Source organism: Nicotiana sylvestris, chromosome 11 (assembly GCF_000393655.2).
Source record: "Nicotiana sylvestris chromosome 11, ASM39365v2, whole genome shotgun sequence".
NCBI lineage: Eukaryota > Viridiplantae > Streptophyta > Magnoliopsida > Solanales > Solanaceae > Nicotiana > Nicotiana sylvestris.
The window spans coordinates 19,831,578-19,903,666 of record NC_091067.1 but is presented as its reverse complement, the minus strand read 5'-3'; the positions used below and the strand labels follow the sequence as shown (position 1 = coordinate 19,903,666).

Below are 72,089 nucleotides of genomic sequence, written 5' to 3'. Positions count from 1 at the left end.
TCGGCCTAGTGTGTCACCGTGGGGTGCACCGGTTCTGTTTATGAAGAAGAAGGATGGTACAATGAGAATGTGCATTGATTACAGGCAATTGAACAAAGTAACAGTGAAGAACAAGTATACCCTGCGTCGTATTGATGATTTATTCGACCAACTTCAGGGAGCGAGGGTGTTCTCCAAGATTGATCTCCGTTCGGGTTATCACCAGTTGAAGATCAGGGATTCAGATATTCTTAAGACTACTTTCAGGACTAGATATGGTCACTATGAGTTTCTTGTTATGTCTTTCGGGCAGACCAATTCCCCAGCAGCGTTCATGCATTTGATGAACAATGTATTTCGGCCTTATCTGGATTCGTTTGTTATAGTATTCATTGATGATATTCTGGTGTACTCGCGTAGCCAAAAGGAGCACGCAGAGCATTTGCGAGTTGTATTGCAGAGACTGAAAGAGGAGAAGCTTTATGCAAAGTTCTCCAAGTGTGAGTTTTGGCTCTGTTCAGTGGCTTTCTTGGGACATGTGGTGTCTAGCGAGGGTATTCAGGTTGATCCAAAGAAGATTAAGGCGGTTCAGAGTTGTCCTAGACCGTCCTCAACCACAGAGATTTGTAGCTTCCTCGGTTTGGCAGGTTATTACCACCGGTTTGTTTAGGATTTTCCATCTATTGCCTCGCCCTTGACCAAGTTAACTCAGAAGGGTGCTCCATTTGTATGGTCGGACGAGTGTGAGGAGAGCTTTCAGAAGCTCAAGACGGCTTTCACCACAGCTCTAGTATTGGTTTTGCCATCAGCTTCAGGTTCTTACACCGTCTATTGTGATGCTTCGAGAGTCGAGATTGGCTGTATATTGATGCAGGAGGATAAAGGGATTGCTTATGTTTCTCGTTAGTTGAAACCCCATGAGAAGAACTACCCTGTTCACGATTTGGAGTTGGCTGCTATAGTTCATGCATTGAAGATTTGGAGGAACTACTTGTATGGCGTATCTTGTGAGGTATTCACCGATCATCGCAGTCTTCAGCATTCGTTCAAACAAAAGGATCTTAATTTGAGGCAGCGGAGGTGGCTTGATTTGCCTAAGGATTATGATATTACTATTTTGTATCTTCCGGGAAAGGCTAATATAGTGGATGATGCTTTAAGCTGAAAGGCAGTCAGTATGGGGAGTTTGGCGTATATTCCAGTTGGGATAGACCCCTTGCAGTTGATGTTCATGCTGTGGCCAATCGGTTTGTGCGGTTAGATATTTCAGATCCTAGTCGGGTGTTGGTGTGCGTGATTTCTCGATCTTTTTTATATAATAGCATCAGAGAACGCCAGTATGATTACATTTGCTTGTCCTCAGGTACCGGGTTCGCATGGGGATGCTAGGGATGTGGCCATCGGTGATGATGGGGCATTAAGGATGCGGGGCGGGATTTGTGTGCCCAATGTGGATGGGCTTAGAGAGTTGATTCTTGAGGCAGCCCACAACTCGCGGTATTCCATTCATCCGGGTGCCGCGAAGATGTATCAGTATTTGAGGCAGCACTACTGGTGGAGAAGAATGAAGAAAGATATTGTAGGATTTGTGGCTCGGTGTCTCAACTGTCAGCAGGTAAAATATGAGCATCAGAGACCGGGTGGCTTACTTCAGCAGATGGTTATTCCCGAGTGGAAGTGAGAGAGAGTCACTATGGATTTTGTGAGTGGTCTTTCCTCGGACTTTGAAGAAGTTCGATTCGATTTGGGTGGTTGTGGATCGGCTGACAAAGTCTGTGCACTTCATTCCGGTATGTTCGACCTATTCTTCAGAGCGGCTGGCAGGGATCTTCATCCGGGAGATTGTTCGGTTGCATGGGGTTCCAGTTTCTATTATCTCAGATAGAGGCACTCAGTTCACTTCCCAGTTTTGGAGGGCTTTTCAGCAAGAGTGGGGTACCATTCAGATATTGGAGGACATGTTGTATGCATGTGTTATTGATTTCGGGGGTTCTTGGGATGAGTTTTTGCCACTTGTAGGGTTTACCTACAACAACAACTATCAGTCCAATATTCAGATGGCACTGTATACGGCCTTGTATGAGAGGCTGTGCAAATCTCCAATCGGTTGGTTTGAGCCCGGTGAGGCTAGGCTGTTGGGGACAAATTTGGTTCAGGATGCCTTAGAGAAGGTGAAGGTGATACAGGAGAGGCTTCGTACAACACAGTCGCGTCAGAAGAGTTATGCTGGCCGGAAGGTTCGAGATGTGTCTTATATGGTGGATGAGAAGGTCTTGCTGAAGGTTTCACCCATGAAGGGTGTTATGAGGTTTGGAAAGAAAGGGAAGTTGAGTCCGCGGTTCATTAGGCCTTTTGAGGTACTCTAAAGGATTGGGGAGGTGGCTTATAAGCTTGTTTTTCCGCCAAGCTTGTCGAGTGTGCATTCGGTGTTCCATGTTTCTATGCTCCGGAAGTATGTTGGGGACTCGTCTCATGTGTTTGACTTCAGCGCGGTTCAATTGGATGATGATTTGACCTATGATGTGGAGCCAGTGGCCATTTTGGGTCGTCAGGTTCGGAAATTGACATCAAAGGATATAGCTTCGGTGAAGGTGCAGTGGTAAGGTCAGCCCGTGGAGGAGCCAACTTGGGAGACCGAGTGGGAGATGCGGAGCAGATATCCTCACCTATTTGTGGCTTCAAGTATGTTTCTTGACTCGCTCGAGGACGAGTGTTTGTTTTAGTTGGGGAAGATGTGACGACCCAGCCCGTCGTGTCATGATTTACCGTCCCGTTTCCACCATTTTATGCTCCTTCATGTTTCATTATTGGTATTTGGTGTGTTTGAGTCAATGCGGATTAGTTTTAGTAGGAAATGAGACACTTAGTCTCTTTAAGGAAGGTTTGGTTAAGAAAAGTCAATTGGATGTTGATTTATGAGTTAGAGGGCTCGGATGTGGTTTCCGGCAATTCGGTTAGCTTCGGGGGATGATCTGTGACTTAAAAGCATGATCGAAAGTAGTTTTGGAGGTCTGGTGTAGAAGTTAGCTTGTTTTGGCGAAGTTAGTATTTTAGCGATTTCCGGTTAGTAGGGGAGATTTTAATCCGAGGGTCGGAATGGAATTCCGAGAGTTGCAGTAGCTTCGTTAGGTGAATTGGGATGTGTGTGCAAAATTTCAGGTTATTCGGAGGTGTTTTGGTTGGGTTTTATATCGAATGAGAGTTTCAGAAGATTTTGAAGAACTTAGGCTTGTATTCGTTGGTAGTTGATGGTTTTAGTGTTGTTTGATGCGTTTTGATGATTGGAACGAGTTTGGGTGATGTTTTAGGATGGGCTAGCACTTTTGGTTGAGGAACCGGGGGCCTCGGGGTGATTTCGGATGGTCATACAGACCAATTCTAGCATGTGGAAGTTGCAGATTTTCCAGCTGAAGTGTTGCAGAGTTTTGTTCATCACGATCGCGAGGGGGTGTCGCGATCGTGTAGAGGAAATTGGAAGGGAAGGAAGTTTAATCTTCGCGTTCGCATTTTGGGCATCGCGTTCGCGGGAGGTCACCGCATTCGCATAGAGGAGTCTGAGGTCCAGCATATGTTTGTTCATCGCCTTCGCGGCACAAGGCTCGCGTTCGCATAGTGTCAGTAGTTATAGCTTCGCGTTCACGGGTTGGGACCGCATTCGCGAAGGGCAATTTTTGGCAGTTGAAGTTTTTAGCATCGCAAACGCTAAAAGGCCCTCGCCTTCGCGTAGAGCAAATTGGCACCTGGGCAGAACAATTATATATTATTTCCTCCGTGAGCTAAGTCTCATTTCCACCATTTTTGAACATTCTTGAGAGCTTTTGGACGAGGATTGAAGAGGGTTCGACTAGGATTGATTGGAGGTAAGTCCTATGACCTAAAAACATGATTTAATTGTAGAATCAACCTTGAAATTCATGAAAATTTGACTAAAAAGGGAAGAATTAGGGCTTGAATTTTTGAATGAGAAATGGGGATTTGAGGGAGCATTTGAGCTCAAATTTTAGAGTTTTTGATATGTATAGACTCGTGGCGAGATAAGGAATTCGTTGATGTAAAAATTTCTGAGTTTCGAGAAGTGGGCCCTGGACTCGGGTTTTGCCAATTTCGGATTTCTTGATGTTTTTCTATTATTTTCGATTGGGTATTGTTTCTTTACCTATTATGACGTATTCATTGTGGTTTTGGGAAGATTCGACGCCCGAGGAGGTCGATTTGAGAGGCAAGGGCATAGCGAGCTAGAGTATTGGCCGACTTAAGGTGAGTAATGAATGTAAATGATGTCTTGAGGGTTTGAAACCCCGAAATTTCACTTCGTAGCGCTATATTGAGGCGAGACACGCACTCTATGATAAGTGTGGGGTTCTTTACTATTGGGGATTGTGACTTGGTCCATCCCGAGTGATGTTTTTACCGCGTATTTGATTGAAACTTATTTGAGATCATCTTTACTTGGACTAATTGTCATATTTGGGCTTCGTGCCAATTATTTGAATCCTTCAGGGATTGTTATCACTGTTTCCACACTATTTGACATATTATTTGGTCTCAGTCCTAAGGTTTAAATAATGTTTTGCAAAATCAGCCAATTTTACTCAGATTTGAAACTTAAACAATATTTCTAATGACGTTTTTGAGCTGAGGACTACTATTTTATAATTGCCCGAGGGGCTTATGTGGTTTCTGGACTGAGTATGGGATCAGGCTGCGCGTCGCAGCAGTATTATATTGATAATGAGGTCGAGGACCTAGTTGATGCCACGAGATGGCTTGATATTGCGCTTGGACTGTAAGGGGCCCCGCCCGGAGTCTGCACACCCCCAGTGAGCGTCGTCGACGATAAATAAATGGATCGAGATGCACGCTGCAGCGGGTACTAGAGTGTACCGTTCTATGTGTTGCATTTTCCTTATTCATCTATCATATATCGGTTTATCTGTTGTAGTATTTCTATATTTCAATTTCATTGGTTTATCGCTTTCTTAATAATTGCTCTAAATAGCCAAATATAGATTGCCTAGTGTTTTTTCCATGATTTCTTATTCTCAGCCTTTTATTTATGTTTATTACTCACTGGGTCGGAGTACTCACATTACTCCATGCACCTTGCGTGCAGATCCAGGTGCATCACAGGCTGAGTGAGCATTGTTTTAGCTGAGCAGCGCACTATAAATGCATGTGCGTTTGGCCGCAATAAGTTTTTGGCGCCGTTGCATTATTAGACCATGTTCTTGTGGATGATGCTGAGGTTGACGAAGAGTGCAAAATTGAGGATGTCAAAAATAACACAATTTTGGAGTTGGAGCGTATTGGACCTCATTCTAAACACTTTTCAACATTGTGTTTGGTTGGTGATATGGGAATTGATCCAGTCGAGCATATGGAGGAGTCAATGGATGAGGAACGAAGTATTTATATTCTAAAATTTGTGATGCCAAGGAGACAAAACGACATTCCTCACTTAAGGGCCAAGAAGTGCAAGATGCTATATCTATTGCTTGGTTCATTTATTTTCACATCACCGCACCAGGAATGTGACAGAGAAATTGATGCAAAATTGGGGGCGCAATTTATATCCTCAAAGTGGAAGGAAAAGTGGTGAAAGTGATGGCGTTGTGCCGCGACGTTAAATCAAGCGCTTGTTAGGAGGCAACCCAATTCTTTTTTTTTGTTTTTTCTTTTATTTATTATTTTATTTTATTGTGTTAAAAAATTTTTTTTGGTAGTATTATTTTTGTGTTTTGTAGGAATACGAGCATGGAGTCAAAGCCAATAGGAATGTACAAAAGCGAGCAGGTGGTTGAAACTGAGTGTGAGGTACCCCGCACAAAGAATCATACCTGGGAGAAGTCTGAGTATCCCGTGAGCTGCTATTGCTTCGGCTTTTGGCCTATCAGGGAGTCTCTTTTACCCTCTTGTTATTTATAGTGTGCATTGAGGACATTGCACAATTTTAAGTGTGGGGTGAGGAGATTTTCTGAGTGACTTTCTATGATATTTTATTTGTGTTAGTTTAATTGAATAATTATTTTTTTAGAAAACAAAAACAATTGGACTTTTCCCGACGATGGATCTCCTAGACAGTTTTCTTGAGGGATTTAGGTCTAAAGAAAAAGGACAAAAAGATTTGTTTTTTGTAGGTAGTGTAGCGATTCCCCCTTGGTTTTTCTTTGTGTTACGGTTCTTTTCCAAGGGTTTTGTTTAAACCGGGCATGGTTAGTTTTAATTTTTAGAAATAGGAAATCTTGTGCTATGTTTTGAATTGAAGCAATCTCTTCTAACCTTGTCATGCCTTGAGAATAGTGAGTACATTAGTTGTGACGCTTAGGCTCAATTTTTGACTCTTGTATAAGTACCTTAAATTGTACGATCTCAACTTTGCTTAACTTCTTTGACTAGAGTGTCTTGATGAGTCAAATCCTGAGTGAATTATATGCCATGTGTGTTTGAGGTTTTGTGTTATTCTGTGCATTGCATTTGATGTCTAGAACTTTCCCTGTGTGTTTGCAAAGCGAAATAATAGTTTTGTTCAGTCTTGGGAGTGATATAGGCGTTTCTTTGTTGAGACATATAAATATTTTACCCGCCTAATTGTTATGTATCATAGTTAACCCCTTTGAGCATGTAATCCTATTTCTTTGGCAACCACATTACAAGTCTTACCCAATTGTTTGAATTGACCATATATTTGAACCTTTTCACCTCTCATGAGCACTTGAATTGTTATGAACGGTGTAAAAGTTAAAGTGTGGGGTGATTGGTTTGGATTTTAAGTGGAATTAATGAAATAAGGAGAAAGGTGCATTGTTTTGAAAAAGTAAGAGCCACATGAATTGAAAAGAAAAAAATCAGTTGTATTGTTGGGAAAAAATAATTCTAGATGGTGGTGGCTAGTGATATACTTGTGCTTAAAGAAGTGGGGAGTTAATATATATTGATGTGAAGGTGGAGTCATGGTTTGACATAAGTGTGGGGTTTTAAATGTTAAAGTGTATGTATTAAAGTGCTTAGGGAGGTGTAGTCACTCATATATCTAAATATATCCTACCCGTCCCTCAGCCTACATTACAACCAAATAAAGTCTTACTTGATCCTAGACTGAATAAGCTCGATTAGCAGAGTAATATACTACGGGCAAGCCTATGGTGCATCTTTTATGGCTTATGAATGTTATTTTTGAGAGTGAGTGAATTCTTTCAATCTTGAGTTCCTAATTGTTCTTAAATTTTATTGTGTAGGACTACTCTCTTTTGTTGTGTGAGGGCACTTGATTCATGAAGGAAAGGTAATTTCAGTGACCTCTATGTTAGAGTAAGTGGGTGAGTGATAATGCGTGGTACTTGTGATTCAAATCTTAAGGTTAAGATGTTACGCTTTTGTGCTTAGTCTATTTTAAATATTCTTGGTGTGATGAGTTAGGAGAATTGTTTAAAAAGGTTGTGTCTATATAAAGTGTAGTTTGATTGCTCGAGGACGAGCAATGGTTTAAGTGTGGGGTGTTGATGGTAGGCTATAATTGTTTATTTTAGTCGCTTATTACAATCTAGTTTACTGCACTTTATTGGAGTTTGAGCTTTAATCGCTAGTGTTTTGCACTAAATATGTGTTTTATGCCTTGTAGAAGTGATTCCGATCTATGTAGGCATTATGGATTGAATTCAAGTGGCTTGGAGCTTTGAAGTTTGAGTAAAAGCCCAATATATTAAGCCAGGATCGTGTTCGAAGGTCGTGTACTAAGTACAGATGTTAAAAGAGGACGAAATAAGTTCACTATGAGAAAAATACACTGCCATGCCTCATGGGGCGCCGCAAGGCGCGGCGCAGTAATGTAAAATGCTGCCTGATGCGAATAGTTTAGGCTGCTGATAATCTCCACTAGCGCGTTGCAGGGTGCGGCGCATGGGGCGGCGCGGTTGTACAAAATTTACAGAGCCAGAGTTCTATTTCGTGCCGGAGAAGGTATTTTCGTCTGGGCCCGACCCTACTTGGTATAATTACATATAAAAACATTATTTTGAGGATTTTGGATAGATCTTAGACCTAGGGACACACTTTAGACGTGGAGGAACACAAACCATGCTTTGGAGGAGGTTTCTAACTAGTTTTTCTTCTCTTCTCTTCTCTTCTTTTAATTTCATAGTTTATTAGTTCTAGAGTTTTGGGTGCTACATGAACGTTGCAGTTTGAAGCTTAGATTGTTCTTATTATTTTATCATATTGGTTTATTTATTCAATCTTGTGCTTAATTATTTTATTGCTTGATTACCAATTGAATACTATCTACGAATCTAGGATTGAACTCGGGAGAGAGAATTCTAGATTGCATATAAGATTGAGTAGAGCAAGATCTTAACTCTTAGGGGGCAGATTTGCGGTTAGGATAGGAATATACCTAATCGTCTTGCTTGGTTATTATAGAGAAGTTATAAATGCGTTCTTGTTAATCCTTATTTCATAGGAATATAGGTGTTAGGTTAGCTTGAATAGGCGAGTTGTACTTCAGGAGAAGGCTACGAGCAATATTAACCCTGTCAACCAATAAACCAGATAAATTAATTAGACGATTTAAGTGAAAAACTCAACGGTATTGTTAGCTAACCCATAGCTCTAGAATATTCACTCACATCGAATTCTTCTCTATAATTTGTCGTTGTTTTCTTTAATCTCTTAATTTATTACTCTAGATTAATTTTAGTTAAATATTCATACTTTAGGATTTGCTTGAATAGATTAATAGTTTGGTTTAATTTAGGTAATAGTTAATCACAAGTCCCTGTGGGTATGATATCTGGACTTATAATCCTATATTACTTGTTGACCACGTATACTTGCGTGTGCGTTTGGGAGCAACGGTAGCTCAGACAATATATCGAGGGTCGTAGAGCAATTGGGGTTATATGACCAAATAGTGCAGGCAGCTGGGGTTTTGAATAGATTTAACATGATATGTGAAACAACTAAATGGGAGATAACCTTACCAGTAAACACCGACGGGATGATCCAAGAGACGAAGTTCTAAGTGATCGAAGGGTATATGAGGTACAACGCCCTATTCGGAAGGCCATGGGTTCACAACATGAGGGAGGTACCCTCGGCCTTATATCAAGCATTTGAAGTTCCCTATGTCGGGAGGAGTCAAGACAATCTACAAAGAATATCTGGCCGCAAAAGAGATGTTCGCAGTCGATGAGGTAATCTCGGTACCAGCAGTTTCGGCATCAAGAAACATGAAGATGATCAGAAAGGAAGAGATTAAATAACAATCACCGATGTCGGTCTCGGCTGAACAGGAGGAACGAAGAGTAGACAAGGAGAGTGATTACGGAGTTTTGAGATCGTTGTTCCTGATAATACTGATGCCACCAAATAGACGATGGAGGACTTGGAGTAAGTCATACTAATCGAACACCTACCGGATTGAAAGGTATATTGAGGCACATGATTAACCCCTGAGCTCAAGAAAAAACTCATTGATTTTCTTAAAGCAAACATAAAGTTTTTCGTTTGTTCCCATCTTGACATGACAGAAATCCCACCGGAGGTAACTGCTCATAAGCTGAGTTTGGACCCGAAGTTCTATCTGGTTAAGAAAAAGAGGAGGCTGCAGCCCGAGGTCAAGCATGCGTTCATTAAAGACAAGGTATCCAAACTCCTTAAAATTGGGTCCATCCGGGTTGTTAAATACCTGGTATGGTTAGCTAACGTAGTAGTAGTGCCTAAAAGGGAATAAGCTAAGAATGTATGTAGATAACAAAGATCTAAACAAGGCATGCCCTAAAGACTCTTTCACGCTGCCTAAAATCGATCGGGTGATCGATGCGATAGCCGGGCATGAGATACTCAGTTTTCTCGATGCCTATTCCAGGTACAACCAAATTTAGAAGGACCCAAAAGATCTAGTAAAGACTTCTTTTATTACTAAATTAGGTACCTACTGTTATAATGTAATTCTAATTAGGTTAAAGAACGTCGGTGCCACCTATCAACGCCTACTAAACCGGATGTTCGAAGAACAGATAGGAAAATCAATGAAAGTTTATATGATGGCATGTTAGTGAAGTCCCTGCGAGTAGAGAACCATTTAAAACATTTGCAGGAGAACTTCGACATATTGAAGAAATACAATATGAAGTTGAACACAAAGAAATGCGTATTCGGGGTCAGATCAAGAAAATTCCTTGGGGTCAGGGTATCCGGTCGAGGAATCGAGATCAAACCCAATAAAATCAAGGCCATTGGGAATATAACCGTGGTGGACAACGTGAAGGTTGTCCAAAGACTGACCTGGTGAATAGCTGCCCTAGGCCGTTTCATCTCGAGGTTCTAGGACAAAATCCATCGATTCTTCTCACCGATAAAAAAGAAAAGTAATTTCTCCTGGACCCCGAAATGCCAACAAGATTTGGAAGAACTCAAACGGTACCTATCCAGTATGCGCTACTGCACACCCCAAAGGCGGACGAGTAGGTGCACCTTTACTTAGCAGTTTATGAGGTGGCGGTAAGTGGTTTCGGAGGGGGCGGTAAGTGGAATCTTAGTTTGGGAGGAGGAAGGTATGCAACTTCCTATTTACTATGTCAGTAGAACTCTAGGCGAGGCCGAAGCAAGGAATCCTCATTTGGGAAAAATTGCCGCTCGCTTACCTAAGCGCCTCCAGAAAGCTAAAGTCGTAGTTCTAATATCACCCCACATGTGTCGTGACCTATTACCCACTGAGGAACATAATGAACAAACCCAAGCTCTCAGGCTGGTTGGCCAAATGGGCCGTTAAAATCAGCGGGTACGATATCGAGTATCGGCCACGAACAGCCATAAAATCTCAAATTTTTGCAGACTTCGTGGCCGACTTTACGCCGGCCTTAATACCCGAAGTTGAAAGGGAGTTACTATTAACCTTGAGGACTACCTCAGGAATATGGATCCTTTTTACGGACGGTGCCTCAATTGCAAAGGGGTCCAGGATCGGGATCGTATTAAAACCGCCTACGGTGAATGTAGTTAGGCAGTCTATTAGAACTATAAAATTAACTAAGAATGAGGCCGAGTATGAGGCCATAATTGCAGGTCTTGAATTGGCTAAAAGCCTTGGGGCCGAGATGAACGAAGTTATGCACGAATCCTTCCTCATGGTAAATCAAGTTAAGGGGACGTTCGAAGTAAAAGAGGAACCTATACGAAGGTACTTAGACAAATTATAGGTAACACTGCTTCAATTCAGGGAATGGACCCTACAACACGTACCCCGAGATCAGAATAGCAAGGTCGATGCTCTGTCTAACTTGGGGTCGTCATTCGATGCCAATGAATTCAGTTTGGGAACAATAGTGCAGCTCATGAAAACGATGATAGAAGAAGGCCACGCCGAATTAAAATGACAAGTTTAACTTGGGGTTGGAGGAACAAATAGATAGACTACTTGAAGACTAAAAAACTGCCCTCAGATCCCAAAGAATCGAGAGCCCTGCATACCAAGGCTGCCAAATTTAGCTTGGTTAAAGCGACATTATTTAGGACAACATTCGACGGCCTGCTAGCCAAGTGTTTGGGCCGAGAGATACATAATATGCCTTGAGAGAAGTTCACGAAGGCACTTATGGGAATCATTCGGGGGCAGAATCTTTAGTTCAGAAATTAGTTAGGGCTGGCTATTAATTGACCAAAATGGAGAAAGTTGCAAAGGACTTCACACAAAAATGCGACGACTAAAAGAGACACGCCTAGCTGATCCATCGACCTAGAGAAATACTCCTTTTGGTTTTTTCCCTGTGGCCAATTATGAAGGGGGAATGGACATCATTTGTCCCTTACCATGGGCACCCGGTAAGGCTCAATTCATATTATTCATGACCGATTATTTTTTCAAATAGGTCAAAGCTCAAGCGTTCAAAAACTTCTTGGGGAAAAAGTCATTGACTTCATCTGGGACAACATAATATGTCGATTTAGGCTACGGTCCGAGGTCATTTGCGATAATGGAAAACAATTCATTGTTAGCAAGGTAAATAAATTTTTCGAAGATCACAAGATCAAAAAGATACTATCTACGCCTTATCACCCTAGTGGGAATGGACATGCAGAATCAATAAGCAAGATCATACTTCAAAACCTGAAAAAAGAGGTTGACTGGTGCAAAAGGGAAATGGAAGGACATCCTACTCGAAGTATGTGGGCATACCCTACGACCTCAAAATCTTATATCGGGCCACCCCATCTTCGTTAGTTATGGAGTCAAAGCCTTAATACTAATCGAAGTAAGAGAATCGAGCCTTAGGTTCCAATATGCGACAGAAGAGTCAAATGGCGAAGACATGATCACGAGCCTGGAACAATTGGATAAAAGGCGGGAGACTGCCCTAGTCCGTTGGCTGCGCAGAAATAGAAAATAGAAAGGTACTACAATCGAAGAGCCAACCTCCAACACTTTCAAATCGGGGAATCGGTGTTGAGAAAAGTAACATTACACACCAGGAACCCGAACGAGGGGAATCTGGGACCGAACTAGGAAGGACCATATTGAACTGTCGGAATAACTGGCAAAAGGCTCGTATAAACTTGAAGCAGGAAATGGCATAAAACTATTGAACAACTGGAATGTGACACATTTAAAGCGGTAGTACTGCTAAGGTACAAACTCAATTACTTCTTAATCATGTTATAAATTGGACTAACATATGCAGGTAAACGACTAAAGATGGATGTGACTATTAGGTCTGAAAGCACGCGTTGCATTTTTATTCCCTTGATTCAACTTTATACCAAAGTGGGTTTTTTGGAAAGGGTTTTAACTAGACAATAGTAAAACATGCTAATTTAGATTCGAAGACCGGTTTCAGACCAAAGTCAATGATCATTCGCTTCAGGTTAAGAGTATCCGAGCCCTCATGAGTTCGACCTCGAATACTGGGGGCCATTACCCTCATATCAAGGTCGTTCGCAAGGGATAAAGAAAGCTTTGTCTACTAAAAGCTAAGACTTGGCCGTTAGGATTCATTGTAAAGGCCAAACGTTTGTATGAACTGTGTCCACATAGTCCATTCTTTCCATGGCAGTAGTTTTTATACGTTTTTGATCATGTACTTTGCATACTGAGAAATGGAAAAATTTCCACTTTGCTGATATGCATTTTTTCTTTCTCGATTCCGGATCCTAGAGCCCACGGGATACCACTTTGAACGGCCCGGGAACCGAATCCCGGAGACCAAACCTATTACGCAGTTCCCAAGTTAAAAGGCTACGGTCACCCTAAAAATGGCTCAGAGACGTCCGAAACCAGAAAGTAAGGCCTTTACAAAAACTCAAAACCTACTAAAAGGTAACCCTCGGCAAAAGCATTGTCTAAAAACAATTAAGCATCTTGGAAACCTCTGATTGTACCGAGGTTTCAAAGCCACGATCAAACAAAGTTGCATCGAAGTCGGGATTCGAAAAACGAATGCCCTCTAACTACATTTGATTTTATGCTAAGGCACCAAAAATAATACACGAATAAAAAAATACAAAAATATACTAGAAAAGTGAAGACATGATATTGCCAGAAAGGGAAATTTCACACACACACACACACACACACACATATATATATATATATATATATATATATATATATATATATATATATATTCCAAAATATATTTACAAAGGCCCGATAGAACAACCTCAAAATAAACAAAAAAAATATACGTATGATGGAAAAGGTACTAAGACATCTACGCCTGGTCTTCATTGGGGCCCGACTCGTCACCGAAACCATCGGATCTCTCAGAGCCTTCGGCTCCCTCAGGCTCATAGAGCTCCTTTGCCTCGGCCTCGAGCCTCTTAGCTTCTTTGATCTCGGCTAATAAGTCAAAATCTCAGGCATGAATCCCATCGAGGGTCTCTCTTCGGGAAAGTCGCTTCATGTATTCAGCCTTTGCCTTTAATCAAGTCTTGACTACCTCCACATCGGCTTAGTACTGGGCCATCATTTACTCGGCATAAGTAGAGTTTGTGTCCAATTTGGACCTTAGTGCTGCATATTCTTTTCTGTGAGCATCCCATTCTGCGATGGCCGAGCTCAGTTGTGCCCGGAGATCATCATTCAGCTGAGACCACTTATTGGCCTTGTTATTCACCACCCGGAGTTGGTTCTCGATTGATGCCAACTCTACTTTCGCAATTTCTTTCTCCAAAGCCAGCAGGTCCATCCTACTCTTTCACCCTTCGTCCCTGGCCTTAACCTCGTCCATCTCAGCCCGCAGGTAGTTGATCAGTTTAATCTTTTACTGGACCTGCAAAGTTGTGTTGTTAGTCACCACTACTAGCTCTTTATTTTTAGCTTCAAAGACCTTTACCTTTTCAACCAGGTCATCATGTTCCTGCTTCAGGGTCGAGGCTTCCTTTCGAGCTTTTTCTAACTCGGCTTGGAGAATCGGGAGGTCTTTAAGGACCTCGTCTTGTTACTCACTAAGAAGCCTGTACATGTCCTTCTTGAGGACTTGTTCTTTGAGATCGAACTTGAGTTGGCTAATTTACAAACGGTACCAGAGGAAGCTTTCATGGTGAAGCATTGAGGCTTCTAAAACAACAAAAGTAATAAGAGACATCAAAACTTAAGCAGAATTCATCAATGGGTATAAAAGTGTTGGCGCCTTACACGGTTCAGTGCATGCTATGCCTTGTTGAAAATACTTGATATGCCCACCTCGTTTATCTTTGCTTGATCCTCCTCGATCACCAGGCATCAGAGGTACCTGGCTATGCCCACCAGAGTAGATAGGACCCGAGCATCCTCTAGGATAGTGAGAACAACCATTCTCTTGCGCTCGGGGTCCACGCTCAGTGCGATAAATTGCTCCACCAATTTTGGGCTCGAACTCGGTTCGCCAGCTCCTGAGGGTACGTCCTTCTTCGGGACCTCCAGGTGACCCAACCCGAAAAAATCATCTAATGTAGACATGTCTATGCCATTGAAGAAGGAGTGGAAAGGATCATCTACACCCTGTACTACTTCACTTGACTTCACTTTTCCCGCTTGGGCTTTTCGAGCATGGACTCGATATAGGAGGGTGTCTCGATAATGTCGATCACACCGATCGCCTCCGCCAGAACAAAAGCGGATTCCTGGGAGGTCGCAACCTCCATCTCCCTCTCGGCCTCCCCATTCGAAAGGGGATTATCCTCGTGGTCCTTTTTCTCGGTAGTCTCCTGCTCCCCAGTAGGGGTTGATCCATGGGAAATAAATATGCCATCTTCTTCAGGCTCATCCCTGAGCCGGTAGAGGAAGTCAGGGTCTGCTGCCCTGGACTTGGTATTCTTCTTCTTCTCCTCCCCCGTTGTAATCCCAGACTATCCCAAAATATAGGGCTCGGTAGGTAAGGACGTATCCTCGTCCCCCTCTAGCGGCCTAAGTTTGGTGGTCTTAAACAGACCTATAAATGAAGAGAAAAGGTTAACATTGTGTAAGTTGGGGACGTAGTGATAACTATGTAGAGAAGATCCTCAACATGATAACGGGCCTCCCATTTTCCCTTTGAAAGTTTGTTCCATGTGCGCTCGGATTGTGGCATCTGCTTGTAGATCCTTTCGATCCATTCCTTGAACCGGGGGATCACATCAGGAACTTGGGCAACAGTTGCATAGCCGTAATACAAGAAATGAGGGGAAGAATGAAAAGAAGTTAATACTTAAGGAAGACGACACTTATGAGATGTGTTCCACTTCTCGGGGAATGGCTGGAACTTGAGAGGGATCAAGTCTTCAATTTTCACCTGAACAAACCTCCCCTTCTAGACTCGGTCTCGATCCTCATCAATGCTTGAGAAGGGGGCCTTGCTTGCCCGGCGAACGAGCTTGATCAGTCCCCCTTGAAATATTAGGGGAATGTATAGAGGAAGTAGGTGGTTTGTAACAACCTGGTCGGTCATTTTTAGAATTTATGCATGTTCCTCTATTAACTGCATCCCCTAAGTTCATTTCTGCTGTTTTGGTTGCCGGGGACGTTCGGCGTTAGGATTCTGAGTGTTTTGGGACACTTTGTCCATAAATGAGAGCTTAAGTGTTGGAAAGTGGTCCGTGATTAGAACAGTGTGAAGACGGCCTTGGAATGGAAATCAGATGGTTCCGTTAGCTCCGTTAGGTGATTTCGGGGTTGAGAGCGTGTCCGAAATGTGTTTTGGAGGTCTGTAGCTCATTTAGGCTAGAAATGCCAAAAGTTAGAATTTTGAAGTTTCCGGTCCGATAGTGAATTTTTGATCCGAGGGTCGATAAAGAGACCGTAGAAGCGGATGAAGTTCCGCAAAGGTGGGACCGCAGAAGTGGTCCCTGGACCGCAAAAGCGGAAATGCCTGTTCTGAAATAATAAAATCCGAGGGTTTATTTCAAAAGTTAGAGAAATCAAAATTTTGCTCGGGAGAAGGCGATTTTGGGTGGATTTTGAAGAGTAGATCACTGCGTAATGTTTCCTTAACCTCATTTAGTTGTTTTCCATCAATATCTAGTTAAATACACCATTAGAATTCGAATTCAAGGTCAAAATTGGGGAAAATTGGATGAAACTTCTTAGACTTAAATATTGAGTTTTGATTGGGCAATTAACCTCCAATTTGGGAGATTCTTATATGTTTAGACTCGTGAGAGTATGAAGGTTCTGAAAATGTGAAAATTATTTGATTCCGAGCTGTTGGCCTGAGGAGTGTTTTGGTCATTTTATCTATTTTCGGGCATTAGCTTTAATTTTTATAGTGGAATTGGTTACTTGCGATGTTATTTACGTTATGTAACTGGATTGAATAGATTTGGTCCATTCGGAGTCGGATACTCGTGGCAAGGGCATTGTGTCATAGTTGATTTCATACCGGTTCGAGGTAAGTGGCTTGTCTAACCTTGTGTGGGGGACCTCTCCCCTTAGGATGTAATAATTGTTGTTTTAAATGCCTTGTACGCGAGGTGACGAGCGTGTACTTGAGCTAATTGTTAAAAATCCGTTTTACTTGAACTATTTAGACTGTGTTTTCTCGCTTACTTGACTGTTAACCTGTGTTAGTTAGAAAAGCATGAGTAGTTAGATTTAACTGCTTAATTGCCATTTTTGCCTAAATTGTGCTACGTGAAGCATGCTAGACTAGTTTTACCTAACTGTTGGTGTTTGATATTGGAATTTCTCGATATCCTTGGTTGTGATAGAGCATTTAAATTGGAACTACGGATGTGGGATTCCGGTAGCTCCCCCTTGTTTGTTTATTTTTGGACTGCGGGTTCGATTCCTGATAGATCCCCTGCACATTGAAAGTTGGACTACGGGACAGTATCCCCGGAGATCCTTCGGAAACAGATATGATGGACTACAGGACGGTATCCCGGGAGATCCACTGGACAGTTGAGAAAGGAATACATGACGGTATCCTGGGAGATCCTCGTGGCATTTCTGATACTGAGTTTTACCTTGCTGTGTTATTTTCTTACTTTGATTAATTGTAGTTGACTTGTAGTTTTCTGTCTTAAATTGTTGTTGTATCTATTAGCTTTACCTGTTCATATACTGTATCTTTATATTATCATGTTTATTCTCAGTAGGGCCCTGACCTTCCTCGTCACTACCCGACCGAGGTTAGGCTTGGAACTTATTGAGTACCGCTGTGGTGTACTCACGCCTCTTCTGCGCATGTTTTTCATGTGCAGATCCAGGTACCTCTACGCAGGCGCACTTCCAGTAGCTTCAGGGGGTTCTCGGAGACTTGAGGTATATCTGCCGCGTCCGCAGACCAAATAGTCTCCTTCTCATTCTGCCCTATAGTTAGTTAGATGCTATTCTGTTTCTTCTTTGTTATAGACATTTCCAGATACTAGAGTAGTGTTATGTACTTCTATAGCCTATGTTGCCCATGAGATTCCGGGTGTTGAGAATTGTTTCAGAATTTGTGTGTTAAAGTGTATGTGCCAGACGACAACATTATACATTTCCATATGTATTTAGCTTTAAGTTATTACTTCTCGTAAAAGTTGTTAATATCGCAATATGATAGGCTTACCTAGTCGTGAAGACTAGGTTCCGTCATGACAGGTTCATGATCAGTGAACTAAGGTAGTGACAAGTTGCTATTAGAGCTCTAGGTTCATAAGAGTCACTGAACACAGGCCGGTTTATTACAGTCTCGTCGATCGGTACGGAGACGTCTGTACTTATCTACGAGGGGCTATTTAACTGTTTAGGAAAAATCTTCACTTCATTTAATTTCCTTGTCGTGCGATATTTTTGACAGCAATTCTAAACTTCTGTCTTTCTATTCTCTCACAGATGGTGAGGACACGTGCTACTCAGGACGATCAGGCACCCGCACCCCCTCCTGCAGCCGCTAGAGGCAGGGGCTGGGGCAGAGGTCGTGGACATGCACGTGGTGCAGCCAGAGCACCTGCGCGATCTACCGCTGAGGTACCGCCAACAGATCCAGTCGAGGCTCAGGCACCTGACACGCCTACGACCACTACTACTCCAGCCGTTCAGGAGGCATTGGCATAATTTATGAGCATGTATACTACGCTGTCACAGGCAAGGTTGCTTCCCCTTTCTGCAGCCATATCCCAGGCCGGGGGAGGAGCACAGACTCCCGTCGTCTGCACTCCTGAGTAGCGAGTGCATGTTGATCTGGTCCCAGATATCATCCTTGTCCAGCCTGCAGCACTAGTCAGCCCGAGGATGGGTCACCTGCTTCTGAGGATGAGCAACGGAGACTGGAGAGGTGCAAGAAGTATGACCCTCCGGTTTTCAGCAGATTAGCTACATATGATGCCTTGGGATTTCTGGAGGATTTTCATCGTATTTTTTGCACCATGTTTATTACTGCCTCGAGTGGGGTTTATTTCGTAGCTTTCCAGCTTCGGGAAGCCGCCTATGATTGGTGGCACACCTTTGAGTTAGACAGTCCGAACGAGGCTGTCTCCCTGACTTGGACCTAGTTTTCGGATATGTTTCAGAGGGAGTTTGTTCCCCAGAGCCTCATGGACGCATGGCGCGCAAATTTTGAGCATTTGCGTCAGGGTTCTATGGTCGTTTCAGAGTACGCCATCTGTTATACTAGGATGGCCAAACATGCACCGGCCTTGGTTGCTACTGTTCGCGAGAGGGTTCGCCAATTTATTGAGGGTCTTATTCCATCCTTCAGATCTAGCATGGCTTAAGAGTTTGAGATGGACATTCCTTATCAACAGGTAGTAAGCATTGCTAGGAGGATCGAGGGTTTGCACGCCAGAGAGTGAGAGGAGAGAGAGGCCAAGAGGTCTCGAGAGTCGGATCACTACTCTGGTACCCGTACCCCAGCAGTAGGGTGTCATGGTAGGGGCTATATGGGTTGCCCAGTTCATTCAGCTATTCCTTCATCCAGCAGTACTCCAGCTCCTCCTAAATCTCAGGAGCCTTACTATGCACCTCCGGTTTCTAGCGCGCCTCCTGTGTGGGGTGCTTTCAGAGGTCAGTCCAGCAGGGGTGGACCCAGTCAGTCACAGCCACCGAGCCCTCCCAAAGCTTGTTTTGAGTGTGGTGACTCATGCCATATGGTTAGGGATTGCCCCAGACTTGGGAGGGGTGCTCCTTCTTAGACTCCATAGCCTTAGCGTGCTCCACAGAGTTCACAGGCTATCGTTCCAGCTCTAGATGCCACCCCACCTGCCCAGCCAGCTAGGGGCGGAGGTCGGGGAGGTAGAGGTCTCCCTCGAGGGGGAGTCCAGACCAGATATTATGCTATTCCTACTCGTACTGAGGTTGTTGCCTCCGATTCTGACATCACAGGTATTATACTGGTCTGTCACCGAGATGCATCAATTCTATTCAATCCAGGCTCCACTTACTCTTATGTGTCTTCATATTTTGTTCCATTTTTAGGCGTAGCCCAAGATTCATTGAGTTCTCCTATTTATGTTTCTACTTCTGTGGGAGATTCTCTTGTTATGGACTGCGTTTATCGGTCGTGTTTGGTTACTATTCATGGTTTTGAGACCAGAGCAGATATTTTATAACTCAACATGGTTGATTTCGATATTATCTTGGGAATGGACTGGTTGTCGCCCCATTATGCTATTCTTGATTGTCACGCTAAGACCGTGACGCTGGCTATGACAGGTGTTTTGCATATTGAGTGGAGTGGTACTTTAGATCACACTCCTTGTAGAGTTATATCTTTTCTTAAAGCTTAGCGTATAGTTGAAAAGGGGTGTGCCGTGTATTTGGCTTATGTGAGAGATGTCAGTATTGATACTCCTTCTGTTGATTCTGTCCCCGTATGGGACTATCTCGATGTGTTTCCAACTGATCTTCCGGGCATGCCGCCCGATCGGGACATTGATTTTGGTATTGATTTGTTGTCGGGCACTCAGCCCATATCCATTCCTCCTTACCGTTTGGATCCTCTTGAGTTAAAGGATTAGTTACAGGAATTGCTTGATAAGGGTTTTATTCGACCCAGTGTTTCACCATGGGGTCTCCTATCTTGTTTGTGAAGAAAAAGAATGGTTCTATGCGTATGTGCATCGATTATCGTCAGTTGAATAAGGTTACAGTGAAGAACCGTTATTCTTTGCCTCGTATTGATGATCTATTCGACCAGCTTCAGGGCGCACGGGTGTTTTCTAAGATTTAGTTGCACTCAGGTTACAATCAGTTGAAGATTCGGGAGCCGGATATCCCAAAGACTATGCTTTCAGGACTCGGTATGGCCATTACGAGTTTTAGTTATGTCATTTGGGCTGACCAATACCCCAGCAGCCTTTATGCATTTGATGCACAATGTGTTCAGGCCATATCTCGACTCGTTCATCATTGTTTTCATAAATGATATTCTTGTTTACTCCCGAAGTCGGGAAGAGAACGAGCAGCACCTGAGGATAGTGCTTCAGGCTTTGAGGGAAAAGAAGTTGTATGCGAAGTTTTCAAAATTGAGTTTTGGTTGGATTCCGTGGCCTTCTTAGGTCACGTGGTGTCGAGCGAGGGTATTCGGGTGGATCCGAAGAAGGTAGAGGCAGTGCAGAGTGAGCCTAGACCTTCCTCCGCGATAGAGATTCGCAGTTTTCTTGGCTTGGCGGGTTATTACCATCGATTCATTGAGGGGTTTTCTTTTATCGCAGCACCTATGGCTCGACTGACCCAGAAGGGTGCTCCATTTTAGTGGACGGAAGAGTGTGAGGCGACCTTTAAGAAGCTCAAGACAGCTTTAACTACAGCCCCAGTTCTTATATTGCCTACAGGTTCGGGTCCTTATACTATCTATTGTGATGTATCGAGGATTGGTCTTGGAACGGTATTGATGTAGGACGGTAGGGTGATTGCCTACGCGTCCAGATAGTTGAAAGTACAGGAGAAGAATTATCCTGTCCATGACCTTGAGTTAGCTGCTATTGTTCATGCGTTGAAGATCTGGCGTTAATATTTGTATGGCATGCCTTGTGAGATTTATATGGATCATCGGAGTTTGCATCACTTGTTCAAGTAAAAGGATCTAAATTTGTGCTAGAGGATGTGGTTGGAGTTATTGAAAGATTATGACATCACTATTATGTACCATCCGGGCAAGGCCAATATGGTGGCCGACACCTTGAGTTGTTGGGCAGAGAGTTTGGGGAGTTTGGCATATCTACCAGCATCTGAGAGGCCTATGGCAATGGATATTCAAGCCTTAGACAGTCAGTTTGTAAGATTGGACCTTTTGGAGCCCAGTCAGGTTCTAGCTTGTGTGGTTTCTCGGTCTTCATTGTTTGATCGTATCATGGAGCAGCAATATGATGACCCCCATTTACTTGTCCTCAAGGACAGGGTTGAGCATGGCGATGCCGGGGATGTGACTATCAGTGAGGACGAGGTATTGAGGATGCAGGATCGGATCTGTGTACTCGATGTTGATGATATTCGGGAGTTGATATTGGTAGAGGCTCATAGTTCGCGGTATTCCATCCATTCGGGTGCCGCGAAGATGTATCAGGACTTGAGACAACACTACTGGTGGAGGCGGATGAAGAAAGACATAGCGGGGTTTGTAGCTAGATGCCTCAACTGTCAGAAAGTAAAGGCTGAGCACCAGAGACCGGGAGGGTTACTTTAGTAGATTGAGATACCGGAGTGGAAATGGGAGAAGATCACCATGGATTTCATAGTTAGCCTCCCTTTGACGGCGAAGAAATTCGATTCTATTTGGGTTGTTGTGGATCGGCTGACCAAGTTCGCTCATTTCATTCTAGTATGTACTACTTACTCGGTAGAGCGGTTAGCGGGGATTTATATTAGAGAGATTGTTCGTCTGCACGGTATTCCGGTTTCTATCATTTCGGACAGGGGTACTCAGTTTACATCACGGTTCTAGAGAGTCGTTCAGCAGGAGTTGGGTACTCAGGTGACTATGAGTACATCATTTCACCCTCAGACGGACAGATAGTCCGAGCGCACCATTCAGATTCTTGAGGATATGCTTCGTGCGTGTGTGATTGAGTTTAGAGGGTCTTGGGATCAGTTCTTGCCATTGGCGGAGTTTGCTTAAAATAATAGTTATCAGTCTAGCATTCAGATGGCGCTGTATGAGGCTTTATATGGTAGGAGATGCAGATCTCGGGTGGGTTGGTTTGAGCCGGGTGAGGCGAGACTATTGGGTACAAATTTGGTTTAGTATGCGTTAGAAAAGGTTAAGGTGATTCAGGATCGACTCCGTACAGCCCATCCAGACATAGGAGTTATGCAGACCGGAAGATTCGCGATGTTTCCTTTATGGTTGGTGAGCGGGTTTTGCTTCAGGTCTCGCCTATGAAAGGAGTCATGAGGTTTGGGAAGAAAGGGAAGTTGAGTCCAAGGTTCATTGGCCCTTTTGAGATTTTGAAGCGAGTTGGGGAGGTTGCTTATGAGCTTGCCTTACCTCCCAGTTTGGTCGGGGTTCATCCGGTATTTCATGTCTCGATTCTTCGGAGGTATCACGGTGATCCGTCTCATGTGTTGGAGTTCACTTCAGTCCAGTTGGACAAGGATCTGTCCTTTGTTGACGAGCCAGTGGCAATATTGGACAGGCAGGTTCGAAAGCTCAGGTCAAAGGATATAGCTTCAGTAAAGGTTCAGTGGCGGGGTCAGCTGGTCGAGGAGGTGACTTGGGAGACCGAGCGGGATATGCACAGCCGATACCCTCATCTATTTGCTACTTCAGGTATGTTTTCTATGCTCGTTCGAGGACGAATGAATGTTTAAGTGTGGGAGGATGTAACGACCCGGCCGGTCGTTTTTAGAATTTATGCCCCGTTCCCCTATTAACTACTTCCCCTAAACTCATTTATGCCGTTTTGGTTACCGGGGACGTTCGGCGTTAAGATTTGGAGTGTTTTGGGACACTTAGTCCCTAAATGAGAGATTAAGTGTTGGAAAGTGGTCCGTGATAGGAACAGTGTGAAGATGGCTTCGGAATGGAAATCTGATGGTTCTGTTAGCTCCGTTAGGTGATTTCGGGGTTGGGAGCGTGTCCGGAATGTGTTTTGGAGGTCTATAGCTCATTTAGGCTAGAAATGCTGAAAGTTAGAATTTTGAAGTTTTCGGTCCGATAGTGAATTTATGATCCGAGGGTCAGAACGGGATTCCGGAAGTTGCTGTAGCACCGTCATGTCATTTGGGACGTGCGTACAAAATTTCTGGTCAATCGGACGTGTTTTGGTTAGGTTTTTTATCGAAAGCGCATTTTGGATGGAATTGGAGTTCTTAGTCTTGAATCATTGAATTAATCGAGTTTTCAGTGTTGTTGTGTTTTAAGGATTGATACAAGTTTGAATAAGGTATTATGTGGTATTGGTGCTTTTGGTTGAGGTCCCGGGGGCCTAGGGTGTGTTTCGGACGCTCAACGGGAAAATTTTGAAGTTAGAAGAAAATTGCAGCAGCTGTCTTCTGGTATTCTTGCTTCGGCAGCTTGGGAACGACAGAAGCGGAGCCGCAGAAGCGGCTTGGCAGCCGTAGAAGCGAAGTGTGGACGTTGGGCAGAAAACGCAGAAGCGGAATCGCCCCTGTGAGTGCAAGACCACAGAAGTGGAAACCTGGAATTTAAAAGAGACCGCAAAAGCAACTGAAGTTCCGCAAAGGCGGGACCGCAAAAGTGGAAATGCCTGTTCTGAAATAGTAAAATCTGAGGGTTTATTTCAAAAGTTAGAGAAATCAAAATTTAGCTCAGGAGAAGGCGATTTTGGGTGGATTTTGAAGAGGAGATCACTGGGTAATGTTTCCTTGACCTCATTTAGTTGTTTTCCATCAATATCTAGTTAAATACACCATTAGAATTCGAAATCAAGATCAAAATTGGGGAAAATTGGATAAAATTTCTTAGACTTAAATATTGAGTTTTGAGTGGGCAATTAACCTCCAATTTGGGAGATTCTTATATGTTTAGACTCGTGAGAGTATGAAGGTTCTGAAAATGTGAAAATTATTCGATTCCGAGTCGTTGGCCTGAGGGGTGTTTTGGTCATTTTACCTATTTTCACGCATTAGCTTTAATTTTTATAGTGGAATTGGTTACTTGCGATGTTATTTACGTTTTGTAACTGGATTGAATGATTTGGGCCATTCCGAGTCGGATACTCATTGCAAGGGCATTGTGTCATAGTACTTTTCATACCGGTTCGAGGTAAGTGGCTTGTCTAACCTTGTGTGGGGGACCTCTCCCCTTAGGATATAATAATTGTTGTTTTAAATGCCTTGTACGCGAGGTGACGAGCGTGTACTTGAGATAATTGTTGAAAATCCGTTTTACTTGAACTATTTAGACTGTGTTTTCTCGCTTACTTGACTGTTATAAATGCAAGTTTAACTTGTGTTAGTTAGAAAAGCATGATTAGTTAGATTTAACTGCTTAATTGCCATTTTTTCCTAAATTGTGCTACGTGAAGCATGCTAGACTAGTTTTACCTAACTGTTGGTGTTTCATATTTGAATTTCTGGATATCTTTGGTTGTGATTGCGTATTTAAATTGGGACTACGGATGTGGGATTCCGGTAGCTCCCCCTTGTTTGTTTATTTTTGGGACTATGGGTTCGATTCCCGATAGATCCCTCTGCACATTGAAAGTTGGGCTACGGGACGGTATCCCGGGAGATCCTTCGGAAACAGATATGATGGACTACGGGACGGTATCCTGGGAGAACCACTGGACAGTTGAGAAAAGGACTACAGGACGGTATCCTGGGAATCCTCGTGGCATTTCTGATACTGAGTTGTACCTTGCTGTGTTATTTCCTTACTTTGATTAATTGTAGTTGACTTGTAGTTTTCTGTCTTAAATTATTGTTGTCTCTATTAGATTTACCTGTTCATATACTATATCTTTATATTATCATGTTTATTCTCAGTAGGGCCCTGACCTTTCTCATCACTACCCAACTGAGGTTAGGCTTGACACTTACTGAGTACCGCTGTGGTGTACTCACGTCTCTTCTGCACATGTTTTTCATGTGCAAATCCAAGTACCTCTACGCAGACGCACATCTAGTAGCTTCAGGGGGTTCTCGGAGACTTGAGGTATATCTGCCGCGTCCACAGACCGAAGAGTCTCCCTCTCATTCTACCCTATAGTTAGTTAGATGTTATTATGTTTCTTCTTTGTTATAGACATTGGATTTCCGGATCTTAGAGCAGTGTTATGTACTTTTATAGCCTGTGTTGCCCGTAAGATTCCGGGTTTGGGAATTGTTTCAAAAATTTTGTGTTAAAGTGTATGTGCCAGGCAGCAACATTATACATTTCCTTATGTATTTAGCTTTAAGTTATTACTTCTCGTAAAAGTTGTTAATTCTGTAATGTGATAGGCTTACCTAGTCATGAAGACTAGGTGTCGTCATGACAGGCTCATGATCGGTGAACTAGGGTCGTGACATGGTTGAGGGTGAATTGAGTAGATTCGATGTTGTTCGCAAAATGGCACAAAAGATCACAATCCTCTAAAAGGATGGGTTAATCTGTCTAAGGCACACCTCGTACCTCTTGGAAAAAGCTATGATTACGGGATCTACTGGGCCTAGCGTGTGAAGGGGTAAGTATAAACACTTAAATACCTCTCCACATGAGTAGTAACATCATCTAGGGATGAAACACTCCTATTATATAGTCCTTCCCATTTACAGTCCTCTCGGACTATAGGAAGGGTAACTTCAATAACGGAGCATATGTATCTCCATTCTCCCTCGCCTCGGTTGCTGAATAGAGGCCTTCTCAACCTTGAAATCATCCCTGATAGAGCAACACCTGGGTATAAATCTCTTCATAGGAGGCTCGTTAGCCACCTCGGGGGCACCAACCTCGGCACCCGTGGCTAGATGGGACGACGAAGGAGCCGCTTGTTGTGGTATTGAATAAGAAGTTTTAGCCATTATAATTTGGAAAATATAGGTCTGAGGAAAAATATGAAGGTTCAAAGAGGAGGTATAAATGAAGGTATGAAGGCTCAATGAACAATGTATGAAGATCTGAAGAACTTAAAAGTCGTTAGAATGTTCAAAGTAAAAGTCTAGAACCGGAAAGTGGAAGAAGTGAAGAGGGTTGAAGCTTTTATAGGGGAAATGCAATCATTACGCAGCGTTTCACATTCAAAGATAGTCAGTCGATGACCAACACGTGTACGATGTCAGAATGACATGACTGATGGGATATTTTGATTTACTCGTCACCTTATTCATAACGTAAGAAGGAAGAAATCGAGTTCATCTATTCGTTTCCAATTGTTTCGACAAACCTACCCTCCGGAAAACAAGGGGACGTTCTGTATACGGGTAAAATCAAAAACAATGCTTGCCCGATTTCCCAATGAGGAAGACGGAAGAAGGTTACAGACATGCGGGGTTGGATTCGATGTTGGGAGCCTTTCGCTCCGAGGCCTATCATCGGGCGTAATAAAGCAACTGTCCATGGATCCAAAACGAGCTCCAAGACCTAGAAAAATATGGTAAACGGTTGTGGAAGACTAACAGAAAGTCGGGATATCCGTCCCCAACCGTATATCACGACGCAGATCTTGCCCGATGATGGTTACAGATTAGTAATTAACAAAAACGGAAGATTTTTACCTTTTAAAAATTGTACTAGGGATGAAACACTCCTATTATATAAAAGAGAAGATCTTTATATTATAAAACACATTGTAACACGCATACCAAGGCAATACAGATTCATTTTTCTGCTTTCTAGCTATTGCAAAGTACTTATTTTACTGTTGTTCTTCATTCACAATTGGCTTCGAACCAAGGGTCTAATAGAGAGAAAAACTATTGTTCAATCTAAGTTCGAGTTGGGCATTGACATTACAATTGATTTGATCACTCATTTTGTCTTTAACTAGTTTATCCAATGTTCTTGATTATTTGTGTTGAATCTATCCATTTATCCTTAAAACTGCGTAGAAAATTTAATTATTATCCGTTTTAAGGGTAAACACAATCATTTTGTCTTTAACTCGTTTATCAATTATTCTTGATTATTTGTATTGAATATATTCGCATATTCTTAAATCGCATACAAACTTAATTGTTATCCGTTTTAAGAGTAAACAATGATTTTATTTATGGTGAAAAAGCTTCTTGTTATTAAGTTAACTATATTATATGATGAATATCAAAGTGACAAATAGAGGAATGATATATATATATATATATATATATATATATATATATATATATATATATATATATATATATATATATATGTATGTGTGTGTATGTGTGTGTGTGTGTATGTGTGTTCTCTCCTAAAGCATGTGTGTATTTGACTCATGCTAACCCCTTTCTCGCTTCCCTTTTTCCTATTTTACTTAAGTAGTAATAAAGTAAAATTAAACAAAAAATCAAAGTTAGGGTTGTCGTTTCACAACTTACTCCTTTATAACTGTCTTTCAAAGCTTGAATCTCCACAATATTTATTGTTTGCCCGCTAGTAGTAGTTAGTTAGGACTTAGGCTAGGTTGGTTAGAACTTTTCTGCATTTTTTGGTTCTATTGTGATGCACACAGTGCAATCGGAGATGAATTCTAGGAAACAAAGAATTTCGAAGAACAGTTAAGCTAGATCAGGGTAGCAACCTAGATATTATCTAAGAGAAGAAGAATCTAGAGAAGAAGAAGAGGTTTACTTTCATGAATGAAATCCAAATCAATGAGATCTTTATATGCAACTAGATTTGATGCTTTCCCTTTCCCTCTATGTAACTAACTTTCTAACTGTAACTAACTTCCTAACTGCCTCCAACTAACTTCCGGATCCTTCTAACTAATTGCTTTCCACATCAGCTCACCTTATCTAAGTATTTACAAAATGAAGCAAATTACATTCATTACTACCAATCGTTGCAACAATACCCCCTATAGAAGCATAGTCTTGTCCTCATGACTGGAAAGAAGGAAATCATTACTGCAACTCAGAGACATATTCCCAAGTAGATTGAGAGGCATGTCCATCTAACCAGCACTTGCACCACAACTTTATTGCCTTTCTTCACCATCCTCCTTGCTAACATTTCTTCATGTAATGGACAATAAGGACTAGATAGATGAAATACATGAGGGTGATTGATGTTGGTAGGGACTTTATGGCATTTCTTCAGTTGAGAGACATGGAAAGTAGGGTGGATTAGAACATCAACAGGAAGGATCAGCTTGGAGGCAACAGCTCCAATCTTTGCATCAATAGGATAATGGCCATAATACTTGACAACAAGCTTGTTAAATGGTCTAGTGGCAACAAAACCTGCCTATAGGGTTGTAGCTTAAGATAAACCTAATCTCCATTTTAAAGTTCCTGTCAAATTTGTGTTTATCAGCTAGATCCCTTATTCTCTGATGTGCACTCAACATATGGAACTTCAGAAGTTGGATGATTGCCTCCTTAGCATCCATGGATCTATCAACCGTTTCTGAAATAGCTTCACCAGCTAGATAGGGAAGATGGAGAGGTGGTTTCTGGACATATAAAACCTCATAGGGACTGCATTTGTCAGTAGCATGGTAGGTAGTATTATACCACAATTCATCTAATGGTAGATACTTAGGCCAATCCTGAGGGCTGTCAAAGCAAAAATATCTCAGATAGGTCTCTAGAGTTCTATTCAAAACTTCAGCCTGGCCATCAGTTTGAGGGAGATATGTTGTTGATCTCTGCAACTGAACATCTTTTGTAGCAAACAATTCTTGGCAAATATTTCTAAGAAATACTGGATCTCCATCACTGGTTATGGTAGCAGGCCACCCATGTAGTTTAAAAACATTTTTCAAGAAGGATTGAGTCATTGTCTGGGCAGTATATGGATGTTGTAGGCTCATAAAATGACCGTACTTGCTAAGTCTATCAACAACAACCAAAATGACATTCTTACCATGGGAGCTAGTAGACCTTCAATAAAATCTAAACAGATATCAGTACATACCCCATTCAGAATAGGTAGTGGTTGCAGTAGGCCAGGAGAGGCAGCAGCATCATACTTATGTCTTTGGAACACATCACATTTTTTGACAATGTTTCTGATATCTGTAGCCATTGACTTCCAATAGAATAGGGATTGCAGCCTTTTTAAAGTAAAAACCATGCCAGAATGCCCAGCTTGTGTGGTTGAATGCCACAAGTTAATAATAAGTGTTCTGAGTTGCTGATCAACACCAACCACCACTCTACCCTTCCATCTCAGCTGGTCATTATACCAAGTAAATGACTTAAAAGGCTGAGTTTGCAATTTGGCAATCAACTCTTGCAAATAAATATCAAAAGTCCAATCGACTTTGATTTGATCATAAGGGAGTCATTTGGAGACAGCAAAGAAATAGCTAACAGTTTAGAGTAAGGTTTCCTAGATAATGTATCACCAACTTTATTTTCAGATCCCTTTTTATACTCAATAGAGAAATCAAAGGTCATGAGCTTGGAAATGCCAGCTATTTGAAAGTCAGTGTGAATTTGTTGTTCCAGTAAGTGCTTCAATAATTTTGATCTATCTTGACAATGAATGATCCTCCCAAGAGGTAGTGTGACTATTTAGTAACAGCAAATATGAGAGCTAATAGCTCCCTATCATAGAAAGACATAGCCTGATGTCTGGGTGCTAGAGATCTACCAATAAGCTATTGGATTCCCTTGCTGCGTCAACACATCACCTATGCCCTTACCACTTGTATCAGTATCAACCAAGAAAGGTTTTGAAAAGTCTATCATTGCCAGTACATGAGTAGAAATCAAGGCTGGCTTCAACTTTTGGAATGCTGCAGTAGCTTCAGAAGTTTAGACATAGACATCCTTCTTAAGTAAATCATGTAGTGGTCTGCATATAGTTCCATAACCATGGATGAACCTCCTATAATAGCCAGCAAGGCCTAAAAACCCTCTTAGTTGCTTAATATTATTATCATGAATGGGCCATTTTTCAACTGTTGTAATCCTCTTAGGATCTGTAGCAGCTTCTTCTTGACTAATAAAAGTGTCCTAAATACTCCACTTTAGGGACACCAAATGCACACTTAGACATCTTGGCATATAACTGGTATTTCAGTATTAGTTCAAAAAAAGCTTCCACATGCTTAACATGATCAGCCATATATTTATTTTATATTAGTATATCATCAAAAAAGAGTAATATTATATTCCTTAGTAAAGGTCTGAAGACTGAATTCATAACGTTTTAGAAGGAAGATGGGGCATTGGTTACCCCAAATGGCATAACCAAAAACTTATAATGGCCTCATGAGTTTTAAAGGCTACACAAAAGGTCCAAATATGCTCGTGAACTATTTGAAATAGGACAGATATGCACGTCGTTAATAGTTTGGCCCAAATATGCCCAAATCGTCCAATAGTTCTGCAAATTTGCCATTTTTAACGGAAACAATATTTTTTTTCTTTTTTTAATTAATGAAAATCAAAATATTTTTTTTCTAAAGCAATTTTTCTAAAATTGTTTTTTTACTAAAAACTGAAGAAAAAAAAGGAAATATTTTTTTTCCAGTTTTTACAAAAGAACTGAAAAATATTTTCTAAAACAATAATTTTGTAAAAACAGAAATAAAATCTAAAAAGAATCTTCTAAATCAATGTTTTTGTAAAAACTAGAAAAAAAATGAATTTATTTTTACAAAAAATTGAAAAAAAGAAAAAAAATTGCTTTAAAAAATTGATAAATTATTTTCTAAAACAATGTTTTTGTAAAAATAGAAATAAAATCTAAAAAGCAATTTAACTGTCTCCAACTAACTTCCGGAACCTTCCAACTAATTACTTGCCACATCCGCTCACCTTATCTAAGAATTTACAAAATTAAGCAAATTACATTCATTACTACTACACATTGCAACATATTGAATTAGGGAGGATCAGTATTGGTAGGGAAAATTGTCAGGACCCAATTCCCGAACCCGGCCGTGATGCCACCTCTCGTGAAGACAAGGCCAGCCAAACAGAATGAAGCACCTCTTTTAACAGTTAATTAACATAAATAAGTCTAAAACGTGATTAATATAGCCATAAATGCGGAAGAAAGCGAATAAAACAAGGGAAACCATCCCGACACAGCCCAAATCGGGGTGTCACAAGTCATGAGCTACTACAGAATCTGCTATAAGTCTACAAAATATAGGATCTGGTACAATGGTCTGAAGATAACATAAGTAATAGAAGATAAGGGAGAAAACGGGGCTGCAGACGTCAACCGCTACCTCGTCACTCCAAGTCACTGCCTGGTCTAGAAGGAATCAGCGCTCAGGTACGGACTCTGCTATGCCTGAATCTGCACACACGGTGTAGGAAGTAATGTGAGTACTCCTACCCAGTAAGTAAATAATTATAAATAATGACTGAAAGCATGAAATCACATAAAAGCACAAGATAATTCTATATTAAAGCAGTAAAATCTGTTAAATAGTGAAGAATAAAATAACTCTCTTTTAAAACCGGTAAAATAGATAATTTAACAAATGAAATATAAGTAGAAATATGCCCCTTGGGCTCAGTATCAATCTCTCATAACAGTATCAGCCCCTCGGGCTCAGTATTAGTCACTCAGCATAATACCAGCTCCTCGGGCTCACTCTTAAATCATATGGGTACCCGCGCTCACTGTGGGGGTACAGACTCCGGAGGGGCCCCTTACTGCCCAAGCGCTATATCAAGTCATCTCGTGCCATATCAAGTAACTCAGGCCCTCGGCCTCCCATCACTCAGCATATCCTCACATATGGACCTCGGCCTCACTCAGTCCAGAAAATCATCACAAGCCCGTCAGGCATCAGTAAACAATAGTGCTCAGCTCAAACAACATTTTTAAACATCATTTAAATCTCAAATTTGAGTAAAAGTGGTTGAGTCTGTAAAACAGTGTAATTCAATAGGACTGAGTTCAAGTAGTATATCAAACTAGTGAGGAAACAGTGATAAAATTCCACGAAGGATTCAAATAATTGGCATTAAGCCCAAATATGACAATAAGCCCCAAATCATGGTGAAAACAAACAAGTCTCAATCAAATACGCGATAGAAACATCAATCGGGATGGACCAAGTCACAATCCCTAATAGTAAATGACCTCGCGCTCGTCATTAAGCGCGTGTCTCACCTCAATATAGCACTACATTGTGCAATCTGGGTTTCAAACCTTCAGGACATCATTTACAATCACTACTCACCTCAAGCCGGCCAAAACCCTAGCTCTCTATTCCTTTGACTCTCAAATCGACCTCCTCGCGCATCAAATCTGACCAAAACCACAACGAATACGTCACAATATGCTAAGGGAACAAAACTTAATCGACATTAATATAAAAACATCAAAAATCCTTAAATTGGCAAAACTCGAGCCCCGAGCCCACGTCTCAAAACTCAAAATTTTCACATCAATGGATTTCTTATCTCGCCATGAGTTCATACATATCAAAATCATAAGAATCGGAGTTCAGTTGACCCCTCAAATCCCCGTTCTTAACTGTCTTAAGTTCAAGCACTAGCCTCCATTTTTAATCCTTGATTCCTTAGTTTTTTAGTTTTAATTCATGTAATAACACCTTAGAATTGTGTTTTAGGTTCAGAAATCCTTACCTCAATGAAGTCCTTTGATTTCCTTTATCAAAATCGCTCAAAAACCACAAATCCGAAGTTAGAAATAAGAAACCCTTCAAAATTCGCGAAGATGAACTAAATACCTTCTGCCCAGTCGAAACCGCATCTGCGGTCAAATAGTCGCTTCTGCGGTACCACTTCTGCGGTTGACACTCTGCATCTGTGAAACTTCATTAAGTCCCACTTGGCCGCATCTGCCGTCCAATAGCCTCATCTGCGGTTCTGTAGGTGCGGCTCCCTATCCGCATCTGCGATCCAGCCTAGCCTTGCCCTTTTCCGCTTCTGCGACTTCCACTCCGCATATGAGACACCGCACCTGCGATCCCTTTTCCGCAGGTGTGGAAATACCAGCAACGGCAGAAATTCTGCAACATTACAAGTCCAAAACTCCCCGATCGCCATCCGAATTCACCCCGAGGCCCCCAGGACCTCAACAAAAAGCACCAACACATCCTAAGACATTAACCAAACTTGTTCCAATCATTAAAACACCTCAAGCAGCACTAAAACCATCAAATTACCTCAAATCTAAGCCTAAGTTCTTCAAAAACTTTCGAAATTCACATTCGATCAAAAACCCAACCAAATCACCTCCGAATAACTTGAAATTTTACACGCACATCCTAAATCACCTAACGAAGCTACTACATCTCTCGAAATTCCATTCTGACCCTCGGATCAAAATCTCACCTACCAACCGAAAATCACCAAAATACTAACTTCGCCAAAACAAGCTAATTTCTACTCCGGACCTCCAAAACCACTTCCGATTGCGCTCCTAAGTCACAAACCATCCCCCGAAGCTAACCAAATCACCGGAAATCACATCCGAGCCCTCTAACTCATAAGTCAACATCCGGTTGACTTTTCCAAACCAAATCTTCCTTAAAGAGACTAAGTGTCTCATTTCCTACCAAAACCAATCCGAATCGACTCGATCACACCAAATACAGATAATGAAGCATGAAGAAACATAAAATGGGGGAAATAGTGCCGTAACTCATGAGACGACGGGCCGAGTCGTCACATCCTCCCCAACTAAAACAAACGCTCGTCCTCAAGCGAGTCAAGAATCATACCTGAAGCCTCAAATAGGTGAGGATACTGCTCTGCATCTCCCGCTCGGTCTCCCAAGTAGCCTCCTCCATGGGCCGACCTCTCCACTGCACCTTCACCGAAGTTATATCCTTCGATCTAAATTTCCGAACCTGACGACCCAAAATATCCACTAGCTCCACATCATAGGTCAAATCATCATCCAACTGAACCATGCTGAAGTCCAAAACATGAGACGGGTCCCTAACATGCTTCCGGAGCATAGAAACATGGAACACCGGATGCACACTCTATAAGCTGGGCGGAAAAGCAAGCTTATAAGCCACCTCCCCAATCCTCTGGAGCACCTTAAAAGGCCCAATGAACCGCGGACTCAACTTCTCTTTTTTTTTCCAAATCTCATAATACCCTTCATAGGTGAAACCTTCAGCAAGATCTCCAACCATTTAAGACATATCTCGGACCTTCCGGTCCGCATAACTCTTCTGATGCGACTGCGTTGTACGAAGCCTCTCCTGAATCACCTTCACCTTCTCTAAGGCATGTTGAACCAAATCTGTCCCCAACAGTCTGGCCTCGCCGGGCTCGAACCAACCAACTGGAGATATGCACTGCCTCCCATACAAGACCTCATACGGTGCCATCTAAATACTGGATTGATAGCTGTTGTTGTAGGTAAACTCTGCAAGCGGCAAAAACTCATCCCAAGAACCCTCGGAATCAATAGCACAAGCACACAACATATCCTCCAATATTTGAATGGTACGTTCGGACTGCCTGTCCGTCTGAGGATGAAACGTTGTTCTCAACTCCACCTGAGTGCCCAACTCTCGCTGAAAAATCCTCCAAAACTGGGAAGTAAACTGAGTGCCTCTATCTGAGATAATAGAAACTGGAACACCATGCAACCGAATAATCTCTCGAATGAAGAACCCTGCTAGCCGCTCTAAGGAATAGGTCGAACACACCGAAATGAAGTGCGCGGACTTGGTCAGCCGATCCACAACCACCCAAATGGAATCGAACTTCTTCAAAGTCCGAGGAAGACCACTCACAAAATCCATAGTGACTCTCTCCCACTTCCACTCGGGAATAACAATCTGCTGAAGTAAGCCACCCGATCTCTAATGCTCATATTTCACCTGCTGACAGTTGAGACACTGAGCCACAAATCCCACAATATCTTTCTTCATTCTTCTCTACCAATAGTGCTGTCTCAAATCCTGATACATTTTCATGGCACCCAGATGAATGGAATACCGCAAGATGTGGGCCTCCTCCAGAATCAACTCTCTAAACCCATCCACATTGGGCACACAAATCCGACCCTGCATCCTCAATACCCCATCATCACCGATGGTCACATCCCTAGCATCATCATGCTGAACCCGGTCCCTAAGGACAAGCAAATGTGAATCATCATACTGGCGTTCTCTGATGCGATCATATAAAGAAGACCGAGAAACCACACACGCCAACACCCAACTAGGCTCTGAAATATCGAACCACATGAACTGATTGGCCAAGGCCTGGACATCAACTGCAAGGGGTCTCTCCCCAAACTCCCCATACTCACTGCCTTTTGGCTCAAGGCATCGGCCAATACATTGGCCTTTCCCGAATGATACAGAATAGTAATATCATAATCCTTAAGCAACTCAAGCCATCTCCGATGCCTCAAATTAAGATCATTTTTCTTGAACAAATGCTGAAGACTGTGATGATCGGTGAATACCCCACAAGATACGCCATACAAATAGTGCCTCTAAATCTTCAATGCATGAACTATGGCAGCCAACTCCAAATCGTGAACAGGGTAGTTCTTCTCATGGGGCTTCAACTAACGAGAAGTATAAGCAATCACTCTACCATCCTACATCAAAACACAGCCAATCCCAACTCTCGAAGCATCACAATACACTGTATAAGAGCCTGAAGCTGACGGCAAAACCAATACTGGAGTTGTGGTCAAAGCTGTCTTGAGCTTCTAAAAGCTCTCCTCGCACTCATCCGACCATACAAATGGAGCACCCTTCTGAGTCAACTTGGTCAAGGGCGAGGCAATAGATGAAAAACCCTGAACAAAACGTCGATAATAACCCGCCAAATCGAGGAAGATACGAATCTCTGTGGTTGAGGACGGTCTAGGCCAACTCTGAACTGCCTCTATCTTCTTCGGATCAACTTTAATACCCTTGCTGGACACCACATGCCCCAAGAAAGCCACTGAACCGAGCCAAAACTCACACTTGGAGAACTTTGCATAAAGCTTCTCCTCTCTCAGTCTCTGCAATACAACTCGCAAATGCTCTGCGTGCTCCTCCTGGCTATGCGAGTACACCACAATATCATCAATGAATACTATAACAAACAAATCCAGATAAGATCAAAATACACTATTCATCAAATGCATGAATGCTGCTAGGGCATTGGTCAACCCAAAAGATATGATAAGAAACTCATAATGACCATATCTGGTCCTGAAGGCAGTCTTAAGAATATCTGAATCCTTGATCTTAAATTGGTGATAACCCGAACGGAGATCAATCTTGGAGAACACCCTCGCTCCCTGAAGCTGGTCGAATAAATCATCAATACAAGGCAGGGGATACTTGTTCTTCACTGTTACTTTGTTCAATTGCCTGTAGTCAATGTACATTCTCATTGTGCCATCCTTCTTCTTTACAAACAAAATCGGTGCACCCCACGGTGACACACTAGGCCGAATGAACCCCTTTTCTAGGAGCTCCTGAAGCTGCTCCTTAAATTCTTTCAACTCCGCTGGTGCCATACGATACGGTAGAATAGAGATAGGTTGAGTGCCCGGCACCAGGTCAATACAAAAATGAATATCCCTGTCTGGTGGCATGCCCGACAGGTCTGCAGGAAACACATCGGGAAAATCCCGCACAACTGGAACAGTATCGATACTAGGAGTCCCAGCTCCAACATCCCTAACAAATGCCAAATATGAAAGGCAACCCTTCCTAACCATACGCTAGGCCTTCAAGAAAGAAATAACTCTACTAGGAACATAGTCAGTCAAACCATGCCACTCGATCCGCTGTACACCCGGCATAGCCAAAGTGACTATCTTAGCATGGCATTCTAGAATAGCATGTCACGGAGATAGCCAATTCATGCCCAAAATAACATCAAAATCCACCATGCTCAATAGCAACAGATCAACTCGGGTCTCTAGACCCCCAATGATCACAACACAAGACCGGTACACACGGTCCACAACAACAGTATCGCCCACCAGGGTAGATACATGAATAGGTAAAGCAAGAGACTCCCGGGGAATACTCAAATAATGGGCAAAATATGAAGACATATAAGAATAGGTGGAACCGGGATCAAATAATATAGAGGCATCTCTGTGGAAGACTGAAACAATACATGTAATGATAACATCTGAAGCAATAGTATTGGTCCTCCCTGGAATAGCATAAAAATGAGGCGGAACACCGCCTGATCGACCTCCACCTCTAGGGTGACACCTGGCTGCCTGACCTCCGCCCCTAGCTGGCTGGGCGCATGGTGAAGAAACTGGAGCAGAAGACGAGGGCTGACCCCTCTGCTGAGATGAACCAGCAACACAACGAGGACACTGCCTCCACATATGTCCAAACTCTCCACACTCAAAACAACTCTCAGGTGCTGGAGAGTAGGACTGAAGGGAACCCCTCGCACTGGAGTGACTAGTTGATGCACTCGGCATGGAAGATCCCTGAACAGACGGGGCACAAGATGAACTCTAAGCTGGAAGAGCGCTGAGTGAATACTGACCCTATTGAGAACCATGATAACCACGACCTGAAGATGCCCCAGGATACTCGAGATGGGACGACTGAGCAGGCCTGAAAGAACGACCTCTACCATGCTGAAACTGGCCCCTAGACGGAGCACTACTGAAACTTCCAGAACCTCGAGGCCTCTTGGCCTCCCTCTCCTCTCTATCCTGCCGGTGAGCTGTCTCAATCTCACGAGCGATATCAACCGCATCCTCAAATGAAATACCCAGAACTCTCTCCCTAGTCATCAGAATACGAAGATGATAATTAAGACCATCCACAAACCTCTTGATCCTATCACGATCTGTCGGAACCATCCAGGAGGCATGACGAGCCAACTCAGAATACCTCGCCTCATACTGGGACACAGTCATATCTCCATGTCGAAGCCACTCAAACTGCCTATGCAGCTCCTCCCGGTGGGACTGCGGTACATACTACTCCAAGAAGAGAGTGGAGAACTCCTACCAAGTCAAAGGCACTGCACCTGCCGGCCTACACTACTCATACGCCTCCCACCAAGTGACGGCAGCCCCAGTGAACTGAAAAGTGGTAAATTACACACCACTAGACTCAAGAATCCCTGCTGTCCGGAGCATATGCTGACACTTGTCGAGAAAACCCTGGGCGTACTCGCCCTCAGCACCACTAAATGAATGAGGCTAGAGCCTACCAAACCTTCAAGACGACGCTGCTCATCGTCTGGCATAGCTGGAGCCACTAAGTCTTGAACTGGTGCAACCAGCTGAGTTGGAGGTGCTCCCGACGTCTGCAATCCTTGCACTACCTGCTCAGGTGTGCGAACAGTGGGGGTCTAATTGCCTCTCCCGGCCTGTGAAGTAGCTGCTGCGCTATTGGCTGAAACTGCCTGAGCCAGGACAGTGCAAACTGACAAAATCTGAGTAGAGGCCTCCTGAAGACCCGAAATCATGATGGACACAGCTGGTGCCTGAATAGGTGCTGCTGGAGTATCTATAGTTGGAGCCTAATCCTGGGCTGGGGCAGCTGGTGGATCAACAGGTGCTGCTCTCGCTGCTCTGCCTCTACCAAGACCATGACCGCGTCCACAACCTCTGGTGGCCTCACTGGGTGGTACTGGTGGTCGTTCTCCTTGTCCGGTAGCGCGAGTCCTCTCCATTTGCAAGAGAATAGAATACAGAAGTTTAGTTTTCAGATCAACAAAGTCGCACGACAAGAATTTCAAGAATATGAAGTTTTTCCTAAAGGTTCTACAGCCTCTCGAGGATAAATACAGATGTCTCCGTACCGATCCGCAAGACTCTACTAAACCTGCTCATGACTCGTAAGACCTATGTAACCTAGGCTCTGATACCAACTTGTCACGACCCAATTCCTGAGCTCGGTCGTGATGGCGCATCTCGTGAAGACAAGGCCAACCAAATAGAATGAAGCACCTCTTTTAATAATTAATTAACATAAATAAGTCTAAAACATAATTAATATAGCCATAAATGCGGAAGAAAGCGAATAAAATAAGGGAAACCATCCCGATACAGCCCAAACCGGGGTGTCACAAGTCATGAGCTACTACATAAACTACTATAAGTCTACAAAATATAAGATCTGGTACAATGGTCTGAAGATAACATAAGTAATAGAAGATAAGAGAGAAAATGGGGTTGCGGACGTGAACAGCTACCTCGTCACTCCAAGTCACTTCCTAGTCTCGAAGGAATCAACGCTCAGGTGCGGACTCTACTATGCCTGAATCTGCACACACGGTGCAGGGAGTAATTTGAGTACTCCGACCCAGTGGGTAAATAATTATAAATAATGACTAAAAGCATGAAATTACATAAAGGCACAAGATAATTCTATATTAAAGCAGTAAAATCAGTTAAAGCAGTAAAATAGTGAAGAATCAAATAACTCTCTTTTAAAACCGGTAAAACAGATAATTTAACAAATACAATATAAGTAGAAATCTGCCCCTCGGGCTCAGTATCAATCTCACTGAACAGTATCAGTCCCTCGGGCTCAGTATCAGTCACTCAACATAATATCAGCCCCTCGGGCTTACTCTCAGATCATATGGGTACCCGCGCTCACTGTGGGGATGCAGACTCCGGAGGGGCCCCTTACGACCCAAGCGCTATATCAAGCCATCTCACGGCATATCAAGTAACTCAGTCCCTTGGTCTCATATCACTCAGCATATCCTCACATATGGCCCTCGGCCTCACTCAGTCCAGAAAAATCATCACAAGCCCCTCAGGCATCATCAAACAATAGTGCTCAGCTCGAACAACATTTTTAAATATCATTTATATCTGAAATTTGAGTAAAAGTGGTTGAGTCTGTAAAATAGTGTAATTCAATAGGGCTGAGTTCAAGTAGTATATCCAACTAGTGAGGAAACAGTGATAAAATTTCACGAAGGATTCAAATAATTGGCATTAAGCCCAAATATGGCAATAAGCCCCAAATCATGGTGAAAACAAACAAGTCTCAGTCAAATACGCGGTAAAAACATCAATCGGGACGGACCAAGTCACATTCCCCAATAGTAAATGACCCTGCGCTCGTCATTAAGCGCGTGTCTCACCTCAATATAGCACTACGTTGTGCAATCCGGGTTTCAAACACTCAAGACATCATTTACAATTACTACTCACCTCAAGCCGGCCAAAACTCTAGCTCGCTATGCCTTTGCCTCTCAAATCGACCTCCTCGCGCGTCGAATCTGACCAAAACCACAACGAATACGTCACAATATGCTAAGGGAACAAAACCCAATAGACATTAATCAAAAAACATCAAAAATCCCGAAATTGGCGGATTCCGAGCCCCTGGCCCACTTCTCGAAACTCAGAAATTTTCATATCAACGGATTCCTTATCTCGCCACGAGTTCGTACATATCAAAATCACAAGAATCGGAGTTCAGTTGACCCCTCAAATCCCCATTCTTAACTCTCTTAAGTTCAAGCCCTAACCTCCATTTTTAATCCTTGATTCCTTAGTTTTTTAGTCTTAATTCATGTAATAACACCTTAGAATTGTGTTTTAGGTTCAGAAATCCTTACCTCAATGAAGTCCCTTGATTTCCCTCTTCAAAATCGCTCATAAACCGCCAAGTCCGAAGTTAGAAATGAGAAACCCTTCAAAATTCGCGAAGATGAACTTAAATACCTTCAGATGCGGTTGACACTCTGCATCTGCGGAACTTCATTAAGTCCCGCTTGGCCATATCTGCGGTCCAATAGCCGCATCTGTGGCTCCGTAGGTGCGGCTCCCTATCCGCATATGCGGTCCAGCCTAGCCTTCCCCTTTTCCTCTTCTGCGACTTCCACTCCGCATATACGACACCGTACCTGCGACCCCTTTTCCGCAGGTGCGGAAATACCAGCAACAACAGAAATTCTGCAACATTACAAGTCCAAAACTCCCCGATCGCCATCCAAAATCACCCCGAGGCCCCGAGACCTCAACCAAAAGCACCAACACATCCTAAGACATTAACCAAACTTGTTCCAATCATCAAAACACCTCAGACAATACTAAAACCATTAAATTACCTCAAATCCAAGCCTAAGTTCTTCAAAAACTTCCGAAACTCGCATTTGATAAAAAACCCAATCAAATCACCTCCGAATAATCTAAAATTTTACACGCACATCGCAAATCACCTAACGAAGCTACTGCAACTCTCGAAATTCCATTCCGACCCTCGGATCAAAATCTCACCTACCAACCAGAAATCACCAAAATACTAACTTCGCCAAAACAAGCTAATTTCTACACCGGACCTCCAAAACCACTTCCGATCGCGCTCCTAAGTCACAAACCATCCCCCGAAACTAACCGAATCACCGAAAATCACATCCGAGCCCTATAACTCATAAGTCAACATCCAGTTGACTTTTCCAAACCAAACCTTCCTTAAGAGACTAGGTGTCTCATTTCCTACCAAAACCAATCCGAATCGACTCGATCACACCAAATACAGATAATGAAGCATGCAGAAACATAAAAAATGGGGGAAACGGGGTGATAACTCATGAGACGACGGGCCGGGTCGTCACAAAAATTCCTCATTGAGGGTTTTTTTTTACGAGTTTTTAACTTATATATACCGACATGTGTAAAGAAGCTTTTATATTATTAGATCATTTAAAAAATACTTATATGTAACCCTTCGTAAATAATGAAATCTTAAAAATTAGACAAATTACTTGTTAAACTTAGAAGAGATACAGAATTTTACATGGGAGTGAATAGGAGAAACTTTATTTGCTCAATTGACAACTTGGGAGATCAATGTTAATATCCAAATATGTTCCAAGACCAAAGTTAACATCCAACAAAAGCAAAAAATTATAATTTTGACCCTATCTTCTTTTCAAAGTCTCCAAAACACCACAAAACAAATTTTGTTCCACCATCACACTCTTTCTTCCTTAGGTTGCTGCAAAATAAGCTTTAACCTGAAACAGAATCGGTATAGCCGTATAGCCATGGCCATGAATTCTTTTTTTCATCATCAAACTACAAAAACCAATTTATATTTTTCTTTAATGAAGTACAGTAAAAGAAGCTAGAGTTCTTTTTCAACAAGTTTCAACTCAAAACCTTTCACATCCCCATATCAAGGTAACCCTCCATTATAAAGTTGATATTTTTAATGCCTTTTAATTTTTTTTCATTGGGTAATTTGATCAAACATGTGTTGCTTCTATTTATCAATGCTTCTTATATCTGCATATGAGTGTTGGAATATTAAGGTATGCAGTTGAACTTTATTACTAATTGCTTTAGGACTCGGGTATTTTAGGTAAATATGCATTTGTTTTAGGCTGTTATGTCACACGGGTAATCCCTTGTTATGCCTCTGTTGATCTATATAGGAGATACATATTAGTTGAGAATATGTTTTAGACGTTTGCACTTTTACTGTATGTCCTATGCTTTCTCGGAGTGGTTTAGCTTTTCATAGATTTATCCATTTATAAAATATACGATCTTCTAATAGTTTTTATTTATATTTTGCATAATATAGGCATGAGATGAATTTAAATGGTGTAAATTGGTCAATGAGAATTCATACAGCCGACCCCAACTTATTTGGGACTAAGGAGTAGTAGTTGTTGTTTGTTGTTCTAGTGTGTGCCAAAAAAATGTAAGTAGCGTTCCATAAAACAGAAGGGCATCCTGATGCACAAAGCATCATACATTCACACAAGGTCCGGAAAAGGGCCGCACCCCAAAGGGTATGATGTAGAAAACCTACCTTAATGCAACCATTAGTGTTCCATGTTACATAAAAAGACCTTTTTTCCCACAATGAATTCAGACTTGAAAAATGCAAATGCCAAGGAGTGATTCAACTTTGTCAATTATTTCTCAAAAGAGAAGCCAGTAGTCCTGATTCTACTTAGGTATTTGTGTGAGACCAACAGTGGAAGATTTGTGGAACCCCATCTTTAAAGCCAATTCAACATTAAAAACCCTGCTTTTTTAGTTTGTTTGTATCTTCTCTATGCATTCTGTCGACTCCACCCGAGTTCTAACGACAAGTTATACTATATCTAGTGTAGCTATTGATTGTTAAGACTTAAGACAAATATGTGTGAAACAAGAATCCGCACAGCTACTTTTGCATATAACAGTAAACAGTAAATGCCAACTTGAATCCTTAAAAAAAGAGCATGAGTTCACGTTTTCTTGACATTACACAGAATAATGTTTAAGATGTTTTATAAAGAACAACTTTGTGATTGTTTTAAGTTCCTCTTATCTTTGTAGTAAGATCGGTTACAACTCCCACTGAAGCTTTTGTTGGCTTCAATGAGATGGTTCGGTGGACACAGCGGAAGTATTTCATGTTAGGCGGGAAAGGAGGGGTTGGGAAGACTAGCTGTGCTGCTTCTCTGGCAGTAAAATTTGCAAATCATGGTCACCCGACTCTTGTTGTTTCAACTGACCCTGCCCACTCTTTGAGTGATTCGTTTGATCAGGTAACTGCTATGTACTTCTCTTCTAAAATTGTTCCAAAAGAGGGTAAAAGTTAATGTATTTATTATTTTGTGTTTTCTGTAGGATTTGACTGGAGGGGCACTTGTTCCGGTTCAAGGAGTGGATTCTCCATTATATGCACTAGAGGTATATCTCTTTCTTATGATTGTGATACTGGTACTTAGAGCAAGTATCCACTTGTTTAAGACAAATATATCATATAGTAAACTATTGTTCAAATAGATAAACCCTGAGAAAACAAGGGAAGAGCTCCGTGCTACAAGCGAACTACAAGGTGGCAGAGGTGTCAAAGATTTTATGGACAGCATGGGTCTCGGAATGCTTGCTGAGCAGGTGACAGCACAAGCAAAATATTTCATTTTTTTTCTTTTCCAAATAAATCCCTCTCATTTCATTTGGTTTTAACTGTGCGTGCCTAGTCTTGGTTTCTCGCTTTCTCCTCGTTTCCTACTCCCTCTGTTCCCTTTACTTGTCCAGTTTGCATTTTGCACTCCCCTTAAGAAAGCATTAGTTAGGTGTTTATTTTACTAAATTATCCTTATTAATGGTATTATGGAAATCTAAATTTGACTACTGCTACTCCAATTAATTTGGGAAATAGTTACATACTGATTAGGGTAAAATTGGAAAAATATAATTAATTCTCGATTTGCTAAGGTGGACAAGTAAAAGGGAAAATCTATTTATAGTATACTGATACTGGACAAGTACAAGGGAACTGAGGGAGTATTACACAACTACCAATTTAGCTGTGTCTGATTTAATCATAGTTCTTTAAGCAATTCACCATGTCTCTTGTTGTTGTTTCAATTGGTAAAGCCTCTAAACTCGACATTACATGTTAAGGTCAGGTTCAAGTTTATTTCTCTATTGCAGCAGTTGAAAGAGCAACTGTTAAATAAAAATTGATTTTGGCAATCGGCAAAGTACGATGTTCGCAAGATTCCTTGTGGTATCTGACTCTGCTCTTATTAACTTGTGATAGTTGGGAGAACTAAAACTTGGAGAGCTGTTGGACACTCCTCCACCTGGTCTAGATGAGGCTATTGCAATTTCCAAGGCATGTATAGTGATTGTTTGATGCTGTTTTTAGTATTAATACTCCACATAAACAACTGTCTTATTGTTGTCTTATTCCAGTCTCTTTGACCATAGGATGGTTCTGCAGGTCATGCAGTTTCTTGATTCAAAAGACTATAGTAGCTTTTCTCGCATAGTTTTTGACACAGCCCCAATGGTGAGTTGAAAGAAATTGGCTTAATTGTAAAATTTGTTCTCTGGGCTTAAAGTTTGCATTTACATGTTGATACTGCAGGGGCACACACTTGGACTACTATCACTTCCAGACTTCTTGGATGCATCAATAGGCAAGATGATGAAGGCAAATACTGTTATGCTACTAGGACATTATAGGTTATTTCTTCCATCAAAAATTGTTTCCATGTTTAAGAATGAGAACCCTCAAGCCGATACGTCTTTCTTCTCCTCTGAGCCATAACTTATTCCAGTGGTTTTAGCATGTATAAATGTGAAACTTTGTGACAGTCCTTTCATTTCGAGTTTGTCAAGCAGAGTATTACTTTTGGGCACTTCAGCATTATAAGTACTATTTCGTGTGTCACAGCTTAAAAGAAAATAGCATCAGCAACTTCAGCTTTAAAATCCATGTTAAACAAGGCGGAGCCACAAGAAAATGCTGCTGTAAGCATTAAAGTTGCAATACTAGCTTTCCTGCTGTGCTAATTACTTTGCATTGAGCATCATTTCTTTTCACTGCAGAGTGACAAGCTTGAGCAATTAAGGGAGAGGATGGCAAAAGTTCGAGTTCTTTTCCGTGATTCAGCAACTACAGAGTTTATCATTGTGACAATCCCCACCGTAATGCGCCAAATTCCTTGTCTTCTTATTTTAACTTATTAAGAGCTAGGCAGCATAACCCACTGGGTGCAAACAATTTCTGAGGGCCATCGGACTGGGTAAAACCTGAATTAACCGTGGTGGTGCACTTGCGGGAAACTCCTTGCCGAGGGCCTGTGCACCCCCGGGAATAGTCGGGGCTCGAAGAGACTCGGACACCCGGTGCAAATCAAAAAAAAAAGAGCTAGGCAGCATAAGTTTGCAACAAATGAGTTCTCTAACTTTAGCGTCCAATCATAAATAGCATCCCCCAGCTCTTTGTGCATTCATCTTAATCCTTCTATATCACGTGGTGGGAAGATAAGATTGTACAACTTTCGTTGGGGTCTATCTTAGATAAGATGAGTGCAGCTAATTGCTGCATAATTATCTTTCTGTGCTGCTCACCTTCTTTTTAGGGCTTTTCATAATACTTGGAGCACTAGATAAGCAAGTATGCTGCCCTGTGGTATCGTTTATGCTTATTTTTTTATTGTCTTGGAGGCCAGTGTCATTTCTATTATATTTGCTTCTCAAGTATTATTATCAGGATTTCCTTGCTCAGTTAAACACATTTGCCTGTAGTACCTCTACCGCTCTATGTGTACTTATGGGAAACTGATCAATATGAATTGACCCAAACATCTATCATGTAGGACAAGCTATTCTTTGCCTGTGCTTGCAACTTCTTTTTGAAAAATTGTTGAGTGACCTCTTTGTGGGAAAAAAAACATTCTGTACAGGTTATGGCAGCAAATGGGTCTTCACGGCTCTGTGCATCCTTGAAGAAGGAAACTGTCCCAGTAAGAAGACTTATTGTCAACCAAGTCCTACCTCCGTCTACATCAGATTGCAAGTTCTGCGTGATGAGAAGAAAGGTTCTAGCGAAAAATATTCTGATTCATCCCATATCTCCAATTAGTGAATGGTTGATTCTGATCCAAATGATTTCTCTTTTTTAAGTTAAATCCTTCACAATTATACTGCTAACCGAGATTTTTCTTTTGTGAAGTATTAACCTAAGTTACATAAAAGAATACCCTGTGCACAGGATTTGCAGGAGATTCCCTTGCATATCTTTTTTGCATCACCTGGACGTACGTACTAAAGGAAGTTGAGCTAGGTGTCCGAATTTCTAATAGGGAATAAATTTCTTTTGAATCGTTTCTGTGTCAAACCATTGATATATCTCAGTTATTGAGCAAACAAGATGTAATTCTTTTTAAAAAGACCCTGTAGATACCCTTTTCGGAGAAGTTAGGGAAGAAGGCATGGAAATCCTGAATGTACACTTCCACCATGTGTATGTTTCATTGTTCCCAGATGTCCTCTTCAATGAGGTTTTAGGGGAAACACATTGGTTCTGTTGTCTTCAGCTTTATGGAAATGCTAACTGTTTCATAACTTGTCGTATGGTGGGTTCCGCCAAGTTTTTTCCATGTGTCACATTATCCTTTAATTTCTACATCTGCAACTTTTAACAAACTTTGCAGGAGAAAAGTTACTCATGACCAAACCAATACATCATAAATCAAGCATGCTTTGATTTCATTACGGGGCACTGAGAGCTACTATATGTTATAACAGAAATAGGATGCCAGATTGGAGATTCACAAATGAAAATGTGCTTGGCGTTGATAAAGGAAGTGGCATTTATTCTTTAACTTGAATCCAAGTAATATGAATGTTGATTTAGATTAGGCTGATGTTGTATGCTGTTACATAGAGAGTGTAAAACGAGAAGATTAGAAGAGAAAAATTACTAGGATTTCTGGGTATTTTCTCTCTCTCACGGGAAGTTATTCTGTCTTATGGTACCTTTCCTGATGCAAATTTCAGTCATTTAACAAATGGCCCAAATTTATCTGTCATATAAGGGGTTTATATCATGACAAGATGTCAACACAAACCAATCTAATCCTTTACATCTATATTATAATCTTATAAGTGCAAATTCAAGAACTTGAAACTTTTAGCTTGAATTAGAAACTGCATTATACTATGAATCTCTAATTTCCCTGATCTTCTCTTGCATAGTTTTGCTGATGTCTCAGTTGTTCTATACGTTACAGGATCAGATGCGTGCTCTTGATATGATCACTAAAGATCCAGAGTTAGCAAGTTTAAAGATAATCCAAGCACCATTGGTTGATATGGAGATAAGGGGCGTCGCTGGACTAAAATTCTTTGGTGATATGGTTTGGAATTTTGTTCCAAAAGTAGTTGTATTTTACAATAGTAGGCATTCTAGTTATAGATTTCTGAACATTTTAGGAGTGAAAAATATTCTTCATCCTTTTTCGGGTAGGGGTCGGGGGGTTGGGGAGGGGGAGGTCGAGGGGGAGGGGGAGGTCCTAGTTAGGCTTCATCATTACTCTAACTAGGCATTTTACCGGGGAAACGTATTTTTTTTTCAATGAGGCAACAGTAGTTAAAAGTTTTGTTATTTCTTTGGCGGCAGATCATTTTGTTAGTTCTTACCGTTACCCACCCTTACCCCCCCTGCTGTTTAACTCAACTATTCGATTGTATGGCTTTTGATACATTGCATGAATTCCTACTTCTTAGAAGGGGAACACAGGCACCTTTCCGTCAACGTGTGTTTCCTTGCATTTTCTAATTTGTCTGTGGGCATTTATGTAATTTCAATAACTCCCAACTCAACCTTATCGCTGACTCTTTCTGCTGCTGGCCAACGCGTGGACTCCTATTTTTTCAATCTGCCTAACTTAACTGAGTGTTATTGTAGAACACTATATGAAAGTTCTGAATCTCTTTGGCCACCTCTCGACGATCTCTGCTTTCTCTCGCTTTACTGGGTTTTCATCTTCAAGCAGTTATTTACTGGTGTGTTTCTCCACTGCTGCTTCTTTCATGTTTAATAAAATGTTGAAAACTTAGTGCCGTAGTTTTAATGGTACTAATTTGTTAATCTCCTCAAATATGAATCTTCTGTTGAAAGGTGTTCCCCTGTAATTTCAACGTTGACCCGTGATGTTGCCACTTTAGATATTGTTTTACCCTTTTGTTGTGCGTTGTCTTCCCTCAATTTTCCTTTCACAGGTAAAGTGGGTAAGTACAACAAATTTTTTGTTAGTTATTCCCAAATTACAGTGTAATATTATGTTACATCTAAAATTTAATATTTTACTTATAAATATAGTGTAATTTTTGTAATATTTCAACCCCTAACAGAAGGTGACTTTGCCCCCGGAGATCCACAAAGATAAAGATGAAAGGGGCGTACAATGTTAGTAATAAAATATAATATCTCGTGAACACACCTAAACAAATGGGTCCGCTGTTTCATTTAGTCACATGTGTCCCTGTCATAGTAATAACAAATGATGGACTATGCATACGTGGGTGGGCTTTGAAAATGCCTATGAAGTTCCCTTCATCTATAAAATTATTTGATGGCAACAAACGTTATAATACTGAAAACCAAGGACAAAATATAAAAGTTTAAGTGGTATGACGCCAAACTCCTATCAGCAAAACATGTTCCTTAGGCACTTTATATATTGGAGAATTAAATATGATGTAATGCCACTATCAGATGATTTAATTGCTGACAATAATTTCTTAATGCACTAACTACGGTGACACGCAAGTCATTTGAAGATAAATCTTAGCTTACACCTGCAATTTAAGACCAACACCTGTAAATTTTGTTGACACTTGTGCACAACATGGCATAATTTTCTTAACAGTCACAGGCAAACTTGGGCTCTCTAAATAATCTTCTGCTTTCATTCTTCCTTCACTGTGTTTCACTTTTCAGCTACACTGTAAGTTTTAACCCCAAAACCAAGGTACTCCATTCATATACTTTTTAATGTTCTTAAAGCTAAGTTTAATTATCCCCATCGTTATGTCTAATATTCAATCTTTTTCTTTATATAATTCCTCACGCTCAATTACTTTGTCCTATAATTTCATTCCTAACAGGTTGTAAGATACTCAAAAAATGGAGCAGCGATATACCATCCATGAAATAACGCCATTTACTAGAGATTGCACTTGTAAAATACAAGTTGTTGACAAAATCCGACCCAAAATTAGCAGAGATCACCGGGTGCACTTTCAAACAACCATCGTCCACGACGAAAATGTAAGTTCACAAACATCTCAACTACATAGTAATAAGCTTCTACCATATCTGTAAAGACGTTCTCCATGTTAGATATTAACAAATTGCAGGAAGACCAAATCTCTGCATCATAACATATGGTCCTGAAGTCCCACATTATGACAACATATTCAAATATTTCCACACATACCTCAGCTCAACAGCTAAAGTTAGGGAACCGTCACATTTTGCAATACTCATGCACAGATTCGAATGGGTCGTCGATACCTTCAGTATTGTCGAAGAAGTTATAGAGAACAGTGAAGAAGAATCAATGTTATCGTTGCCTACGAAATTAAACATAGTGTGCTTTGCCGATATCGAGAAACAGATTCCAGGAGATGAATTCGGTAAACAAACACCACTTTATACTACTTCATTTTTATCGTAAAGAAACTACGCTTCTTCATTATCAAATTTAAATAGTTGCATTCAACTTTTATACCTGCATACTTTTCTAAAGCAGACTTGGTGGCAGTTGTGGCAAATTGCGGTATCATGAAATGATTTCAGAAGTTATTCTCATAGACGACAAGTAAGTAATATACACTTTAACTACCCCTAACAACAAAATATGTATTTAACACTGCATCCTTAATATCATAGGAAAAAATCTTTTCTGTTTACTATATGAGGAGAATTAGCTGACAACGATGGAACTCACTGCATCAACTACATAGATATCCTGTTGTTGTTGTTGTTGTTGTTGCAAAACGAATAGCTGCTTGCAAAACGAATAGTTGTTTCTAACTTTAAACAAGGTATTCCCAAGTTACTTTTTATCACACATGTAGATTTATGTTTAGATTTATTCATTAACAAGTATATGATATGCAGAGGTCCGACTAACAACTAAGGCTCAATTCCTCGATCTTTATGGACACTTTGTACCCGCATGCAGCAAAGTTAATGAATTGGTAGATTTTATTTGCACACCTATACGTTCTATTTTTAATACCATATTCTCCAAAAAAACCCACAATATCTACTATTACATTGCAGGGCAAAGAACAACAAGCATATGCTAATTGAATACACTCTCAAAAGTACATCAGAATTGTCGAAACAGAAAATATTGCACCTTTTGAAGATTGTTAGATTAACAATCGTGGGGCGAGAACAACATTAGCGTACCTGTCAACGTAGCAGAAGAATTGTTGAACTCATCACCGAAACAATTGCCCCAAATTGAACTTTGAATCACTAGGAAACAAAGTTAGTCTTCCACCAATTAGATGCTCTTACTTGTGTGTGTTCTTCGTTGGGAGAAGAAGAGAGTGAGAGAAAATTCTTGAGTTTGAGAAAAAACTTACGCTCTTTTGTTTTGTATTATCTCATTCAGGTAAATAGGGAGAGTAATAGCGGTTTTAGGAAGATAACCCACTTTTGCACGTTCAGTTTAGTGGGTGTTTGTGCTTTAGTGGTAACTTCCCTTTAACCTCTTTCCCTTATCTCTCCTAACCGGGTCGGGTCAGTCCACATGAAGCGACCCATGACCCATAATCCAACATCTCCCACTTCGCTCATAGTGGGCTAGACCGATGTCTTTAACACACTTTTTATACTAGCAAATAGTTGATGCGACCTGCGAGCACAAAGAGCTTTAAAATTCCAAAACCAATTAAAGGTTGTACTAAAGCTCTATAAAGAAATCCAATCACATATGGAAAGGATTCACTACTAACATGAGGATATTATTACTCGCAATACCCCCGACATCATTCTCTATTGCAGTAGCTACTTATTCGATCCCTCATCCTCAAAAGAGGCAAACTCGAGTTCTCATATAACATTGTATCCACAATTACACCTAATACCCTCATGGTAAGTGTAATGGTCGACCTATGAATACAAGTTAAATTACTAATATTTTAGTCGTCTTCCCTTTCTACTCGAATCTTTCCATTCCAAATCAACTGCTTTCCTAGACATGCACTGCACTGATGAATCACTCATGGCTATTAGTAACATGCTAAAGTAGCAACACTGATTGACACTTCAAGAAACAGTAAAAGGTCAAAGGGTATTCCAATAAAAGTTAATGTAGCTTCTTTGGGATCTCACACAATGAAGAAGCAGAGATTCATTCTTTCATTATCCCATGGTCGATAGCACACGTGGTATGAAACACATGTCACAGTGTTCTCACCCTATATTGGCGCGTGTGTCTTATTATTTTAATCATCCAACACCGTACAGAATTTGGTCTAGACACCTCCAAATGTCTAACCTGAGTTTCTCACTTTAATAATCCTCAAACCCTCATCTTAGAGAAACTTCCATCTGGCTTACAAAATAAGTCATAATCGAATTGTAAAATTCGTAAGCTATCAAGAATAACCTTTACAAGTAAATATAACCCCACATTATCCAAGGTTTTATAAGGTCTCATCTCTTCACGATTCTTAACGTAAGAGGCGATTGCTCGTGTGAGAGAGCCAATCTCGCGACTTGTTCGACACACTTTATTAACAAAATATTCATCACATGCATACGAGATATAAGCACAAATTCAAGAGTCAAATATTGATGAGTGTATTATAATACTTAAGTCGTTTTACAATACATAAATATATTCATATCCTTCGCAAACCTAGAGCCATAACATGTTTCTCAAACAGGTCTCTAGATATCGCCTTTGCAAAAGGATCAGCTATCATGCTTCGCGTAGGAATGTACTATAAATTTATCTCTCCACTTGCTACCATGTCTCTTACAAAGTTATACTTGATGTCAATATGTTTGGTCTTGCTGTGATACTTTGGATCTTTTGTATATGCAATAGCCGCTTGACTATCACAATATAGAGTCATGACACCCTGATAGTTCTTTGCAATATCCAAATGTTCAAAGAATCTCTTCAACCAAATAGCTTCTTGTACTGTAGACGCATAAGCTACGAACTCAGCTTCCATTGTTGAAAGGACTGTACAGGTTTGTTTTTTACTTTTCCATGATATAGCACCACTATTAAGTAAGAAGGCATAACCGAATGTTGATTTTCTATCATTCCAATCACCAGCCCAATCAGTATCTGTATATCCTCTCAAGTATAAATCATTTCCACTATAACATAGTGAATAATTTGCAGTTCCTTTTAGGTATCTAAAAATTCTCTTCACAGCTTTCCAATGATCTCTTCCAGGATTGGATTGATACCTGCTAACCAGACCTACAACATAACAAATGTCTGGGCGAGTACACATCATAGCGTACATCAAGCTCCCGACAACACTTGAATATGGAACTTGAGACATGTCTTCCTTTTCATTTTCAGTCTTAAGACACATTTCAAGGCTTAAAGTTTCACCTCTTGCTATAGGAGTATCCATGGATTTGCAACTATTCATGCGAAAACGCTCCAAGATTTTCCTTATATAAGTTTCTTGAGATAGACTCAATAACTTTTTGGAACAGTCTCTTTGGTTCTTAACTCCAAAGATATAGTCTACCTCGCCCATATCTTTCATGTCAAATGACTTTAAAAGCCATGACTTGACAGTTTTCAAATACTCCAAATTATTTTCGGCCAATAAAATATCGTCTACATAAAGAGAAAGAATTACAAACATTCCATTGGACTTCTTTACATAAATGCAATGGCCTTCATCGATCATGGTGAAATCATGTGAGATCACCTCCTTGTGAAATCTCAAATACCATTGCCTTGAAGATTGCTTCAGGCCATAAATAGATCTTTTCAATTTACAGGCCTTCTTTTCTTGGCCTTTAACGATGAAGCCTACAGGTTGTTCCATGTAGATTTCTTTGTTTAGTTATCCATTGAGAAAAGCTATTTTCACGTCCATTTGATGTAATTCCAAATCCAAACGTGCAACAATAGCCAAAAGTAAGCAAATTGAGGTAAACTTCACAACTAGTGAAAATGTTTCCTCATATTCTATTCCAGCTTCTTGAGTAAAGCCTTTTGCCACCAATCGTGCCTTGTATCTTTCTATTGACCCATCACTTTGTGTTTAACTTTGAGAACCCATTTGTTCCCAATGGCTCTACGCCCAGGCGGAATATTGACTAGATCCCAGACTTTGTTGGTTTTTATGGACTCTAATTCTTCTTTCATTGCTTTCATACACTCATCTTTTCCAGGGCTTGATAAAGCCTCAGTCACAGACTTTGGCTCATCCATTTCTGTGGGAGATACCAAAAAAATATAATCTTCAATTTCATAAGTACGTTTGGGTATATTTTTCCTGGCACTCTTTCGTAGTTGAAATTCAGGTTCGTTAGAAAGATTTTGGGATTGAGAGTTCACATTCCCACTCGGATCAAGAATAAGATCTTGATCAATTTGATTATCAACTGTGTCAGAAGACACTTCCTGGCTATCTGAGTTCAATATTTCATAAAGAGGCTCTCCATTCTTTACCTCGCCCTTCTTTGGAAAATTATTTTTCAAAAATGTGACATCTCGCGATTCAATCTTAGTAACACTCCCATCCTCTAATTCACCAATGAACACATACCCTTTGGAGTGTTCTGAATATCTTATAAAGATACATTTCTTGCCTTTTGGACCTAATTTACCAAACTTGCTAAAAGAATCTTTTACATATGCAGCACAACCCCAAGGTCGTAAATCCTTTAATTTTGGTTTATGGCCGGTCCATAGCCCATAAGGAGTGGTAGAAGCTGATTTAGAAGGCACTTTGTTCAATATATAAGTTGCAGTCAATAACGCATCTCCCCAAAGAGAGATAGGTAAATTTGCCTGCGCCATCATGGACCTTATCATGTCCAGTAGTGTTTTATTCCTCTTTTCTGCTACACCATTTTGTTTAGGTGTGTATGGAATAGTTAACTATCTGGTGATTCCCTTTTCATTGCACAATCCTTCAAATTCTTTTGAAAGATATCATGCCCTCTATCGGTTCTTAAGGTCTTAATCTTTTTGTCTAATTGATTCTCAATTTCATTCATATATTTCTTAAAGCATTCAAGTGCTTCCGATTTATGAGAGATCAGATAGACATAACCAAAGCGTGTGAAATCATCAATGAATGTAATAAAATATAAAGCACCAGACCTAGCCCTCACATTCATTGTACCACAGATATCAGAATGAATTAATTGCAATGTAAAATCGGCTCTCTTAGCCTTTCCAAATGGTTTACGTGTAATCTTTCCACAAGTTGGCATTTCAATTTTAGAGAAAGGACCTAGATGTCCTTCCTTAGCCAATCTACTCATTCGATCCTGCCCTATGTGACCCAATCTTGCATGTCATGTAATAATATCAACATCATTGTTACTAGAATAACATGTCATAACACAACGGTCAACATAATAGTTATACGTAGAAGGATTACAATCTAACACAATAAAACCATCATAACGATGTCCAAAACCATAAAAAATATTGTCTTGAGTAATTCTAAGACCACTGCGACTAAAGTTCAAACTGAAATCTAAATCTAGAAGAACAGACACAGATACTAAGTTTTGTCGAATCTTTGGAACATATAGGACATCATGCAACATCAAAGATCGGCCACCACACATGTTCATTCTGCAAGTGCCTATCCCTTTGACTGCAAGTTTTGCATTATTTCCCACATATACATGCTTTGATCCAGGCGGAACTCGACGAAACTCTATTAATGCTTCTCTATCGCGACTCACATGGTCGGTGGCCCCTGAGTCTACAATCCACACAGGATAAGATTCAGTTAGTAAAACAGTTCTAAAAACATATATAGCACTAAGAGATGCGTTTTGAAATGCTACCTTTTTCGGCTCAATGCACTCACGAGCAAAATGCCCTGGAACTTGGCAATTGTAACATTTTATCTTGCTCTTGTCTTTCTTCCTGAAAAACCTTTTTCCTTTCTTGAAATTTGGCTTGTTTCTTTTCTTGGAGGGTCCTTCTCTGGTCTCCTTACCCTTTCCGTTATTTTTCCAGTTTCTCTTGCGCTTAAAGCTTGATCTATTTGTACCACTTGATTCTGCCACAAAGGCATTAGGTACAGCTTTAGCAGCACTAAGCCGCTCGTCTTCAAGCTCCACATGACGGGCAACATCAGCAAAAGTTTTGACGCTATCATTGTGGGTCAAGTTAACCTTCAAATATTCCCAATTATTGGGAAGAGACCGAATCACTGCATGAACCTGCTGCTCATCAGAGAGAACATGGCCATCACTTTTGAGTTGAGCAATTATATTTGACATCACCCTTAGATGTTGCTTGACACCGTGATCATGACGCTTTTTGTACGTGTCAAACTTGATTGTCAGCTGTCGAAGGCGAGTCACAGTCGTACCCCCATATGCCTCCCTTAAATGTGCCCACATGGCTTGAGCAGTAGGATATTGCTCACATTCGTGGATGAGATCATCAGCAACTGAACTTACAATAATTCCACGTGCAGTGGAATCTTTCTTTTTCCAAACATTGTAAGTTTCCGGATCCCTCCTGTGTTGGGCAGTGTTACCCTCCTCTGGGCAAACCATGACATGGTTAATGGCTTCAAGGGCATCTTGCTATTCCAGCACATACCGCATCTTACGACTCCAAATATCATAATTTTCACCGTTCAATTTGTCACCCTTGTTTAAGTCAGCAATGATAGTTTTTGATGCCATAGTCTGTTAAATGAAATAATAATGCAAGTGTATTTATTACTCATCATTCTCGCATGTGATATACATACTTAGGCAAATCAATTAAATAAAATATTAATTTTACACTTAGTATAGAATCGAAAGGTTACTACGTTTCCATTCATCATCTACAACTAAATGTTCAACTAATATTTTATAAAATTATTTCTCATAGTGTGTATCTTGTCAAGATTGTCAATATCATGTCATACTTGTTTTAATTGCCACATATTAAATGGCATGTAATCTTGCAAACAAATAACAAAGTTGTACTAATTAAACAAATTACAAGTAGTTCTAGAGACGATTCTCCCACTCAACTTCAAATTAAAGAACATAAACCCAAAAAGGTTCACTTGGCCAAACCTTGTGATAAACTTCAGTTAAAATACTACCTAAAGGTTCTCCAAGTGAATCTACTAAAATTGCTAAGGCTTCCCAATCAGATAGTTCAATTTCGTCAATAGCATCAATTAGTGCATCTCGTGTAAACTGATAATTTCCAATATGTTCAGTTAGTAAGCCCTAAGCTCTCTAAATTTCTTTTCCCTTTCCCTTCATATAGCCCTTGCATCCCTTAGCACATTTTGCATCGCCCTGGAAACATCATTTCTTATGAATTCACGTCCTCGGGAATATGTCATACGGCGGCGTATTCTTCTACGTTGTCTTCTTTCTCGATTTTGAACACCACTCCTACTTGGAGCAAGTCGAGCTTGTCCCTATTCAGTCATGTCTGAAATAGGACCAAGGAAACACTTAGAATGGCTACATTCACTCAATGTTGTCACAATAACTCGTAGAAGTATTTCAATATAAGGGATAAGGGCTAAACTAATTTTACTATATTAAGTAGATAAAAATCACTTTTCTGGTTTCAAACACAAATTTTCACATGACTAATTCAAAATCAGAAAAGTCCCACTTAGCTCCACAACGCAAGTCAAGCTGTCATCACGGACCAAACATATCGAAATGCAAAGTGTTTAGATACATCACAACTTAAATCAAAGTTCTTAACATTCATATCAACTTGCTTGACTACGAATGCAGATCGACTATTTGGAAACACTAAAATCAATCACCCAGGAAAGAATCAAAGGCTTCAAAAGTTGCAGTTATGGTTATATAACAAATGCAAAAATTAGTAATTACTAAGCATGTCTTTCATTACTATTTTATAGTGCAATAAAAATTTTATCTTCTAATAATACTCGCTGAACCGATGAAAAAAATTGCATCTTTTACGCCTTTATTTTGTTTTCTGATTATGGATAGAAAACCCTACGTTTTCGGCTAAAGACGTCTGAACCAAATTTTTTCAACAAAGTTTTCTATTATACCATGTTTAAAGAAACAAGAAACAACGCTGGCTCTGATACCATTGTTAGATTAATAATCGTGGGGCGAGAACAACATTAGTGTACCTGTCAACGCAGCGGAAGAATTGTTGAACTCACCACCGAAACAATTGCCCCAAATCGAACTTTGAATCACTAGGAAACAAAGTTAGATTTCCACCAAGTAGATGCCCTTACTTGTGTGTGTTCTTCGTTGGGAGAAGAAGAGAGCGAGAGAAAATTCTTGAGTTTGAGAAAAAACTTACGGTCTTTTATTCTGTATTATCTCCTTCAGATAAATAGGGAGAGTAATAGCGGTTTTAGGAAGATAACCCACTTTTGCACGTTCAGTTTAGTGGGTGTTTGTGCTCTAGTGGTAACTTTCCTTTAATCTATCTCCCTTATCTCTCCTAACCAGGTCGGGTCAGCCCACATGGAGCGACCCATGACCTATAATCCAACAAAGATCAAATAGTTCCCATTTCAGGCATTACTTCATAGTCCACCGTGAGTATATTAAAACATATAAATCGGGCTTAGCATCGATTATTCTTTTGCTTGTACATCGGATTAGAAGTAGCCTTTTGAAAATTACTATATATTGGTAGAAATCAACAAAGAAGTTACGTGAACAAAAAGAAATATTTTTCATAAGGAAACCAAAGGAGTTACCCAAGACAAATAAAGCTGAAGAAAATTAGCCGAACACCTGTAGACCTATAGCGATTTAACCCCAAAAAGTCATAACACAAATCAAATAACACATATATTAACATGAATAGAGAAACTAAAGCTCAGTCGGCGTTTTACAACTAAGGTTGTATTCTGGTCCGGGCCCGGTCCAAACGGTCCCGGGCTTTAGACGGACCGGGCTTGGCAGTTCCGAGCCAAACGGTCCCGGTCTTCACGGTTTCAATGGGTGGAACCGGCCCACGGCGGTCCTAAGTCCACATGGTCCCGGACTAAATGGGTCGGGCTCGCGGGCCTAAACAGGTCTAACGGGCTTGTTTCGTTCTGGGCTATTTTTTTTAATTATTTTTATCTAAGACACTTTCTTGTAAACTATATATGTATATACTAATATAAATTGCTTATATATAGCTATATAAATATATGTAGTATATATAGTATGTATATTATTTATATATAAAGGTATATTATGTGTATATATTATTATTTATGCCTTATATAATATATATATAGTTTATATGTATTAGTGATATAATATATATACTATATCAAATTTAAACACAAAATAAATTGCAAAGTAATATGCAATGGAATGTCTTATATATTTTATTATTACGACATTAACAAAGAATGACAATATCTTTATCTTTATTAGTCTTCCTCCCCCCAATGGAATGAGCACAACAAGGTACTAAAATACAAGTTACATGTAAGTCTATGTATTATCTCTAACATATCTCATAAATCCTTCAAGGTCCGGAGGAATTTATGTTGGTGGTGGTGGAAAAGAAGCCTGTTCATAAGCAGCATCCTGCGCAAGATCCGCAAGCAATTCTTCATAAGCTTCATCTATATCCTTTTGTGATTCTGCAAGTCCAAAATTTCTTCTTTCCGAATGGATCCAATCTCTAAAGAGTACTGATTTTTCCAAGCTCTCCCTCATAGACGCTCTATGATCATCGACTTGAAGTCTCGCTTGACTGAATGCGCTCTCTGATGTCACTGTTGAAACTTGAACAATTAAAATATCTCGAGCCATCCTTGAAAGAATCGGATAGTGTTTTTGTTTGTCCTTCCACCATTCCAGAACATCGAATGAGCCGTCGGGATTCTCTGATTTAAGTCCCTGCAACAAATAAACTTGAAGCTCATTTAATTGTGAACTATCACCAAAATTATCACCTTGAGAACTGGTCACGCCCAACCATGTCCTCTAGAAAGGACTCTGCGGACGTTGCAAATATAACCCGAGTATTACGCCCAGGGTCGAATCCACAGAGAGTTAATCTATCAACCACTATCTTTAGATCCACTAAACTCTTCAGAACCAGCTTCCCAAGACTTTCAAATCACAGTTGGAGGTTTCTTTATGAAATAAGATTGCAGTTAAATAATAAGTTTTAAACTAAATAACTAAGGTTGTAAACAATGATGAGAGAAAGCTAAGGTAATGATTTCCCCTATTGATGGAATCCCTTCTGTTTATGCTTCATACAAATTTACCAACACACCTCTATCAATCATGAACGCTCGTTTTACCGTAACTCTCTCCCGAGCAATCACAGTAATATACTATTGCACTCTCCCGAGATACACTAGCTAGCTTTAATTAATACAGTCCACTTAAGATTGCACCCAAGGCTTCGTTATCCCTAATCCCGCCTTTAAAACCGCAGTTATAGATTCCTCTTATACTTTAGGAGTGGTGTTATTCAACAATAACCTAAATATGCACTCTCTTCCGAGTTATGCATACTAAATAGGCACAGCTAATTGAGGATCCTGTCAATTAACTACAACAAGAACATAGTTGAATAAATAAAGATTGAAACTAGCAATTTGTATTCACATAAACAAGAAGTTCATCCCCCAATAGGTTCCATCAAAACCTTAGACAAGGAATTTAGCTACTCATGGCTATGGGTAAACAAACTAAATTAATATTTATCATAAACTACTAATAAAAATCAAAGGAAAAGAAGAAATATGGTTTGGGTATTCTCTCACAATTGTTTTTCCTTCAAAGAACTCTAAAAACTGAATACATGCCTCCTTTGGGCGAAGTCTAATGTTTAAAATAGGGTTTTGGGCTAAAAATCCCGTGTTTTACACTTTAGTCCCTGAAGTTTCCTACGCCTACCGTGGTTCTGCCGCGGTCGCGGTAGAACCGCGGCAAAACAGCCCCTCTGATACTCATCTTGTTCACGACAGCATCTCACCGCGGTTCTGCCGCGGTCGCGGTGGAACCGCGACAGAACAGTTCTTCTGATTCTTCAGCTTGTTTTTGGCGTGGTTCACTTAGGACTTTTCACGGTTGGCCTCTTTTTCTTCATTTTGACTCCAAAAGTACTCCCGAGCCTTCCCTAGTCATATATAACCTGCAAATCATGAAAAGCACTCATAAGAGCATTTTGTTATCACTTTTATTACCAAAACTATACAAGAAGGTGATTATTTAGGGCCTGAATATAGTTAAATTTACCTATTATCAACACCCCACACTTAAACCTTTGCTCGTCCTCGAGCAAGCTAAACCACACTTCTGGGCCTAACCGTTTGATGCATTACCCCAAATTATGTCACACCCGCCATTTTGACGAAACAACCTAAGAAATGCGACAGTCATACCCTAGATGCAGACTCTACTGCCATGACACACTCATGCTCACTCTATTTACTCTAACAGAGGTGAAGACTTACTTTTCCTTCCTGAGTCACATGCCCTCACATCAAAAGTCTGAGAGAGGTTCCACAAACTTAAAGTTCAAGCAAAAAGGAACCAAAGATAGAACGAATTCACTCACTCTCAGCAAAGAACATTCACATGCCATACAGACACACCATAAGCTTGCCCCTAGTGTAGTACTCTACTAATCGAGTTGTTTTAGTCAAAGATCAAGAGGTCTTTATTTGGTTGTAATGTAGGCTAAGGGACGAGTAGGATACATTTGGATGTAGTGACTAACCTCCCTAAGCACTTTTAATACACACTTCCTTTTATCTCAATTTCCCTGCTCAACCTAATCATTCCTCCACAATTTTTGTTTCACAGGTGACCCCTACTTTCCTTTAGGTGCAACTGGCTTCTTTTTCTCTTTTTTTTTATTTTGTTTTGTTTTCTTTGTCTCATTTTTTTTCTCTCTCTTTCATTTTTTTCTTTTATAATGCCAGTGCACCATTCAAATGATTCATTCCTGATTTCCCTTTTTCGCTAACTCCCTACCACCCCACACTTTGTCTTTTGTGTGTTCTTTAGTGATTCAAGTGCTTCTAGGAGGTATAGGTTCAAACAATCAGCTATTCAAACACAAGGATATAGGTCATTATAGGGTTATCAAAGAACAGGCTTCAGGCTCAAAGGGGTTGACTATGGCAATATAGACAGGTGGATTTACAATTATATATATAGGCTTACACAAAGAAATGCCTCAATAATCTCTAAAACCAAACAGCTTCTATTTCGCTTTGCAAACACACAGGGCAAGTTCTAGGTATCGCATGCAAGCACAAAATGCAAGTAAAATCTCACACACACTCAGCATGTAACTCGTTCTGAATCAGTTTATCAACACACTCCTACGAGCGTTCAAGCAAGGCAAGATATGCAAAATTAAGGCATAGATTTACAAGTCTACAACTGAGCCTAGACGTCACACTTTCAAGTTCATTTTAGTTGTTTGCAGGCGTGTACATCAAGGGTAGCATTCTAGCCTTTACCCATCTTAGTCCTACTACAACGGCAAAAGGAAAATATACCTAACCCGGTTCAAGAAAAACCCTTGAAAAAGAACCGTTGTCAAAAGAAAAACCAAGGGGGACTTACTACACTACCTAAAACGGAAAAAAATGAATAAAATAAAAAAATCTACATGGACTACTTCCCTCAAGAGTACTGTCCAAGTGGTCCGTCCTCAGGAAGAGTCCTCTACCTTGTTTTTGTTTTATAAGTTTTTTTTTATATATCCGACTTGGACCCTCAAGAGACCCGTCGACAAGTATCTGTCGTTGGGCCAATTCAGGTACTCCTAATATACCTACCATCAGTTATATACAACAACAACAATTACATGCTACAACAGTCACAATATCTATATACAGTACAACAAATAAGCAGAGTAAGTCTCCTACCCACACTTAAAATCATGGCATGTCCCCATGTCATATCAGTAAAGTAAAGAGCAGAAGGGTAAGAAGACTTCCCTGAGACTCAATCAGAGTCGGAGACGGTACTGGGGTCCACATGGCAAGCTCTCCCCAACGCACGGAACCAGGCCTTGAACTTGTTCTCAGATCGGGCCTGCCTCTGAGACATGGCATCTATCCGCGTGTGTAGGCCATCCACTAAGGTGCGGAGATCCGCGACCTCTTCCTCCATGGAACACAGCATAGGCCGGGTACACTAAGATCTGGTGAAGCCTGCCCCAGTATGGGGGTGCCGAGAGGGTCCGGCACTGTCAGTAGATCTTCTGGACGGTGCAAGAGGAATCGGGTCATCATCCTCATCATCTATCTCAATTGTTGGTCGTGTACCCCTGCCCACTCTGATGCGTGAAGCACGGAATGGTGCTTCAGGTGCCACTGTTCCATCGGCAGGACTAGTGGGGACATTCCTCCGCAAGCACAGTAAAGTCACCAAGGAAGGGAAGTAAAACCCCTTTGACAACAGCGGTCCCCGCAGAACCAGTTCATCGCCAATTACCTGTGCGACATCAAAATCCTTCTTCGTGATGAAGCACCATGTCAATAAGGCTCTGTTGAAGTTCACATCAGTGGTATTGCTGGAAGGCATGAACCTACTGCAGATGACCGTCAACCAACACTTAGCCAAGTGCGTGAAGGAGTTGGAGTTCAGGGTGATGTGGTCTTTGATCCAAGTTGGTCGCCCCCCAGCACAAATGACATCAGTCATAACTTCCCATGTGACATCTGGTCTGTCGTGGTAATAGTCAATGTCGCCTGTGAACTCAGGCAGCTGTAACGTCTGGCGAATATATGGAATGTGGGCTGGGACTATTGTACCCCGCACAATCACATCTCTACTTGAGTTTGAAGGGCAGTTCGCATGGAAATCCCTAACAATCATCTGGTTCACCGGGACAGGCTCATCAAAGAGGAATTCCATGCCCCTCCTCCGAATTTCTTCATACATTTCCTCCTGTCCACGCGGAGGGCTTCCCTGTCAATTTGAATCTCCTGAATGAAGTTCTTTCCAACCTTGGCATTAAAATCATCCTCCGCTCGTTCCGATCAAAACCTGGACTCATCATATGTCAGCTGTTGAGATGTGCCAACTCTTCTCCTTTGCCTCTTGGGAGCCATAGTACCTGCAGAGAGTTCAGAAAAACCATCAAATTCATCCTAACTAGTGCCAATCGGATGGTTACTCAGACTTCGCCACCCGATGGCACCAAAACAATACCCCCATTGTGTTTTGCTTTGCAAAGTAGCCCCACTAGCAGGGTGGTGAAGGTCACAACCTCCACAAGGGCCTCACAACAGAACTACAACATTCGGCCTACACCACCCCACACTTACTTCTTCACATATTTTCAAACAATAACAATATCTTCAGTCACAAAGTACAACACCCCACAATTAGGAGTGGGTATAACCCGCCCCACAATATCACAACAACTCCAAATTTTCGGCCAAAATGGTGTCAAACAACAACTACACCCCAAAAAGATTTTTAGGCCTCCAAAATATCAAAACACACCCTAAAATTGAAACACCATGAAGGCCCAAGCACCTTAGCACCAACCAAGTTCACAACATTACCATACAACAATGAAAATCATGAAAGAAAGCAAAAATTTACAAAAATTACACTAAGCCTACCTAGGGTTAAACTTAAAAGAAATTATGCTAAATTACACTAAGTTAGAGGATGAAATAGAGAGAGAGAAAGAGAAACTTACTTGCTTGGATGAGGGAAAGTGGGTGGTGAAGGTGGAAAGTAGGGGAGGATGAGAATGGAGTTTTTGGGTGGGTGAGAGAGGGATTTTGTGGAGAGGAGAAGAGGAATAGAGAGAGAAAGAGTTTGGGGCGTTTTGGGGGGTTTGGGAATCTGATGGGGTGGCTTAATGGGTAGGTGGGGGGTATTTTGGGAAAAGAGGGCGGAAAAATCGAAACAAAAAAATAAAAAATAAAAACATACCTGGGCCCGTCTGGGGTCTGTCGCAGTTCTGCCGCGGTCGCGGTAGGATCGCGGTAGACCAGATTCAGAGAGGGGTCGGGACAACGGTTTGACCGCGTTCGCGGTGGAACCGCGAGGGGTTGGGTTACCGCGGTTTGACCGCGGTCGCGGTGCAATCGCGGTCTGGGCATCATGCAGATTCCGACGTTTTTTTTATATAAAAGAAATTACACTTACAACAATTTCATGGGTTGCCTCCCATGCAGCGCCTAATTTAACGTCGCGGCACGACCCATATGAGCGCAATTAAGGCTCGCTCGACCTCTGTGGTTCATTCAAATGCAGTTCAGACCCTTCCTTAGGCTCGCTCATGCCCACATACAACTTCAATCGCTGACCATTGACTCTAAATGTACAAGAGTCATTCTCAGCGGCCATTTCAATCGCTCCTGACGGAAAAACTTCAACTACTCGAAACGGTCTAGACCATCGTGATTTCAGCTTACCCGGAACAACCTCAATCTTGAGTTGTATAGCAATACCATGTCCCCCGGTTTAAAATTTCGCTCCACAATGTTCTGATCATGTAGCCTCTTCATTCTCTCTTTATACAACCTTGTGCTCTCAAAAGCAAGATACATGAACTCCTCGAGCTCATGCAATTCTGTGACTCTTGATGGGCCCGCATCTTCCATGTTTAAGTTTAGTTGTTTCAGTGCCCACCACGCTTTATGCTCAAGTTCGACAGGCAGGTTACAGGCCTTCCCAAACACCAACTTGTATGGTAACATACCAATTGGTGTCTTAAAAGTTGTTCTGTAAGCTCAGAGTGCATCATCTAGCTTCCTCGACCAATCAGTTCTTGTGGCGTTCACAGTTTTTGTTAACACACTCTTGATTTTCCTGTTGGATACCTCAACCTGTCTACTGGTCTATGGGTGGTAAGGATTAGCCACCTTGTGGTGCACATCGTACTTAGCCAACAACTTTTCAAAGGCCCTATTGCAGAAGTGAGTGCCTCCGTCGCTGATAATTGCACGTGGTGTCCTAAAGCGGGTGAATATGTTTTTCTTTAAAAAACCCACCACCACTTTTGCATCATTGGTGGGCAACGCTGCAGCTTCCACCCACTTGGACACATATTCTACAGCAACAAGAATGTACTTATTGCCATAGGAGCTGACGAAGGGACCCATGAAGTCAATCCCCCAGACATCGAACACTTCAACCTCCTGAATTGGGTTCATGGGCATCTCGTGGTGCCGGAAAATGTTCCCGGTGCATTGAGATTCATTACAACCCTTCACCCATGAGTGAGCTTCTTTACACACAGTCGGCCAGAAAAATCCGGCCTCTAGCACCTTTGTTGTTGTCCTGATCCCTCCAAAGTGTCCACCATAAGCCGATGCATAACAAGCCTACAAAATAGAAGGTTGTTCCATCTCGGAGACGCATCTCCAGATCATGTTATCCAGGCATATTCTAAAGAGATAGGGCTCATCCCAATAGTACGAGCGGCTTTCACAAAAGAATCGTTTCCTCTGGACCGATGAAAGGTCGTGAGGAACTATACCACTGGCCAGGTAATTGGCAAAGTCCGCATACCATGGCGCTTCCTGATGAGTGGTGGCGAGCAGCTGCTCGTCTGGAAAAGTTTCCAGAATTTCCTCAACTTCAATTGCGTTTTCAGCTCCCTCAAGTCGTGATAGGTGATCAACGACTTGATTCTTAGTGCCCTTGCGGTCACGTATTTCAAGATCGAACTCTTACAGCAGCAACACCCAACGAACAGGCGTGGCTTAGAGTCTTTCTTTTCTATTAAGTACCTGAGAGCAGCATGGTCAGTATATACAATTACCTTTGATCATATCAGATAGGACCGGAACTTGTCGAATGCGAACACCACAACTAGCATCTCCTTTTCAGTCACCGTATAGTTCAACTGGGCTCCACTCAGCGTTCTACTAGCATAGTAGATTGGTGCATCAATTTGTCCTTTCGCTGGCCCAGCACTGCCCCCACTGCATAGTCACTAGCGTCACACATTAATTCGAATGGTTGCTCCCAGTTGGGGGCAACAATGATGGGTGTTGTGACTAGCTTCTACTTCACCTCCTCAAAAGCTACCCTGCAATCATCAGAAAATACAAACAAGTGATCTTTCTCTAATAACTTACAGAGAGGGTTGGCGATTTTGGAGAAGTCTTTTATGAACCGCCGGTAGAAACCGGCATGTACAAGAAAACTTCTGATTGCTTTGACCGAGGTTGGTGGAGGCAGCTTTGCTATTACATCAACCTTTGCTCGATCTACCTCTATTCCCTTGCTTGACACTCGGTGCCCCAAGACTATGCCTTCTTGTACCATGAAATGACACTTCTCCCAGTTCAGCACCAGATTAGTCTCGATGCACCGTTTCAGCACACGCGTCAGATTCACTAGGCACTCATCAAATGAATTCCCCACCACTGAGAAGTCATCCATGAACACCTCCATTATATCCTCAACCATGTTAGTGAATATGGCCATTATGCACCGTTGGAATGTGGCGGGTGCATTGCATAGGCCAAAGGGCATCCTCCTGAAGGCATAAATGCCATAAGGGCATGTGAAGGAGGTCTTCTCTCGGTCCTCAGGTGCAATGAAAATCTGATTGTACCCCGAGTACCCATCCAGAAAGCAGAAGTGTGACCTCCCTGCCAATCTATCCAGCATTTGATCAATGAAGGGAAGTGGGAAGTGGTTTTTCCGGGTGGCTAGATTCAACTTTCGATAATCCATGCATATTCTCCAGCCGGTGACGGTTATCGTTGAGATTAGTTTATTATTGTCATTCTTCACAACCGCCATGCCACCCTTCTTAGGCACACATTGAACTGGGCTAACCTAGTTGCTGTTAGAGATTGGGAAAATAATTCCTGCATCTAACCACTTTATCACCTCCTTCTTCACCACTTCCTTCATATTTGGGTTTAGCCTCCTCTGATATTCCCTGGAAGGTTTGTGCCCCTCTTCCAGTAGAATTTTATGCATGCAGTAAGCGGGGTTGATCCCCTTGATGTCTGCCATGGTCCATCCAATGGCAGTTTTGCACTCCTTCAATACCTGTAGAAGCTGTTGTACCTGCACATCTAACAAACCAGATGAGATGATAACAGGTAGAGTGGAGTCAGGTCCCAGAAATTCATACCTGAGGTGGGCTGGCAATGGCTTTAGTTCCAGCTTCGGTGTTTCTTCAATGGATGGCTTAGCTGGAGGAGTCTCTCTCTTTTCTAAGTGTAGGGGCTCAAACTCTAGATTTCTTTCCCAGGCCCCTCAACCTTCCAATGCCAACACCCATTCCGCCAAGTCCCCACCATTCACTTCCTCCAAATTCGTCAGACATGCAGCGAGGGGATCCTCAACCGTCAACACTTCATCATCAGATTGTACGATTACATCCATGGCATCAATAAGGGAGCAATTGGCAACTCATTTGGTCGCCTCATAGATTTCTGCACATTGAATATAATCTCTTCGTCATTGAGCCTCATCTTAAGCTCCCCGGTCTCACAATCAATCAGATCTCTCCCTGTGGCCAAGAATGGTCTTCCTAAGATGATAGGAATTTCTTCATCCACTTTGCAATCCAAGATCACAAAATCTGCAGGGAACACGAATTTCCCCACCTGAATAAGCACATCATCAAGGATCCCAAATGGACGCTTCATAGTCCTGTCAGCTAGCTGCAACAACATAGAGATGGGTCTAGCTCTCCAAATGCCCAACCTCTTGTAAATAACCAGGGGCATAAGATTAATGTTGGCCCCTAAATCACAGAGTGCTTTCGCAAAAGCAAAGTTTCCAATAGTGCATGGAATAGTAAAACTCCCTGGATCAGAGAGCTTTTCAGCAACAGGTCTAGTTTCCGCTGCACTGCAAGTCTGAGTAAGTGTCACCGTGGCCAAGTCTTGGAAGTCAAACTTCCGAGACATCAAGTCTTTCATCATTTTTGTGTATCCAGGCATCTCCTTTAAAGCTTAATTCAATGGAATATTTACCTGAATTTGCTTGAGAATCTCAAAGAACTTTTTGTACTGCTCCTCCTTTTGATGCTTGGCCAACCTCTGTGGAAATGATGTAGGAGGTCTTTTCTTCCCAATCACTTTAGACTTTTATTTCTCAGCTACTATCTCCACTACCGGCTCTTCAACTGCTTCAGCAACTTCTCTGTCTCCTACTGAATATTCTTTTCTTCCTGAACAGGCTGGACTATCACATCTGTCAGCCTTGTGGATTCATCCAGCTTCATGGGTACCTGAATGAGTGTCTCAGCCTGTATATTATCACGAGCTCTCTCCTACTCTACATCAAGATCCCTGCTATTGCGGAGACTCACCGCCATCAGCTGCTTCGGGCCCTGATCTTTAGGATTGTTTTGGGTATCTGCAGGTAGTGTCCCTTGAGGACGGTTGTTCAGAGACATTGAAATTTGGCCCACTTTCACTTCAATATTTTTGATAGCTGTGTCATGTGCATCTACTCGCTCATATATCTTTGCAGTGGACCCAATAACCTGCTGCATCATTGCTTCCAATCTAGCAAACCCATCATCTTGTCTCCTACCATGCTGTTGTTGAGTTGGGTGGTACCCTTGCTGCTGATTATTGTACCCCTCATACTGATTATTATACCCCTGTGGTCTAGGATACGGTGCCATGTTGTTGGGGGGTCTCATACCTCCCATGTTTCCGGTGTTATACTTTGGCTGAGGTGGCCTATACTGCTGCTGAGTCTGCTGTCCCCAGTTCTGATTTCCTTGTCTCTGCCTCTTATAGTTAGCCACATAGTTCATATCTTCGGGGTGCTGGTGGTGATGATCATGCTCTGCATTCCAAGGATTACCAATTGGTTGGCTAATGCAAGATGTGCACAAGCCCCCATTGGTAGTGTCAACTATATGTACCTGCTGCTTCTGCCCTGATTCCTCCACCTTTTTGGTGAGGATGCTCATTTGTGTCAGGAGATTCGCCATATTTTCAGCCATAGTGTTTGAAGGATCAAGAGGCACTGAGTGCACCACTGGAGTGATAGGTGCATTTCTGGATGTCCATCCCGAATTCTGTGCCATTTTATCAAGTAAACTCTGGCCTTCTCTCCATGTCTTGCTCAGGAATGCCCCACCAGCTGAGGCATCCACAATATTCTTCAACCCATCTGATAGTCCCATATAAAATCGTTGTCCCAACATCTATTCTGGAACACCATGATGTGGACACATAACCAACATTCCTTTGAACCTGCCCCATGTTTCATGCAGTGTCTCCATCGGTTTCTGCTTAAAGCTCACTATCTCATCAATTTGTTAGGCAGTTTTGTTGGGTGGATGAAACTTGTTATGAAATTGTTTGACTAACTTATCCCAAGTTGCAATAGATTTTATGGGGAGCGAGTTAAGCCAAACCTGTGCAGCTCCTGTCACCGAGAATGGGAACAATAATAGCCTAATTACCTCTGGAGTGACGTTGGGTTGCCTTTGAGTTTTGCATATCGACAGGAAATTCTTCAGGTGCTGCTGAGGGTCTTCAAGTTGTGTCCCAGAGAATAGTCCCTTGTTTTGTAACAAGTGTAGCATATTGTTAGTGATCTGGAAGACTCAACTTGTATATGGCAGTGGCCAGATTGTCAGCTATGGGCTGTGCCCAGTCATACAGTGCACCCTCGGGAACAAGAGGTCCCGCTTCTCTAACATTCAAGATGACTTGCTCATGTCTGCCATTTCCGTTGGGGTCGATTACGTCTTCCATATCAGTTTCGAATTTGTCTGTTTGTTGAGGTGGTTGAAGTCTTCTATTGGCACGGTTCAATGCCCGGAATATTTTCTCAGGGTCTGAGAGTCCTTCAAGTAGATCTCCATTCCTTGTAGAGTTTCTAGGCATACACCTGTGCAACCAAGTCATCAACCGTCAAAAGTTTCAATCAAGGCTTCGTAGTAATATACTATTGCACTCTCCCGAGATACACTAGCTAGCTTTAATTAACACAGTTCACTTAAGATTACACCCAAGGCTTCGTTATCCCTAATCCCGCCTTTAAACCCGCAGTTATAGATTCCTCTTATACTTTAGGAGTGGTGTTATTCAACAATAACCTAAATATACACTCTCTTCCAAGTTATGCATGTCACACCTCCTTTTTACGCACCCGCGGGGGCGCAGGGGAGTTTATTCCAATTAAAGGACAATCGAGACGGGATTGGTTTAATTATTTCAGAGTCGCCACTTGGGAGATTTAGGGTGTCCCAAGTCACCAATTTTAATCCCGAATCGAGGAAAAGAATGACTCTATATTACAGTCTGCGTACCAGAAATCTAGATAAGGAATTCTGTTAACCCGGGAGAAGGTGTTAGGCATTCCCGAGTTCCGTGGTTCTAGCACGGTCGCTCAACTGTTATATTTGGCTTATTTATCTGATTTTTAATACAATATGAACTTATGTGCAAATTTTAACTTTTAACCGCTTTATTATTATTGTTTTTACAAGAATGTGAACATCGCTTAAAACACGTCTTTGGACTGCGTCACATGAAATGCACCCACAATCCGGAACGCATTTTATTTGATGTTTTGAGATTTGGATTTGGGTCGCATGAAATGCGCACCCGAGTTTAAGAAAGTAAATTATTAAACGCGCGCCTAAAGAGACTATCGCGTTATTATTTTGCGGAGGCCGTGAAATTCGCTAAACGACCCTCCCGAATTCTAAGTAATTTTAAACAAGTATTTACTGAGGGCGCCGCAATTTGTATTTTTTATTCGGCGAGGCTCATCTCATTCTTATTTTTTAAAGGGATTTGCAACGTCAGGGAAATGCATCTCGGGCCACGCCATAATCAATATAACCGTGATTAGAGACACATTTCGAGTCCGTTGAGATTTAGATTTGGGTCACATAAATGTGCACCCGAGTTTAGGAAAATTAAATTATTAAAGGCGCGCCTAGAGCAACTAGCGCACTATTATTTTGGGTAAGGCCGTGAAATTTGCTAACGGTCCGTCCCGGAATCTAAGTATTTAATATATACATTTAGAGGGCCCCGCAATTTGTCCCTTTTATTCGGCGAGGCTCGTCTCATTTTATTCTTTATTATTATTATTATTATTATTATTATTTTTAAAAAAAGGATGCCATTTTTATGTCTTTAACAATACTAAAACTTACGGCCTCTTTACAACTAAAATCCCATGACTTGTTAGAAGTTTAATAAAAGGAGTTTAGTGAATGAGTGTTTCGGTAGTAGTAACAGCATGCACTAATACTATTTTTTCGAATGACCTAACCGAAGGAAAGGACGAAAAGATTAACGTCAAACTTGTGTCATAGAACGACTAGTCCAACTTAATTAAACGACATCAAATAAACA

The 72,089-nt window shown here is 41.4% G+C and overlaps 2 protein-coding genes and 1 long non-coding RNA gene across 6 annotated transcripts; 2 read left to right on the top strand and 1 right to left on the bottom strand.

The window, feature by feature from the left end:
- The first annotated feature begins 42,433 nt into the window (after window positions 1-42,433).
- Window positions 42,434-48,390, top strand: LOC104244674 (ATPase GET3B-like). Its single transcript, XM_070160961.1, has 12 exons — window positions 42,434-42,491; window positions 43,648-43,855; window positions 43,938-44,000; window positions 44,097-44,207; window positions 44,860-44,934; window positions 45,043-45,111; window positions 45,190-45,264; window positions 45,507-45,575; window positions 45,654-45,752; window positions 46,514-46,648; window positions 47,843-48,088; window positions 48,232-48,390. The coding sequence occupies exons 2-12, from the start codon at window positions 43,691-43,693 to the stop codon at window positions 48,388-48,390; spliced, it is 1,266 nt and encodes a 421-aa protein (XP_070017062.1). The 5' UTR covers window positions 42,434-42,491; window positions 43,648-43,690.
- Window positions 48,391-48,487: 97 nt separating this feature from the next.
- On the top strand, window positions 48,488-51,249 carry LOC138882298 (uncharacterized). Of its 4 annotated transcripts, none has more exons than XR_011403802.1 (5): window positions 48,488-48,617; window positions 49,722-50,252; window positions 50,369-50,663; window positions 50,740-50,819; window positions 50,905-51,249. It is a non-coding gene; the product is annotated as an uncharacterized lncRNA (long non-coding RNA). The 4 variants fall into 4 exon arrangements; XR_011403801.1 differs by lacking the exon at window positions 48,488-48,617 and having other exon boundaries at window positions 48,951-49,884; window positions 49,974-50,252; XR_011403800.1 differs by lacking the exon at window positions 48,488-48,617 and having other exon boundaries at window positions 48,951-50,252; window positions 50,369-50,437; window positions 50,509-50,663.
- Window positions 51,250-68,120: 16,871 nt separating this feature from the next.
- LOC138880785 (uncharacterized) lies at window positions 68,121-68,693 on the bottom strand. Its single transcript, XM_070160960.1, has one exon. It carries the CDS (start codon window positions 68,691-68,693, stop codon window positions 68,121-68,123), a length of 573 nt encoding a protein of 190 aa, XP_070017061.1.
- Window positions 68,694-72,089: the final 3,396 nt, after the last annotated feature.

Excerpts from the sequence above, each read along its gene's own strand:
- LOC104244674 (XM_070160961.1), top strand. The coding sequence starts at position 43,691 with ATGGTTCGGTGGACACAGCGGAAGTATTTCATGTTAGGCGGGAAAGGA. Across the intron at positions 44,208-44,859 it reads TCGGAATGCTTGCTGAGCAG|TTGGGAGAACTAAAACTTGG; the intron begins GTGACAGCACAA and ends AACTTGTGATAG. Across the intron at positions 45,576-45,653 it reads AGCCACAAGAAAATGCTGCT|AGTGACAAGCTTGAGCAATT; the intron begins GTAAGCATTAAA and ends TTTTCACTGCAG.
- LOC138880785 (XM_070160960.1), bottom strand. The coding sequence starts at position 68,693 with ATGCCTGGATACACAAAAATGATGAAAGACTTGATGTCTCGGAAGTTT.